The sequence below is a fragment of the Emys orbicularis genome, chromosome 1 (genome assembly GCF_028017835.1).
Source record: "Emys orbicularis isolate rEmyOrb1 chromosome 1, rEmyOrb1.hap1, whole genome shotgun sequence".
In the NCBI taxonomy this organism is placed as follows: domain Eukaryota; kingdom Metazoa; phylum Chordata; order Testudines; family Emydidae; genus Emys; species Emys orbicularis.
The window spans coordinates 94,872,558-94,944,199 of NC_088683.1; the positions used below are offsets into that span (position 1 = coordinate 94,872,558).

Sequence of the window (71,642 nt, forward strand, 5' to 3'; positions counted from 1 at the left end):
ATACAAGTGCTTGTGGTAAACAGTTGCAGCTCAGGGAGGACTTGAGTAACAAAACAATGATGTCCCTTAGGCCTGGTCTACACTACGAGTTTAGGTCGACTTTAGCTGCGTTGAGTCGACTTAAGCCTGGACACGTTTACACGACGAAGCCCTTTCTTTCGACTTAAAGGGCCCTTTAAACCGGTTTCTTTACACCACCTCGACGAGGGGATTAGCGATAAAATCGGCCTTATGGGGGTCGGAATTGGGTAGTGAGGACGGAATTCGACATTAGTGGCCTCCGGGAGCTATCCCACAGTGCTTCATTGTGACCGCTCTGGACAGCACTCTCATCTCAGATGCACTGGCCAGGTAGACAGGAAAAGCCCCGCGAACGTTTGAATTTCATTTCCTGTTTGCTCAGCGTGGAGAGCACAGGTGACCATGCAGAGCTCATCAGCACAGGTAACCGTGATGGAGTCCCAGTCCCAGTCTCAGGATCGCAAAAGAGCTCCAGCCCGGACCGAACGGGAGGTACGGGATCTGATCGCCATCTGGGGAGATGAAGCAGTGCTGGCCGAACTCCGAAACAGTAAAAGAAATGGCAAAACATTAGAAAAGATCTCCAAGGCCATGAAGGACAGAGGCCATAACAGGGACGCACAGCAGTGCCGCGTGAAAATTAAGGAGCTAAGGCAAGCCTACCACAAAGCCAGAGACGCAAACGGAAGGTCCGGGGCTGAGCCGCAAACATGCCGCTACTACGAGGAGCTGCATGCCATTCTAGGGGGTGCAGCCACCAGTAGCCCAAGCGTGTGCTATCAGTCCCTCTCTGGAGACAGGGAAGCGGGTTCGGCGGACGAGGAAGATGAGGATGGAGAGAACATCATAGATAGCTCACAGCAGCAAGGAAGCGGAGAAACCAGTTTCCCCAACAGCCAGGATATGTTTGTCACCCTGGACCTGGAACCAGTAACCCCCGAACTCACCCAAGACCCTGTGGGCACACAGGGGACCTCTGGTGAGTGTACCTTTGTAAATATTACACATGGTTTAAAAACAAGCGTGTTTAATGATTAATGATTAATTTGCCCTGGCAATCGCGGCCAGTACAGCTACTGGAAAAGTCTGTTAACGTGTATGGGGATGGAGCGGAAATCCTCCAGGGACATCTCCAGAAAGCTCTCCTTCATGTACTCCCAAAGCCTTTGCAAAAGGTTTCTGGGGAGGGCTGCCTTATCCCGTCCGCCATGGTAGGACACTTTACCACGCCAGGCCAGTAGCACGTAGTCTGGAATCATTGCATAACAAAGCATGGCAGCGTATGGTCCCGGTGTTTGCTGGCATGCAGACAACATCCATTCCTTATCGCTCTTTGTTATCCTCAGGAGAGTGATATCATTCACGGTCACCTGGTTGAAATGGGGCGATTTTATTAAGGGGACATTCAGAGGTGCCCCTTCCTGCTCTGCTGAACAGAAATATTCCCCGCTGTTAACCACACGGTGGGGGGGAGGGGTGAAGTGACCAACCCAGAGAATTGGGTGTGTGGGGGAGGGGAGTTAGTTGGGTTTGTGCTGCATGTTAAACCTTAAACCTCAGCCCCTCCTTTTACATTGCAAACCCATTTTAAATGGCCAACCCAACGGGTGCTTGGTATGGTTAATGAGAGCAGTACTGTTTTAAACCATCCCCACTTGTTAACAAGGTTAAAAAAGCCCAAAGACTGTGTCTTACCATGGCTGCCTGCAAGCTGAAATCTGTGGCCTGGCACTGCGTGAGTGATCTCTCACACCAAACCGGCAGTCCCTCAATATAAGAGGAAAAATGCGACCTTGTAACGAAAGCACATGTGCTGTGTGATGTGAACAGCAAAATCTAACGTGAAAGAGTGTACCCATTGTTCTCAAAAATGTATCTTTTTTAAACAACTCTCCCTTCTCCTCCACCAGCTGCAAATGTTTCACCTTCACAGAGGCTAGTGAATATTCGAAGAAGGAAGCGAAGGACACGTGACGAAATGTTCACTGAACTACAGACTGCCTCCCACGCTGACAGAGCACAGCAGAATGCGTGGAGGCAGTCAATGACTGATTTTAAAAAAGCCCAATATGAGCGAGAGGAGAGGTGGCGGGCTGAAACGCGGGCTGAAGAGGAGAAGTGGCGTGAGCTTGTACTCAGAAAGCAAGAGTCGATGCTCTGGCTGCTGGAGCATCCAAGTGATATGCTCCTGCGTATGGTTGAGCTGCAGGAAAGGCAGCAGGAGCAGAGACCGCCGCTACAGCCCCTCTGTAACCAACAGCAGGAGCAGAGACCGCCGCTACAGCCCCTCTGTAACCAACAGCAGGAGCAGAGACCGCTGCTACAGCCCCTCTGTAACCACCAGCCCTCCTCCCCAAGTCCCATTGCCTCCTCACCCAGACGCCCAAGAACACGGTGGGGGGGCCTCCGGCCACCCAATCACTCCACCCTAGATGATTTCCACAGCAATAAGTTTTAAAGTTTTAAAGTGCAGTGTGTCCTTTTCCTTCCCTCCTCCCCCACCCATCCCGGGCTACCTTTGCAATTATCCCCCTAGTTGTGTGCTGAATTAATAAAGAATGCATGAATGTGAAGTAACAATGACTTTATTGCCTCTGCAAGTGGTGCTTGAAGAGGGGAGGGTAGGGGAGGTTGGGGTGCTTGGTTTACAGGGTAGTAGAGTTAACCGGGTGCGTGGGGGGGGGGCTGCGATTTCATCAAGGAGAAACAAACAGAAGTTTCACACCAAATCCTGCCCAGTCACAAAACTAGTTTTCAAAGCCTCTCTGATGCGCACCGCGCCCTGCTGTGCTGCTCTAACCGACCTGGTGTCTGGCTGCGCGTAATCAGCGGCCAGGCGATTTGCCTCTACCTCCCACCCCGCCATAAATGTCTCCCCCTTACTCTCACAGATATTGTGGAGCGCACAGCAAGTAGCAATAACAATGGGGATATTCTTTTCGCTGAGGTCACAGCGAGTCAGTAAGCTGCGCCAGCGCGCTTTTAAACGCCCAAATGCACATTCCACCACCATTCGGCACTTGCTCAGCCTGTAGTTGAACAGGTCCTGACTCCTGTCCAGGCTGCCTGGGTATGGCTTCATGAGCCATGGCATTAAGGGGTAGGCTGGGTCCCCAAGGATCACGATAGGCATTTCAACATCCCCAATGGTTATTTTCTGGTCCGGGAAGAAAGTCCCTTCCTCCAGCTTTCGAAACAGAAGAGAGTGCCTGAAGACGCGAGCATCATGTACCCTTCCCGGCCAGCCCACGTTGATGTCGGTGAAACGTCCCTTGTGATCCACCAGGGCTTGCAGCAGCATTGAAAAGTACCCCTTGCGGTTTATGTACTCGGTGGCTTGGTGCGCCGGTGCCAAGATAGGGATATGGGTTCCGTCTATCGCCCCACCACAGTTTGGGAATCCCATTGCAGCAAAGCCATCCACTATGTCCTGCACGTTTCCCAGAGTCACTACCCTTGATATCACCAGGCCTCTCATTGCCCTGGCAACTTGGATCACAGCAGCCCCCACAGTAGATTTGCCCACTCCAAATTGATTCCCGACTGACCGGTAGCTGTCTGGCGTTGCAAGCTTCCACAGGGCTATTGCCACTCGCTTCTCAACTGTGAGGGCTGCTCTCATCTTGGTATTCTGGCGCTTCAGGGCAGGGGAAAGCAAGTCACAAAGTTCCATGAAAGTGCCCTTACGCATGCGAAAGTTTCGCAGCCACTGGGAATCGTCCCAGACCTGCAACACGATGCGGTCCCACCAGTCTGTGCTTGTTTCCCGGGCCCAGAATCGGCGTTCCATGGCATGAACCTGCCCCAGTAACACCATGATTTCCACATTGCTGGGGCCTGTGCCTTGTGAGAGGTCCATGTCAATTTCCTCATCACTATCGTCGCCGCGCTGCAATCGCCTCCTCCTCCTCAGCTGGTCCTCCTGGTTTTGCTTTGGCATGTCCAGGCTCTGCATATACTCCAGGACAATGCGCGTGGTGTTCATAGTGCTCATAATTGCCGCGGTGATCTGAGCGGGCTCCATGATCCCAGTGCTAGCTATGGCGTCTGGTCTGAAAAAAGACGCGAAACTAGTATCTAAAGACCAGGGGAAGAAGGGAGGGAGGGACGGAGGGAGGGGCGGGCGACTGACGACATGGCGTACAGGTACAGGGAATTAAAATCAAGAAAGGGGGCTGTGCATCAGGGAGAAATACAAACAACTGTCACACAGAATTGCCCCCCCCCCCCCAGAGATTGAACTCCTAAGCCTGGGTTTAGCGGGCCGTTGATTTGACGGAGGGAGGGGGGAAGGAAATGAATAAAACACAAATCTATTTTTTACATCTTAAGACGACAGTGCAGCATGACTGATAGCCCTCGGCATTTTCTGGGTGCTTGGCAGCCAATACTTGGCAGCAAATAGTATACTACGACTGGTAACCATCATTGTCCAACGAGGACGGTTAAAGGCAAGGGGTTGCTGCTGTGTAGCAATGTAGCCCCACGTGTGCCAGCCACATCTCTGCCAGCACCCAGATCGCCCTCGGCCTTTTCTGGGTGCTTAGCAGACAATACTTGGCAGAAAATAGTATACTACGACTGGTAACCATCATTGTCCAACGAGGACGGTTAAAGGCAAGGGGTTGCTGCTGTACAGTAGCCAGAAGGATCGGTAAAGGCGCTCAGGCTACAATAATCTATGAGCATTTCAGGCAACCTCTAAATTTACTTGCTTTCAGACCTGAGGAAAGCTCTTCTTGCAGATCTGCTGAGCACCCAGATCGCCCTCGGCCTCTTCTGGATGCTCAGAAGACAATACTGACAGGACGGTTACCAGTCGTAATAAACCATCTACTGCCAAAAGGCAAGGGGCTGGTGCAATGCAGCCCTACGGCTGCCAGCCCCACAGCTACCAGCATCCCGAGCGCCGATGAAGGCTACTACTCATGCTGCACCGTCTACCGCCAAAAGGCAGTAATCTGCTGCTGCTGTTTAGCAATGCAGTCCCACGTTTGCCGGCACCCGGAAGACATATGGTGACGGTGAGCTGAGCTGAGCGGGCTCCATGCTTGGCGTGGTATGTTGTCTGCACAGGTAACCCAGGTAAAAAGGCGCGAATCTATTGTCTGCCGTTGCTGTGACGGCGGGGGAGGGGCGTGACGCAATGTACCCAGAACCCCCCGCGGCACTGCTTTGCATCATTCGGGCATTGCGATCTCAACCCATAATTCCAATGGGCGCCGGAGACTCCGGGAACTGTGGGATAGGTACCCATAGGCACCCATAGTGCAATGCGCCGGAAGTCGACGCTAGCCTCGATACTGTGGACGCGGTCCGCCGACTTCATGCACTTAGAGCATTTTATGTGGGGACACACACAGTCGGCTGCATAAAACCGGTTTCTATAAAACCGGCTTCTATAAATCCGACCTAATTTTGTAGTGTAGACAAGCCCCTAGTCACACAGGTTAGTTCTTGCACAGCTTGATAACTGTGAATGGTTCCAAATCATCCAAAGTTGTTGGGTCTTTTTAATACATAAAGTCAAACATCCAAGGCCACTTATTAGGGAGAAGAAAATAAATCTGCTTTTCAGTGAGACTGATTACACCAAAATCACCCAGAACAAGAGTCACCAACCATTTCAGACCCAAGATAACATTTCCCAAGCTTTTAGTCAAATGATGCCTAACTGACCCATGTCCACGGAAAGCAATGCCTCTGGTGAGATCTCCGAGCGTGAAAGAGAAACGTGATGTGTGGGGCTGGGATCTGGAGCGTCGGTTTGCCTCTTTGGTTTTTTGGTAGCCTTGTCTCAGCTCCTTGATTTTCACGCGGCACTGCGTTGCATCCCGGCTGTATCCTCTCTCTGCCATGGCTTTAGAGATCTTCTCGTAGATCTTTGCATTCCTTCTTTTGGAGCGCAGCTCTGAAAGCACGGACTCATCGCCCCACACAGCGATGAGATCCAAGACTTCCCGATCAGTCCATGCTGGGGCCCTCTTTCTATTAGATTGCACGGCCATCTCTGCTGGAGAGCTCTGCATCGTTGCCAGTGCTGCTGAGCTCGCCACGCTGTCCAAACAGAAAATGAGATTCAAACTGGCCAGACAGGAAAAGGAATTCAAATTTTCCCGGGGCTTTTCCTGTGTGGCTGGTCAGAGCATCCGAGCTCGAAGTGCTGTCCAGAGCGTCAACAGAGTGGTGCACTGTGGGATAGCTCCCGGAGCTATTACCGTCGATTTCCATCCACACCTAGCCTAATTCGATATTGCCATTTCGAATTTAGCGCTACTCCTCTCGTTTTCGAGGAGTACAGAAGTCGAATTTAAAAGAGCTCTATTTCGAACTAAATAGCTTCGTGGTGTGGACGGGTGCAGGGTTAATTCGATGTAACGGCGCTAAATTCGATATAAACTCCTAGTGTAGACCAGGCCTAATTTTCCCATGACTAAAAGTTCTGACTTGGTTCAGCTTTTCCTTGTCTTTCAACTCCTGTATCCACACTTTAACTTGAATGGCATGTGGAGTTCTAACATCATGTGCTATAGTTTGCTTATCAAATTGGCAACAATTCTCAAATTTATTTGGTACTTTCATCATTGCAGTTCCCATTAATTTTGGCCCAGAAAGTTAGGTCCGGTAGTTTCATTCATAGTGTAACTGGCATTTCACTACAAACTATCTGCGGAATGCATATAGATGTTGTAATAAAAGCACCACACTCAATTTGTAGTGCCTGGGTTTGTAAGTAATTCTAATTTAAGTTCTGATTTTGATGCTGACCCAAAAGCTTGGCAGCATAGTCAATAACTGGTCTGATTAAGGCTCTGTTTACCATCAGCAGTGTTTTCTAATCCACCACCCAATTAGTACCAGCAAGACTTTTAAGCAGGTTAATCCTTCCTGCACATTTATCTTTACCATAATGTATATGATCTTTCCAAAGTAATTTACTATCAAATATTACCCCTAAGAATGTGAACCTTTTAACTATGTCTATTTGTTCTCCATACCGATACAGTTAACATTCCTTTGTAACTTTCCTTTTGTAAAGATCAGTCCTTTGGTTTTAGCAATGGAAAACTTGAAAGCCCAGGCATTTCCCCAGTCAGATCGCACATAAGGCTTTGTTGATTCTCTTTTCTGCCATCTCAGTATTCCTGTTCCTTACCCACAAAACACAATCACCTGCAAATAGTGACACCTACCCCAGTATTATTTGTTTTGGGAGATCATTTATCATACTATTAAGCAAGATTGGGCTGATAACACTTCCCTCTGATGTACCATTATTTATATTGTATATTCAACAGAACTTTCCCAACTCTGACCTGCATGTCCTTTTACTCAAAAATTCTCTATTCCACCCATATATTTTCCTCCTTATCCTCAGTGCACCTACTTTGTACAATACCCTTCTCTCCATAGCATGTCTTATGCCTTTTCAATATATAGAAAGACAGCTCTAATGAACCATTGTGCCTCATACTTTTTGGTATTTCAGTTTCTAAGGCTATGTCTAAACTATACACCTTTCAGTGACAGCCATGCCACTACAGCCTTGCCGCTAAAGGGTGCGCGGTGTAGCCACTCTTTGTCGGCAGGAGAGAGCTCTCCCGCCGAGAAAAAACGTCCTCCCTGTTACCTGTCAGCTCTGTGTTCTTGGGGACAAAGCCCCAGGCTTCCTGCGCCATCCAATGCAGGAGCAGGCATTTGTTCTCAGTTAAACCTACCTTTGTCTTATCATAAGTGCTCACAAGTGCTGTGTGGTTACAGGAGCAGTGGTAAAAGGTAAAACTAGTAAACAGGGATACACGGCACCTTTGGGAGCAGAGGATCTGGAATTTCTACCAGCAGCCAGTGTCAGGGGCTGGATATCACAGGGAATGGTTCAAAGGGACTCTGGGATTGGGGTGCACCTATTGCCAACCTGCGAGGCAAAGGAAGGGCTGGCATAGCCCAGAGGAAAGTGCTTGAGTGGCTGAAAGGTTGGTGGTGCCACGGAGCTGACAGTCAGCTACCACAAGAAGGACTCCCTCATGCAGGAGGCAGGGGGTAATAAGATAATTCACAGTTCTAGGTACCCAGAGAACTGCCCCCCCCCCCATGCGTGCCTGAACCACTGGGCTACTGGGTATTTTGGGGTGGGGTGACAGAACGCAGGGAGTGAACAGGTGAGCGTGCACTGTGATTACTAATGTTAATTAGTTCCCCAGAGAAAGATGATGGGGGTAATTACAGAGTCAGGCTGGCTGGCGTAAGCAGCCAATTACCCCATCAGCCCAAGGCTGATAAAGAGGCTGGAAGGAAGTACCACTGGAGACTGTGCGGTTTCTGTGGGGGCAAAGGTGGGCGTGAGGTCACGCCTCATGACACGTATTCTCAATCTAGTCTGTTGAAGCAGCTCCACTTTGTATAAATGGTGAAATATTCATTGGGCCAGAGCCAGAAAGAGAGACTGAGGCCTGGTCTACACTACGAGTTTAGGTCGACTTTAGCCGCGTTAAATCGACTTAAGCCTGGACATGTTTACACGACGAAGCCCTTTCTTTCGACTTAAAGGGCCCTTTAAACCGGTTTCTTTACACCACCTCGACGAGGGGATTAGCGATAAAATCGGCCTTAGGGGGTCGGAATTGGGTTAGTGTGGACGGAATTCGACATTATTGGCCTCCGGGAGCTATCCCACAGTGCTTCATTGTGACCGCTCTGGACAGCACTCTCATCTCAGATGCACTGGCCAGGTAGACAGGAAAAGCCCCGCGAACGTTTGAATTTCATTTCCTGTTTGCTCAGCGTGGAGAGCACAGGTGACCATGCAGAGCTCATCAGCACAGGTAACCGTGATGGAGTCCCAGTCCCAGTCCCAGGATCGCAAAAGAGCTCCAGCCTGGACCGAACGGGAGGTACGGGATCTGCTCGCCATCTGGGGAGATGAATCAGTGCTGGCCGAACTCCGAAACAGTAAAAGAAATGGCAAAATATTAGAAAAGGTCTCCAAGGCCATGAAGGACAGAGGCCATAACAGGGACGCACAGCAGTGCCGCGTGAAAATTAAGGAGCTAAGGCAAGCCTACCACAAAGCCAGAGACGCAAACGGAAGGTCCGGGGCTGAGCCGCAAACATGCCGCTACTACGCGGAGCTGCATGCCATTCTAGGGGGTGCAGCCACCACTAGCCCAAGCGTGTGCTATGAGTCCCTCGCTGGAGAAAGACACAGGGAAGCGGGTTCGGCGGACAAGGAAGATGAGGATGGAGAGAACATAGATAGATCACAGCAGCAAGGAAGCGGAGAAACCAGTTTCCCCAACAGCCAGGATATGTTTATCACCCTGGACCTGGAACCAGTAACCCCCGAACTCACCCAAGACCCTGTGGGCACACAGGGGACCTCTGGTGAGTGTACCTTTGTAAATATTACACATGGTTTAAAAACAAGCGTGTTTAATGATTAATGATTAATTTGCCCTGGCAATCGTGGCCAGTACAGCTACTGGAAAAGTCTGTTAACGTGTATGGGGATGGAGCGGAAATCCTCCAGGGACATCTCCAGAAAGCTCTCCTTCATGTACTCCCAAAGCCTTTGCAAAAGGTTTCTGGGGAGGGCTGCCTTATCCCGTCCGCCATGGTAGGACACTTTACCACGCCAGGCAAGTAGCACGTAGTCTGGAATCATTGCATAACAAAGCATGGCAGCGTATGGTCCCGGTGTTTGTTGGCATGCAGACAACATCCATTCCTTATCGCTCTTTGTTATCCTCAGGAGAGTGATATCATTCACGGTCACCTGGTTGAAATGGGGCAATTTTATTACGGGGACATTCAGAGGTGCCCCTTCCTGCTCTGCTGAACAGAAATATTCCCCGCTGTTAACCACGCGGTGGGGGGGAGGGGTGAAGTGACCATCCCAGAGAATTGGGTGTGTGGGGGAGGGGAGTTAGTTGGGTTTGTGCTGCATGTTAAACCTGAAACCGCAGCCCCTCCTTTTACATTGCAAACCCATTTTAAATGGCCAACCCAACGGGTGCTTGGTATGGTTAATGAGAGCAGTACTGTTTTAAACCATCCCCACTTGTTAACAAGGTTAAAAAAGCCAAAAGACTGTGTCTTACCATGGCAGCCTGCAAGCTGAAATCTGTGGCCTGGCACTGCGTGAGTGATCTCTCACACCAAACCGGCAGGCCCTCAATATAAGAGGAAAAATGCGACCTTGTAACGAAAGCACATGTGCTGTGTGATGTGAACAGCAAAATCTAACGTGAAAGAGTGTACCCATTGTTCTCTAAAATGTATCTTTTTTAAACAACTCTCCCTTCTCCTCCACCAGCTGCAAATGTTTCACCTTCACAGAGGCTAGTGAATATTCGAAAAAGGAAGCGAAGGACGCGTGACGAAATGTTCACTGAACTACAGACTGCCTCCCACGCTGACAGAGCACAGCAGAATGCGTGGAGGCAGTCAATGACTGATTTTAAAAAAGCCCAATATGAGCGAGAGGAGAGGTGGCGTGCTGAATCGCGGGCTGAAGAGGAGAAGTTGCGTGCTCAAGAGGAGAAGTTGCGTGCTGAAACGCGGGCTGAAGAGGAGAAGTGGCGTCAACTTGTACTCAGAAAGCAAGAGTCGATGCTCCGGCTGCTGGAGCATCAAAGTGATATGCTCCTGCGTATGGTTGAGCTGCAGGAAAGGCAGCAGGAGCAGAGACCGCCGCTACAGCCCCTCTGTAACCAACAGCCCTCCTCCCCAAGTCCCATTGCCTCCTCACCCAGACGCCCAAGAACACGGTGGGGGGGCCTCCGGCCTCCCAATCACTCCAGCCTAGATGATTTCCAGTGCAATAAGTTTTAAAGTTTTAAAGTGCAGTGTGTCCTTTTCCTTCCCTCCTCCCCCACCCATCCCGGGCTACCTTTGCAATTATCCCCCTAGTTGTGTGCTGAATTAATAAAGAATGCATGAATGTGAAGTAACAATGACTTTATTGCCTCTGCAAGTGGTGCTTGAAGAGGGGAGGGTAGGGGAGGTTGGGGTGCTTGGTTTACAGGGTAGTAGAGTTAACCGGGTGGGTGGGGGGGCTGCGATTTCATCAAGGAGAAACAAACAGAAGTTTCACACCGTAGCCTGGCCAGTCACAAAACTAGTTTTCAAAGCCTCTCTGATGCGCACCGCGCCCTGCTGTGCTGCTCTAACTGACCTGGTGTCTGGCTGCGCGTAATCAGCGGCCAGGCGATTTGCCTCTACCTCCCACCCCGCCATAAATGTCTCCCCCTTACTCTCACAGATATTGTGGAGCGCACAGCAAGCAGCAATAACAATGGGGATATTCTTTTCGCTAAGGTCTGAGCGAGTCAGTAAGCTGCGCCAGCGCGCTTTTAAATGCCCAAATGCACATTCCACCACCATTCGGCACTTGCTCAGCCTGTAGTTGAACAGGTCCTGACTCCTGTCCAGGCTGCCTGTGTACGGCGTCATGAGCCATGGCATTAAGGGGTAGGCTGGGTCCCCAAGGATAACGATAGGCATTTCAACATCCCCAATGGTTATTTTCTGGTCCGGGAAGAAAGTCCCTTCCTCCAGCTTTCGAAACAGAAGAGAGTGCCTGAAGACGCGAGCATCATGTACCCTTCCCGGCCAGCCCACGTTGATGTCGGTGAAACGTCCCTTGTGATCCACCAGGGCTTGCAGCAGCATTGAAAAGTACCCCTTGCGGTTTATGTACTCGGTGGCTTGGTGCGCCGGTGCCAAGATAGGGATATGGGTTCCGTCTATCGCCCCACCACAGTTTGGGAATCCCATTGCAGCAAAGCCATCCACTATATCCTGCACGTTTCCCAGAGTCACTACCCTTGATATCACCAGGTCTCTCATTGCCCTGGCAACTTGGATCACAGCAGCCCCCACAGTAGATTTGCCCACTCCAAATTGATTCCCGACTGACCGGTAGCTGTCTGGCGTTGCAAGCTTCCACAGGGCTATCGCCACTCGCTTCTCAACTGTGAGGGCTGCTCTCATCCTGGTATTCTGGCGCTTCAGGGCAGGGGAAACCAAGTCACAAAGTTCCACGAAAGTGCCCTTACGCATGCGAAAGTTTCGCAGCCACTGGGCATCGTCCCAGACCTGCAACACGATGCGGTCCCACCAGTCTGTGCTTGTTTCCCGGGCCCAGAATCGGCGTTCCACGGCATGAACCTGCCCCAGTAACACCATGATTTCCACATTGCTGGGGCCTGTGCCTTGTGAGAGGTCCATGTCAATTTCCTCATCACTATCGTCGCCGCGCTGCAATCGCCTCCTCCTCAGCTGGTCCTGGTTTTGCTTTGGCATGTCCAGGCTCTGCATATACTCCAGGACAATGCGCGTGGTGTTCCTAGTGCTCATAATTGCCGCGGTGATCTGAGCGGGATCCATGATCCCAGTGATAGCTATGGCGTCTGGTCTGAAAAAAGGCGCGAAACTAGTATCTAAAGACCAGGGGGGGGAGGGAGGGAGGGAGGGAGGGGCGAGTGACGACATGGCGTACAGGTACAGGGAATTAAAATCAAGAAAGGTGGCTGTGCATCAGGGAGAAATACAAACAACTGTCACCCAGAATGCCCCCCCCCCAGAGATTGAACTCCTAAGCCTGGGTTTAGCGGGCCGTTGATTTGACGGAGGGAGGGGGGAAGGAAATGAATACAGAACAAATCTATTTTTTACATCTTAAGACGACAGTGCAGCATGACTGATAGCCCTCGGCATTTTCTGGGTGCTTGGCAGCAAATACTGGGCGCTTGGCAGTATGACGATGATGGATACCAATCATAATATACTATTTATTGCCAAAAGGCAAGGGGTTGCTGCTGTGTAGCAATGTAGCCCCACGTGTGCCAGCCACATCTCTGCCAGCACCCAGATCGCCCTCGGCCTTTTCTGGGTGCTTAGCAGACAATACTTGGCAGAAAATAGTATACTACGACTGGTAGCCATCATTGTCCAACGAGGACGGTTAAAGGCAAGGGGTTGCTGCTGTACAGTAGCCAGAAGGATCGGTAAAGGCGCTCAGGCTACAATAATCTATGAGCATTTCAGGCAACCTGTAAATTTACTTGCTTTCAGACCTGAGGAAAGCTCTTCTTGCAGATCTGCTGAGCACCCAGATTGCCCTCGGTCTCTTCTGGGTGCTCAGCAGACAATACTTGGCAGAAAATAATATACTATGACTGATATCCATGATTGTCCGACGAGGACGGTTACCAGTCGTAATAAACCATCTACTGCCAAAAGGTAAGGGGCTGGTGCAATGCAGCCCTACGGCTGCCAGCCCCACAGCTACCAGCATCCCGATCGCCGATGAAGGCTACCACTCATGCTGCACCGTCTACCGCCAAAAGGCAGTTATCTGCTGCTGCTGTGTAGCAATGCAGTCCCACGTCTGCCGGCACCCGGAAGACATATGGTGACGGTGAGCTGAGCTGAGCGGGCTCCATGCTTGGCGTGGTATGTTGTCTGCACAGGTAACCCAGGTAAAAAGGCGCGAATCTATTGTCTGCCGTTGCTGTGACGGCGGGGGAGGGGCCTGACGCAATGTACCCAGAACCCCCCGCGGCACTGTTTTGCATCATTCGGGCATTGCGATCTCAACCCATAATTCCAATGGGCGCCGGAGACTGCCGGAGACAGCGGGAACTGTGGGATAGGTACCCATAGTGCAATGCGCTGGAAGTCGACGCTAGCCTCGGTACTGTGGACGCGGTCCGCCGACTTCATGCACTTAGAGCATTTTATGTGGGGACACACACAATCGGCTGCATAAAACCGGTTTCTATAAAACCGGCTTCTATAAATCCGACCTAATTTTGTAGTGTAGACATGGCCTGACTCTGTTGCCTGGTGTTTAGGGCACACCCTGGGATGTGGGAGGCCCAAGTTCAAGCCCCAGCTCTAATGAGTATCTTATACCAAGCCAACAGTTTCAACAGGAGGCATTAGGGTTGCCAGTTTTGGTTTGACGTATTCCTGGAGATTTCATCACACGAGTCTCTCCCCGCCACAGCCCCGGGGCAGCCTGTACCCCAAACTCCTCATATCTGGCCCCAGCTAGAGCCCTCATCCCCCACACTCCAACCCTCTGCCCCAGCCCTGAGCCCCCTCCTACAAGTGAACCCCTCATCCCAGGGCCCACCCAGCAGCCCTCACCCCCACACCCCAAGCCTCTGCACTAGCCCTCAGCCCCTCCCACACACCACACTCCTCATCCCCAGCCAGAGCCCTTACCCCCCCACACCCCAACCCTCTGCCCTAGCCCTGAGCCTCCTCCCACACCTCAAACCCCTCATCCCCACACCAGCCCAGAGCCCTCATCGCCAGCCAGAGCCCTCACACCCCACACTCCAACCCTCTGCCCCAGCCCTGAGGCACCTCCCACACTCCGAACCCCTCGGCCCCACCCCCGCCACACATCACCTCCATGTTGGTGCACATAACAAAATTCATTCCGCACATAGATGGAAAAAATTAGAGGGAACATTGTCCCACACCAGAGTGAAGTGAAGGCAGTGGCCTGCCACTTGAAAGTGATGTATTGGGGGGACTGGAAATGGGTCTCAGATGGAGCAGCCTACTTGTGGACCATGTCAATTTGAATGAAAAGAAAAGTTAAAATAGAACAATGTGTGTTGAACTAGATGGACCATTTGCCTGACCCAGAATGGCAATGCCTGTATCTCTATCAAAGGACATTTAGAAAGATTTTGACAAGGCTTTTAATGGACTTGGATGCATTAAGGATACTATACATCATATAGCTGTAGCTCTCATTATGCTACCAAAACTGCAAGTCACCAAGTAAAATCCCTCTAATGCTGAAAGGGCAAGTAAAAGCTGAACTTGTCTGAATGGTAAAATTAGAAGTTAATGAGCAAATTCAGACTCCATCTGATTAGGAGAAAAGTATGAAAATGTTAACTGCAAAAGCTCACAATCCAGAATCCAAGCAAAATGACCCCATGTTGTTGGATTGGGGTTTTTTTGGGGGGGGGGTCCAAATCTCATTATTTTCATCCGATCTCACGATTTTGGGGGCCTGACTTATGATTTTTAAATGCTTGATGTTGGCAATGCTGCATGTGTTCTAGGCACTTTAGACAGATATGAAAATAATGTACCTGCCCTGAGAAGTTATTGCCTTATTAATGATTTAACGGCTAGTGTCACAAAGCTATCTTCAGCACCAATACAAAATGTGTTCTGCCATTCTCTCAGTACTGGGGCTCAAACACTTGTCTCTTCTACACAAGCGGTAAATGATTTTCAGCACCGGTTCAGAGGGAGCTGTACATATCATCAGTGGGTCAATTTCTTGGTGGAGGCAGAGCTAATGAGTGAGAGGAGAGTTCTGCCTCCATGACTCATTCAGTCCTTGGCCTCTTTACAGTGAGATGACCAGCAAGTGCACCAAAAGATACTAAGTCTGATGGTTGCTTTGCAGTGTGGACACTTGTCTTCTGGTGTGCTGAGACCACTTTCTATCATCCTGATCAATACTGTCTCATTGTCCTCTTCTGCCTCTCCATACCCAGCTGTTGTCTTGTGCCTTAGAGTTAGACTGTGAGCTCTTTAGCACAGAGCCCCTCTTTTTGTTCTGTTTTTGTACAGCACCTCGCCCAATGGGGACCTAGTCTGTGACTAGGGCTCCTAAGTGCTACGCTAATTCAAATAACAGCAACAGCAGCATCTCATATAGGCCAACACCTGGACATCAGATAGTAACTGATGGTAACGGTTACTACTGACTAAATCGGAACTATTGCCATGGAAATGAGAGGCTCCATGTCCCATTCTGAATCCTGAGTCACCCAACGCTCATAGGTGCTGGGGGTGCTGCCGCACTCCCTGGCTTCAAGTGGTTTCCATTAGATCCAGGGTTTACAGATTGGTTCAATGGCTCTCAGCTCCCCCACTATACACATTGTTCCAGTGCCCCTGCCAACGTTCTGTGTAGAGCTGAGTGAAATTATTTTGACAAATAGTAAATTTTTCAGGGCACTGAAACTATTCACAAATTCAGCTCAAATTTGAGAAAGAGTTTGGGCAAACTCCTCCCACCCCCCCAAAAACCCCAAGTGTCAAAATGGTTCATTTTGGGGAAAAAATTGAGATGAACCATTTTGAAGACGTTGCTTCAAAGTAACATTGGAAACAAAATGTCAAAAAATGACATTTCATTTCAAAAGTGCTGTACCTTACGCATGAAGAAGCACTGAATGTCGGTGTGCTGGCAGATCCCATGAGGTACTCTAACAGGACTGGTATCACTATATTGTAAAATTTCATGGACCACAGCACTGGTGGAAGGGATGTTTGCCTGGTCCTGCATCACAGGTGACCTGTCCTTGCCAATCACCGTATCAATTTCCTCATGGACTCTTCCTGGAAATACAGGGACACTTTATCTGGAAAGGAATCTAACCGAGTAGATGTAGTAAAGAACTGGAGCCAATCTTCGGGTGGCGGGGCGGCGCTCGAGGGTTGTTGTTTTTTTGGTTCGGCAGGGCGGTGCTCGAGGGTTTTTTTTTGTTTCGGCGGGGCAAGGCGGCGCTCGGTGGGGAGGGTTGCTTCGGCGGAGCGGCACTGCTTTTTTTTTTGCTTGGGGTGGCAAAAAAGTTAGAGCCGGCCCTGCCCCTAGCCCTGCCTGTCTCAGGGCTAGGTGCAGGGAGACCCAGTCCCTCGTGTTCCACTGAGTCCTGGACCAGGGCCCTGAAGATGTGGGATGCCCTACATTTGGCCTACCTCCTGCTCACCTTTCCCTGAGTTCTTCCTAACACATACGATGGCTTAGTTTGGGGATTCGATGCTGTTTCATTATAGTCCTTTGCTTCAGACCCCACAGTTTTAGACTGATGCAACCAACTCTCTGGTGCCCCTGCACATTCTCCCTCCCCCTGAGGTGATGTCTAAAAAGGTCAGGGCAGGGGAGGGGGGGAAGGGAGTGGGGAAGAAAGATTTACAGCCAGACCTCCTCCATAAGGGTTTCTTCCACAGTGCTCCTCCAGGAAATGGCTTCTCTCCTCCAGGGGCGGCAGGTTTGTATAATTTTTGGTGATGCCCAGAATGGGTCCAAGTCTCACTGCCTCCCACACCTGCCTAAGGCTCTGGGAGGGTGTTTGGGTGTGGGAGGGGGTTTGAGGTGCAGGCTCTGGGAGGGAGTTTGCATGCAGAAGGGGTGTGGGCTCTGGGAGGGAGTTTAAGCGCTTGGTGCAGGCTCTGGGCTGGAGCAGGGGGTTGGGGTGTGGGAGAGGGTGAGGGGTGCGGTGCTTACCTCAGCAGCTTCCGAAAGCAACCCATACACCCCTCTGGCAGCAGCTCCTAGGTGGGGGGGTGAGGGGGTCTCTGCACACTGCTGCTTCCCAGCCAATGGGAGCTGCGGAGTCGGCGCTTGGGGCAGGGGCAGCGCGTGGAGACACCACCACCCTCAGGACCACAGGGACGTGCTGGACGCTTCCAGGAATGGTGCGGAGTGAGGGTGGCCAGGAAGCCTCCTTAGCCCTGCTGTACTGCTGGTAGTGACGGCGGCCCTTTTAAATCACCCAGGGGTGGCAGGTGGGGCTGGGAGACACTCCGGGAGTGACGCGTGGGGGTGGCAGGTGGGGCCGGGGGAGAGACTGGGCTCCGAACATTGGTGGAGCCGGGCCCTGAATATTCCTGGAACACGGGCACCACGGGCCCATATAATTCACCACCCCTGCTCTCTCCTCTTGCCTGGGGGCTGCCGTAACTCTCTTTATACTGCTATGTTCCCCAGGAGCATGCACAGAAGTTCCTGAGGGCAGAGCTTTCCTGGCTCAGTACTGCTCCACCCTCTTCCCTGCCTTGGCCTTACTGTGGGTTTTGTAAACCCCAGCATAGCCCCAATCCGGTAGATGTGCTCAGAGGTTGCCATTAGGTTGATGGCACCAGCTCTTTAGCTCCAGTATGTGTAACACAGATGGTGCTGTTGAGTAACTTAACAGTATATGTATAAGACTGGGGCCTGAATGAGGGGCATCTGTCTGAGACTCAGCACACAGAAGACTTAGGGTATGTCTACATTGTGAAGTTGTCGATAAAACTTTTGTCTTTCACGGGTACTTAAAAAAGCCCCCCCGTGAATGACAAAAGTTTTGCTGAAGCAAGTGGCAGTGTGAACACGGCTTTGTCGGCAAGAGCGCTCTCCTGCCGACAAAGCTAACACCGCTCGCAGGCCTGGAAGTATTTTGTCCGCAAAAGTGCTGACAAAGTACTGACAAAGAACGTTTACACACACTGACTTTTAGCAACAAGGCTGTGTCGACACAGCCTTGTTGCTAAAAAATGCATGGTGTAGACAAGCCTTAGATGAAGTTGGTAGGTTGGCAAAGCAACTGGAAGATACGCTAGACATTAATTCAGCCCACTTGAAGGTGGGTCCACACCTGACATTTGCTACTCAAGTTTCCAGCTTGGGGCAGTCTTGATCCTCAACTGCTTTCAAATCATCAGGTTGCAACCGTGACCTGACTGAATTTCCCCACCCCAATCTACATGTGGCTAACGGTTGGAACCTTTCTCAGGGGCGCCATTTCAGATTATGGTAAGGGGGGAGGGAACTTTAACTGTGATTCCAGGGGCTACTTAGGCACCTGAAAACTCTAGGTTTTTTTGTAGATAATAACTTAGAAATTAGCTGATAGGAGCACTGTATCTCATATATATATATTTATATATATATATAAGAGAATTAAATAATTATTAGGCCCACTCAGCTCTAATGCTAACATGTTCTCACATCTTGTGTCAAGTCACTTAAGGGACACTGGTTAGGTTTAAAATTTTAATGTATATTCTGACTCTGTTACTAAGTCTTGAAGACAACAATTGAAACAGCTGTAGAAAAATCAAGATTACTTTCTATCACTTTTTTGCAGTTCACCAAGCTTGGAATAGACCATTTAACGTTGGAAACCTCCTACTAGGGCAAGGTCCCATGAGTTTATACTGCACCTGCCTGGGGCTCTATGGGTGTTGCCTCACTCCAAATAATAAACTAGAAACTGACACTTTCAAGTCAACCCCAAATGTTCAAAAATCATGAATCAGGCTGACCAAAAATCACGAGATTACGTAAAAGTAATAGATTTGGTGTTCTTTTTATTTGCCTTCTGCTTTTTGAGTCTTTCCGGTGCACTGGGGTCACATTTTGAAGCTTTCTCCACAGCTACAAGGGCTAGAAACTTTATTTTTCTTTAAGAATGCAGGCTGAAATCATCACACATCCACCTGACTCCAGGGGCTGGGGCTTTAAGGAAAACAATAATTATCATGAGACTCATGACAAAATCATGAGAGTTGGTAACACTGCTGTCACTTCTGTTTAAAGGCTAGTTACTTTCCAGAAGGCTCTTAAACACAACACTACAGTGATCGAGTTGCAGTTCTCACCGGAGAATATTTAAAACCAAACACCAAGAAAATTCCAGATTTTAAAGTTGAGAAAAAAATGGAGACTTCTGAGGTATATGAGGGCCACTGCAGGCAGGAAAGGAAAATAAACAGACACAGGAGCTCTGGGCAGCTCTTCTTCTTGAAAGAAAGTTGGAGGGTCAAATCTTCTAGTCCTTAATCCAGTAAAACTTCTATTGTCATCAGTGCCTCCACTCATAGATATTAACATGTGCTCAATAACTATACACTTCCTACTTACATATCTGAACCATCTTATCCAGGGTTATACATTTTATACACATTGGCTCAGGGACTTTGTATTCTGGCATATGCTGAACCATAGGTGCTGTAGCCCTAAGGATTAATCGGCTTGTCTGTATAAATATATCTTTCTTATAAAATGAGTATTTGATGTATTAGATTTATAGATTTTATATTAAAAGTAAGTTTAGCTGTAATGCAAGAGACCTACCTACAGGTTAAACTCTGTATGTTAAAGCTAATGCGTAGTTAACACCTTTTTGAGACCCTTCCCAGGAAAAAGTAAAATTAGGCAAAACACCCACGCAGATGTCTAAAGACCTTTACCTAAACCAATAGTAAAATGGGGTGGAAAATGAGGGGTTTTGCCCACATTCTAACGTATTTACCACAAGTGCGTACATACCTGTCATCCATATGCACATGCATACTAGCCTATGGGTAAGTGTACCCTAACATTTCCGTGGGGGAAGAATGAAATATGGGTATAAGAGGGAGGATTTCCGATTAAATACCTTATAAAAAGGCAAGCAGCTTGCCATTAGACAGGCAATCTACCTACCTATCTGCTCCTGTCTACTCTTCATTGCCTCCACCTTTCAACTACGTATCGATACTATTCATCTTCCACACGACTATTAACTATTGATAGGTCGTTCTTCATTCTTTTCAAGACTGTAAATTAAAAAGGGATTTAATCTCATTTACATTTTATTTAGATAAGGCATATAGAGTTAATTTAGAAAGCAAGTCACTTTGCAGTAGCTTTCTTTACTAGAAGTGTGAAAAATGCCCATGGTGTTGCCAGCACCAGATTATTATCAAAAACAGGGTGTGAGTATTAATCCATTTTGCAGTGTATAGCCTTATATTCTCTTAAAGAACTGTGATACAAGTGTAACTCTGTAATTCTAACTGTTTTACCATTTACTTACTATCTTCATTGATTTTAATAAAAAGTCTTTATGACCACATCTGTTTCTGTGTAAACTTCCTGTCACAACCCCGAATTTCCTTTTATAAACTCTGTGAAGCCTGATTCAGGATGAACTCTATCTTCTGATTAAACAAATTGGCGAGCCAAATACCCATACTAATTAATATTCACAATCATTATTAAAACTATTAAAATTAATAAAATTAGTAATTAATTAATGAAAAATAAACTTAAGTGGATAAATTAAATCAACACTACTAACCTACCCCAAATCAGGCTACAGTGCTGACTTTTGTTTTTGCCAGTGGGTGCTTTTTGAAGAGGTGTGTGTGTTTGGGAGGGGCAGTCTGCCAGTATTGGGGGAGGCTATTTTCAGCATATTTATACACTTCCATATTCTAGTTTTTGCATGTGTCTATCATTTGTATCTTTACTATTTTAATAATGATTAAATTGTTATGAACTACATAATTACATGATCATGAATTACAGTATATTAAAATCATTGCAATCACCTACAAGCTGTATTCACTAAGGTCCCAGTTTAAAGACATTATGTCTCACTGAAGCTTTCTGGATGAAACTGTCAGAAATCTTATTTACATCTAGTTCCTGGTATGGTCTTGATGCACATTAAGGACAGCTACTTTATTCAGTTGCATCTGTCCCATTGATGACTGGAGATAATTTTTAAGTCTTCTGAAGCTGGAGAATGAGTTCGGGATGATACGGGCACAGTGAGAAGGATTCTTATAAATTTGCAGTACTCTGGAAACATAGTGCTTCCAGAGTACTGGAAATGACTCCAAGATCTCTTTCTTGATGGGTAACAGCTAATTTAGGCACCATCATTTGGTATGTATAGTTGGGATTATATTTTGCCATGTGCATTACTTTGCATTTAACATTGAATTTCATCTGTCATTTTCTTGCCAAGTCACCCAGTTTTGTGGGATCCCTTTGTAACTCTTTGCGGTCTTTTTGGACTTAACCATATTGAGTAATTTTGTATCATCTGCAAACTTTGCCACCTCACTGTTTACCCATTTTTGCAGCTCATTTATTAATATGTTGAGCAGCACTTGTCCCAGTACAGACCCCTGAGGGACAATACCATTTACTTCTCTCCATTCTGAAAATAGACCATTTATTCCTATCCTTTGTTTCCTATCATGTAACTGGGGTGCCTGGGAATACTTTCAGGATCATCTAACCATCCTTAATTCAATTTAATGACAAGCCTTTTTTATCTGAAGTACCCATCCTCTGTTGCAGCACAGAACTCATCCCATTCCACACTCAAGCTCTGGCACCTGAGTGCTCACCACCCACTATTTTTTTTCCGTGGGTGCTTGAGCCCCGGAGCACCCATGGAGTCGGCACCTATGTTCACAGTGCTGAGCACAGAGATGGTGCCCAGTGAATAATACAAATCATGACAATAATCGTCGACTTTATGGACTCTGTGGATGCAATTTCTTTTCTTTGTTCTGGAATTGGCCTGGATACATGAAACCCTAAGATGAAACACATCTGATACTCATACGACACTTTCTCCTTCCTTCCCTTTTCTCAAACTCAGAACAAAAAATGACAAAACAAAATAGTTTTCAGTTAAAATGTAAAATGGCACAGCAGCCATTGCTCTATAACCCAGCCTGGGGCAGAAGCTGCCCCCTCTTGGGAGTTAAGTGATCTCCTCTCATCTGACTCTCATTCTCTCTCTCTTTCGTCATCCTTCCTGACCTCTGTGCTGCTTTTCATGCTGTCAACCATGACATCCTTCCCAAGTGCCTGGGACCGTTTCCTGCAGTCTCAGAGAACTGGCTGCCTTGCTTTTGCCCCTATCTATCAGAGTTCTCTCTTTTTTTTTTTTTTTTTTTTTTGCAGCATGCAGCAGAGCGAAAGAGGCTGGTCTGCTGGATAGGGAGCTAGCCCTGAAAGACCTGGGCTCTGCTCCCCCCATGGACTTCCTGTATGACCTCAGGCCAGTGCGTTAAGGGCAGAGTTTCAAAACCTTTTAGGCACCCAAAGATGCAGCTAGGCATCTAGTGGGGCTTACAAAGCACCTCACCTTCCCACTAGGTGCCTAAATAGCTTTGAAAAATCTGGCCTTTAGTCTGTGTGCGTCAGTGCCCCATCTGTACAATGGGGATAACAGCACTGCTCTACCTCACCGAGGGGCTGTGAGGAGAACTAGGTTAGATATTGTGAGGGGCCACATAAGTACCACATGTAGAGTGGGAACCTCTCTATACACTGCTATCCCTTCCCTGGGTTTTGGCCCCTTCACCTATGCCCCCAAATCTCCCCCTTTTCTGAATGTAATCTTGGCTCAGAGGACTTGGCTGTATTTCTTGAGTCCCCTGTGTTCTCTCCAAAATAACTCTCCCTCCCTCCCTCCCTCCCCCCAAAGCTTGACTGCCAGATCCTTAATTTAATCACCAGCCCTTTTTTATCTTGATCACCCTGCCTCTGTTTGTAAACAAAATACTCACTCCCTGCCACAGGGGCACCTCTCCTCTGCGCTAATGCTGTGTTATAGTTAAGAGCTCCACCTGGGAGCACAACTCGGGGAGGGAGGGAGGGACTCCTCCTGCCCCCCCAAATGGCGCCCCTGCCCTTCCTTTCTGATATAGATCTCACCCTTAATACTTAAATAGTCATTGCGCTAGAGAGAGAGGTTGACTATATAGTGCAGTGATTCAGGCACTCACCTCAGATACGGGAGACCCAACTTCAAGGCCCTGGTCTGATGAGTATTTATACAAAATGGAAAACCTTCAATGGGAGAGATTAAGAAAAACCCACTCCATGGTACCCCCTGTCCCAGTGGTTATGGTACTCATCTAGGAGACCTTATTTCAAGTCCCAGGTCCTCTGAGGCAGTGTAGAGATTTGAACCTGCGTCTTCTACATCCTAAGTGAGTGCTGTAACCACTGGGTTATTGGGTACAAGAGCGCCTCCTCCTCCAGCTGTGTTTTATGTGGGGTCCGACCCAGTAAACATGCTCTAAGGCAGCCTCTGAGTACCTCCGGGATTGGGCCCCACAGGCAAGATAGCCGGGGAATGCCTAGTTTGTGAATCATGCTAGGGCTTAAGCATGAGTTGCTTTACACTTGCAATGCTGGAATGCCTGACTTCATGGGGTCTTTGGGTGGCTGTGAAGACCCCCTACAGGACAGACATATATACAGCAACACGCTCTAAAAATCTGATTGGACATTTATTTTTAACACAAATCACCATGGGCCAGAACCGGTGCGAGAAAAAGATGCTACTGTATTGAATGTGTAACATATGTAGTACACAAGTTCCCTAGACACAAGACTGCAGCCTGTCTGCTTGACACCAGTGGATTGCATGCTCATGGATCTAGCTGGAAGGAAAATCCTGTCTTGTGAGTGTCTGTCCTAATTACCACTTGCTTGCTGGATAAACCACTTCAGTATGGGTTAGTGTCTACACAAGGAATGTAGATCGCGTGGGGATAGCTTCCCAGGCAGCATGATTTCACATCTTATTCTACCACCCTAGGAAGCTATCCCCCACGCAAACTACATCTCTGCGCAGGCATTACTTACCATCACTGCTACATTTATGGTTTACTCTCTTGCTTGAAAATGTGGAGAAAAATATGCTCATTGGTCCTATTCTTTACATGTATTCTTGGTGTCACATATATAATGCCTCCAAATTGCTGTACACAGAGAGCAGGAAGGTGGCGGAGATAGAACCAAGCCAGAGACATGTATAGACATGAGATTTGGTAAGCAGACATGAGATTTTAATCCTAACCACATCAAACAACATCAGTTCAAAGGTAGGATACCAAAGAATCAGATGCCACAATGCACATTACACCAATCTTCACATGCCACCTGTTAGTGAATTATTATACATCATTATTATTATACATTATTTAGGGGGGATTCCTGTCAAACTCTGTGCACCTCTGCCAGTTGGCATCAGGAGGTGCCTTTCTCCCTCATGTTCCATCACGGGTTCTCAAACTGGGGGTCGGGACCCCTCAAGGGGTCACGAGGTTATTATAGGGGGGGTTGCGAGTTGTCAGTCTGCACCCCAAACCCCGCTTTGCATCCAGCATTTATAATGGTGTTAAATATATTTAAAAAGTGTTTTTAATTTATAAGGGGGGGTCGCACTCAGAGGCTTGCTATGTGAAAGGGGTCACCAGTACAAAAGTTTGAGAACCACTGTGTTACATACCACAGATGCTGGAAATGGAGTTATGCCCTTTCCCTTTTGCAAGGGCTGGGCCACCCTTCCTTACCACTCCCCTGCGAGTTTGTATTATCTAGGCAGAGGAGGGGCTACAGAGAAATTCTGGCCAGGCAGCTCCAAGCTGTGACATTATCAAGAGAGGGACGGATGTCTGAGAAATAAACAGAGAGAGAGAGAAGGGGAACAGGTGGAGGAAACTAGGGAGACAGAAATAGCAAAGAGTGAGAGAACAGGAGCAGGAAAAAGAGGCAGGGGTGAGAGTTAAAAACACGTGGAGGGGAGGCAAAGGGGAGAGAGATCATGGAGCTTCTCCTGTGGCTCTGGTCCCAGCTTCGATCCTGCGGGAACAACCTCCCAGCACTGGGCATAGCCCTCACAGTCTTCGCTCTGCTATTTGATTTCCTGAAGCGCAGGAAGAGCTGGAGTCGCTACCCACCAGGGCCGACCTCTCTGCCTTTCATTGGGACCATGCTGCAGATCGATTTCCACAACCCGAACCGCTCCTTTACCCAGGTCAGTGCCAGAGGGGCTGGAGAGCACAGCTAAGGTGACCAGATAGCAAGTGTGAAAAACTGGGACGGGGTGGGGGGTAATTGGTGTCTATATAAGACAAAACCCTGGATATCAGAATTGTCCCTATAAAATCGGGACATCCGGTCACCCTGAGCACAGTGTGCTGGGGAACAGAGCTGGTGCGGGCTGGTGGTTCCTTAATCCAGCAGGTGTGGGCTGGAGGGGTTATTTTACATGCTGGAGCATGTCAGTAGCAGTCAGTCCACTAGGGGAGGAGGGGCTCTAACGCTCTCTGGGTATGTCTACACTACGAGAGTAGTTCGATTTTAGTTAAATCGAATATGTGGAATCGATATTACAAAGTCGAACGTGTGTGTCCACACTAAGGACAGTAATTCGACTTTGTCAGTCCACACTAACGGGGCAAGCGTCGACATTGGAAGCGGTGCACTGTGGGCAGCTATCCCACAGTTCCCGCAGTCCCCGCTGCCCATTGGAATTCTGGGTCGAGCCGCCATTGCCTTCTGGGTAAAAAAATGTGTCGAGGGTGGTTTTGGGTAACTGTCGTCATCCAACCGTCACTCCCGCCCTCCCTCCCTGAAAGCGCCGGCGGGAAATCAGTTCGCGCACTTTTCTGGTCAGTGACAGCGCGGACGCCACAGCACTGCGAGCATGGATCCCGCTGCGACCATCGCTGCAGTTGTGGCCGTTGTCAACACATCGCAGCTCATCATCGACCTTTCACTGAGGCAGATAGAGAGAAATCAGGCGAGGAGGCTACGGCACCGGGGTGAGGACCTGAACTCCGAGAGTAGCACACGCCTGTCTGAAACCACGACACCCAGTGCCGAGGACATCACGGTGGCAATGGGTCTTGTGGATACTGTGGAACGGCGATTCTGGGCCCGTGAAACAAGCACGGACTGGTGGGACCGCATAGTGCTTCAGGTCTGGGATGAATCCCAGTGGCTGCGAAACTTTCGCATGCGGAAGGGGACTTTCCTCGAACTTTGTGAGTTGCTGTCCCCTGCCCTGAAGCGCAAGGACACCCGGATGCGAGCAGCCCTGACTGTCCAGAAGCGAGTGGCCATAGCCCTCTGGAAGCTTGCAACGCCGGACAGCTACCGGTCAGTCGCGAACCAGTTTGGCGTGGGCAAATCTACCGTTGGGGTTGTTGTCATGCAAGTAGCCAAGGCAATCGTGAAGGTACTGCTGTCAAAGGTAGTGACCCTGGGAAACGCGCAGGCCATCATAGATGGCTTCGCCGCGATGGGATTCCCAAACTGCGGTGGGGCTATAGATGGGACTCACATCCCTATCCTGGGACCGGAGCACCAGGCCAGCCAGTACATCAACCGAAAGGGCTACTTTTCAATGGTGCTGCAAGCACTGGTGGACCATAAGGGACGTTTTACTAACATCAACGTTGGATGGCCGGGCAAGGTTCATGACGCTCGCGTGTTCAGGAACTCTGGTCTGTTTAGACGGATGCAGGAAGGTATTTACTTCCCGGACCACAAAATAACTCTTGGGGATGTGGAGATGCCTACAGTGATCCTCGGGGACCCAGCATACCCGCTAATGCCCTGGCTCATGAAGCCCTATACTGGCGCCCTGGACACAGAAAAAGAACTGTTCAACTACCGGCTCAGCAAGTGCAGAATGGTGGTGGAGTGTGCTTTTGGCCATCTCAAGGAGAGCTGGAGAAGCTTACTGACTCGCTGTGATCTCAGCGAAACCAATATCCCCATTGTTATTGCAGCTTGCTGTGTGCTCCACAATCTCTGTGAGAGCAAGGGGGAGACCTTTATGGTGGGGTGGGAGGTTGAGGCAAATCGCCTGGCTGCTGATTACTCCCAGCCAGACAGCCGGGAGATTAGAAGAGCCCAGCGGGACGCACTGTGCATCCGGGAGGCTTTGAAAGACAGTTTCCAGACTGAGCAGGGTCACCAGTGAATTTTAAGTTTGTGGACTCAGAACCTGAATTTGCCACCGTTTCTTTACCCAGTTACCGTTGACTATCCTCTCCAGTTACATACCCCCTTCACCCCCTTCCCAAAAAATAAAATCTGTTCTGTTTTGATAATGAACACCGTTGTCTTTATTACTGTTTTCGCGGGAATGTTTTAAACCTGGGACGCAGACTGTGGCGGGGTGCGGGTTTAGTGTTGTGATGCAAATGATGCTTCTAAACTCCAGGAATGACGGGTTCCGCAGTGGTGGACTGGTTGTTTCAACAGAGCCTGCCAGCCCTCCTGGGCGGGACAGCGTGTATGTGTCGGCTATGTGACTGTCTGGCAGGGGAAGGAGGGTTACAGCTCCCCTGCTGCGGGGCTCTGTGATGCATTAGATCTGTAACTGCCCTCCCCCTCCACAAAGTCACAGAGCAACACCCCCCCCCCCCAGAACATGAAAACCACCTCCCAGATTGAACAGGGTCACTAGTCACTGCACTGGGTATGTGTCCTGATCCTGGACCTGACCCCGCCTCTGTACCCTGGTAAAGGTGACTGTCCTGTCCAATTACCATGCCCCTTCCCCTCGTTCAGACAGACTCTCCTCCAAAATAAAATCATGGAAACAGTAATTAACAGAAATGAATATTTTATTATGAACCAGACATGAAACGTGGGGGTTGAAACTTGCATGGGGGCTTCTGTGAGGTGTGTAGGAAAGGACTTTTAAAATTTTGGGGAATGAGAGCCTTCTAGTGCTAGAGCAGTCTGCAGGGGTTGACTGAAAGTTTTAACGGCCCTTGCCGCCCCTCCTTCTTTGTACTTTGGGTGAGGGGGGTGTGGGACTTGGTGGCGGGGGAGGGCGGTTAGAGATAGACTGCAGCGGGGCTCTGTCCTCCTGCCTCTGGTCTTGCAGAACATCCACAAGGCGCCGGAGCGTGTCCGTTTGCTCCCTCAGAAGTCCAAGCAGCTTTTCAGTAGCCTGCTGGTCCTCCTGACGCCACCTCTCCTCCCGTTCCATGACTGCTCGGTGCATTTGGGACAAGTTCTCCCTCCACTGTGTCTGCTGGGCTGCCTGGGCTCGGGAGCAGCTCATTAGTTCTGAGAACATGTCCTCCCGCGTCTTCTTCTTCCTCCTCCTAATCTGCGCTAGCCTCTGGGAGTGTGCTGACAGGCTGGGTTGGGAGACAGTCGCAGATGTGTCTGTGTGAATGGGAAAAATGGAATGAATTCCTGAGACAGATAAATGAAGTTGTGTACAAAGAACCTAGTCTTTCTCTGTGAACAAGACCATGCACTGCACCTCTCACATGCGCACTCAGGACAAGGTCGAATTTTCGGCCCTCGCCTTCAGTGCCTGGGGTCCTGCAGTGGTCTTGCAGTTATCTGAGAAGAGTGGCAGGACACCTGAACTTCTGTAGCGTGCAATCATGGTAAGCCGTAGACTTCTGGCTGCTTAAAACTGTACTAGTAGCACTGGCCTCCTTTCACATTGAAAGCAATGCCAGTCTCTGCTGCCAGCAATCGGGACAGCATGAACTATGCCCCTGTCCCACCCCCTCGCGGCTGTTCCAGGGAAAGATCCCTGTATGCTGCCCCTCTCCCTCCACCGCGTGGCTGTAAAGCAGTCCCAATACTAACATTCCCCTCCCTAATTCAAAGCAGGGCGTAATGAGCGACATCACCCTGCTGAGGATCTCGGACTCCCAGAGGGAAAGGATGTTTCGAGAAAGCCTTCAGAAACCAGGGCCGTTTGCCGCTATGCTCTGCAGGGCAATGATACCAGAGTATCTGATGGTGTCGTGGCGCGGTAACGTGTCCTACCACGGAGGGCCCAATAAGATCGCCCTACCCAGGAACCTGATGAACAGGCTGGAAATGTACCTTCATGAGACCTACGAGGAGTTCTCCTATGAGGATTTCGCCTCCATCCCCGGCCATATTGACCGGATTTTCGCGTAGGTGCACTGGGACTAAAGAGTGGAGCGTCTTGGGCAGCATAATCATGAGTTACCGGACATTGTAAAAAATTTTTTAAATACTTGGGACTAAATTGTGAAGAGCCTAAGGCAGACAAATCATGAAAAACCCTTTGTTACTATTGTAAATATTCCAGTTTTTTTGCAGATAATTGTTTACATATTTAAGCACTTTAAGAAACAGCCATTGTTAATATTATAAATATTTCAGTTCTTGTAAAAATAAATGTTTAGATATTTAAAGCACTTACTGCTTGATCCTTCCCCTGATTCTGTCTCCGGGGTAAGGGATGGGGACGGTTGGTAGGGGATCTCGGTAAGGGTGATGAAGAGATCCTGGCTGTCGGGGAAATCAGCGGTGCCAGCGCTGTCGACTGCCTCTTCCTCCTCATCTCCTTCTTCATCTTCCCCGTCCGCTAACATGTCCGACGAGGAACCTGCCGCGGACAATATCCCATCCTCAGAGTCCACGGTCAGTGGTGGGGTAGTGGTGGCGGCCGCACCTAGGATGGAATGCAGTGCCTCGTAGAAACGGGATGTGTGGGGATGGGATCCGGAGCGTCCGTTTGCCTCTTTGGTTTTTTGGTAGCCTTGTCTCAGCTCCTTGATTTTCACGCGGCACTGCGTTGCATCCCGGCTGTATCCTCTCTCTGCCATGGCTTTAGAGATCTTCTCGTAGATCTTTGCATTCCGTCTTTTGGAGCGCAGCTCTGAAAGCACGGACTCATCGCCCCACACAGCGATCAGATCCAAGACTTCCCAATCAGTCCATGCTGGGGCCCTCTTTCTATTCTGAGATTGCATGGCCATCTCTGCTGGAGAGCTCTGCATCGTTGCCAGTGCTGCTGAGCTCGCCACGCTGTCCAAACAGGGAATGAGATTCAAACTGCCCAGACAGGAAAAGGAATTCAAATTTTCCCGGGCCTTTTCCTGTGTGGCTGGTCAGAGCATCCGAGCTCGGACTGCTGTCCAGAGCGTCAACAGAGTGGTGCACTGTGGGATAGCTCCCGGAGCTATTGCCGTCGATTTCCATCCACACCTAGCCTAATTCGATATGGCCATTTCGAATTTAGCGCTACTCCTCTCGTTTTGGAGGAGTACAGAAGTCGAATTTAAGAGAGCTCTATGTCGAACTAAATAGCTTCGTGGTGTGGACGGGTGCAGGGTTAATTCGATGTAACGGCGCTAAATTCGACATAAAAGCCTAGTGTAGACCAGGCCTCTGATTACAGCAGAACCTCAAAGATAGGAACATCAGAGTGGTGGACTTACCGGTCAACCGGACACCCTCTGGAACCGGAAGTCCTCAATAAATCAGACAGGCAGCAGCGCAGAACAACAACAACAAAAAATACCCCCGCAAATACCGTTCTGCCTGGGGCTCAGGGCTTCAGCCAAGGGGGTTGAGGCCGCAGCCGCAGGGTGAGGGAATCAGGGCTGGGGGGACTCGGGGCTTCTGACCCTCGGGAGCAGCGGGGCTCAGAGCTTTAGGGGCGGGAGGGATGGGGCTCCTAGCTTCAGCCCCGGGTAGGGCGCCGGGGCTCAGGGCTTTAGCTAGCAGGGGAGCACCCCAGCGCTCCCACTGTAGCTAAAGTCCCAAGTCCTGGCGCCGCTCGCTGAAGCTGGGAACGGAGCCGAGGGGAGCCCCGGCACCCCCCGCGGGCCAGGGCAGGCGCAGAGACGCGGGGCTGAAGCCCCTCCCCCTCGGTCTAAAGCCCTGAGCCCTGGCGCTCCTGCTGGGCAGAAGCCCTGAGCGCTCCGCCCCGGGTCAGAAGCTTCCGACTCTCCCGCCCCCGCTCTGACTCCCCCCCCCCCCCCTGGGGCTGCAGCCCCAACCCTCCCCCCACCCCGCTGATGTCCCTAACCTCCTCTTCAGAGTTACAGACGGACACCTGAGGTGTCCCTAACTGCGAGGTTCTCCTGTATCTGCTGTGGCTTTGCTCTGGCTCTAGAATCCAGAGGGCAACATTCCACTCCCAAGTCCAGTAGAATTCTCTGCACATGTTGTGATAGCGCTGGAGGAGAGTGACACTCTCTCTCGCTCTCTCTCTCTCTTTACCTTCGCCCTGTAATTTCAGTTGGAGACATTGTAGTGTGCTGGGATGTTGCACAATATTAGCACCGTTAAACTGCTGCTGCATTCCACCTCAGAGATGGCTGCACTTCAGTGGTGGGTGAACTGGTCCTTTTATGTACCATTTATAGCCTCTGGGATGAAAAGGGCTAGTGAAAGATTTATTGTATATGAAAATTCATTTGTCTCTGCTCAGATCCATTAATTCAAAAGTTTCTCTGGTTTGGGGATGTGGATGCATAGACGACAGCTTCCTTGTAGAAATGATTAAGAGTCTCAGCAAAAGTGAACAAAACCATCATCTCCAGGATATGCTTTTATGTAATCTCCAGGAAACTTTAGGATGTGCTTGCTGGCTGTGTCTGCCCTAACAAGAGCACATACAACCCCTGCAGGGTTAGTTGTTTCAAGTGAATTCTTTTTCCTGTCTGGGAAACTATAGATGTAGCTGTGACGGGTTAGATCACAGAACCCCCCTTGGGAGCTGCCACCTGATGTGCCAAGACTACCTCTGCTCCTGCTTTCCTGCCCTGTCAGCTTAGGACTCCAGTGCCCTGACTGGTTTGAGCCAGACTTGCTAGCCTGCTGCAAACCCAGACCCAGGTCTGAATCACGTCCCCTAACAGCTGTAGGCTTACCTGAAAGCAGCTAACAGACGTGTTCTTATCTTTAACACTCAGATGCCCAACTCCCAATTGGGTCTAAACCCAAATAAATCCGTTTTACCCTGTATAAATCATAAACTCCTTCTGAGACCCTTTTCCAGTCCCCTTAATACATTACTTTCAAGTGGCAGGCCCCTGCCTTCACTTCACTCTGGTGTGGGACAATGTTCCCTCTAATTTTTCCCATCCATGTGCGGAATGAATTTTGTTATGTGCACCAACATGGAGGCGATGTGTGGCAGGGGTGGGGCCGAAGGGTTCGGAGTGTGGGAGGGGGCTTAGGGCTGGGGTGCAGGGGGTGAGGGCTCTGACTGGGGGAGTGGGCTCTGGGATGGAGGCGGGGATGAGGGGTTCAGGGTGTGGGAGGGGGCTCGGGGCTGGGGCAGTGGGTTGGGGTGCAGGGTGGTGAGGGCTCCAACTGGGGCTGGGGATGAGGTGTTTGGGGTGCAGGTTGCCCCAGAGCTGAAGTGGGGAGAAAGGACTCCCCCCAGTCTTCTCCCTGCCACAGCAGATCCAGGACTGGGGCCAGGGGAGTGGTGCCTCTCTCCGCCACAGCAGCTCTGGGGCTGGAGCCATGGGAGAAATGCCTCTCTCCGCCCCAGCCCCTGGGCTGGCGGAGTCCTCTCTCCCTGCCGCAGCCCCGGAGCTGGGAGGGTGTGATGGGTTGGATCACAGAAACCCCCTTGGGAGCTGCCACCCAATGTGCCAAGACTACTTCTATCCCTGTTTTCCCTGCCAGCTCAGGACCCCAGCACCCTGTCTTGCTGAGCCAGACACTTCTGTCTGCTCCAACACAGACCCAGGGTCTGAACCACGTGCCCCAAAGCTGCAGGTTTACTTGAAAACAGCTCACAGAAGTGTGCTTGTCTTTAGCACTCAGATGCCCAACTCCCAAATAAATCCGTTTTACCCTGCATAAAGCTTATGCAGGGTAAACTCATAAATTGTTTGCTCTCTATAACACTGATAGAGAGATATGCACAGTTGTTTGCTCCCCCAGGTATTAATACATACTCTGAGTTAATTAATAAGTAAAAAGTGATTTTATTAAATACAGAAAGTAGGATTTAAGTGGTTCCAAGTAGTACCAGACAGAACAAAGTAAGTCACCAAGCAAAATAAAATAAAACATGCAAATCTATGTCTAATCAAACTGAATACAGATAATCTCACCCTCAGAGATGCTTCAGTAAGTTTTTTCCCCAGACTGGACACCTTCCAGGCCTGGGCACAATTCTTTCCCCTGGTACAGCTCCTGTTCCAGCTCAGGTGGTAGCTAGGGGATTCCTCATGATGGCTCTCCTCTTTGTTCTGTTCCACCCATTTATTTATCTTTTGCATAAGGCGGGAATCCTTTGTCCCTCTGGACTCCCTCTCCCCCCCAATGGAAAAGCACTAGGTTAAAAATGGATACCAGTTTAGGTGACATGATCACATGTCACTGTAAGACCCCAAGCCTTCATTCCTCCCAGCCTGACTCACAGGAAGGCTTGCCTGCAAACAGAGCCGTCCACAGTCAATTGTCCTGGTTGATGGAAGTCATCAAGATTCCAAACCACCATTAATGGCCCACACTTTGCATAATTACAATAGGCCCTCAGAGTTATATTTCATATTTCTAGTTTCAGATATAAGAGTGATACATTTATACAAATAGGATGACCACACTCAGTAGATTATAAGCTTTGTAATGATACCTTACAAGAGACCTTTTGCATGAAGCATATAAAATCATATAGAGTGCAACATCACAGTAGCTTGTGGCAACTAAATCATATTATATTTTGTGATTTGCCAAACTCCAAAGACCCCTTTTCTAGGCTGGTACCTTTCAACACTCCAGTCACAGGGAAACTGGGTCTGGTTCTTGTTTTCACCATGCAGTAGAAAGACCTTTTGAGTTTCCAGATCAAATTGGATGATGACAATGCTAGCAACAACACTTTTGACCTGTAGCTGCTTTTAACTCCACATTTTTAGTAACAACATATTATTCCCTTTTCTGTCCCTATTTCCATTTCACACAATTTCATTTTGCTTTTTTGCATTTCTGACAGAACGGAAACGAAAACTGCTCCTTTTACTTACAGAATCATGGAAATCAAAGATAGAAATGGTCTATTCTTATCCACCCCTCTACCTTCTAGTGGTATGCCCCTGAGGGCTTTATCCAGTTTTAATGACCAGCAATGAGGCTTTCATCACTTCTCCAAAGAAACTTCCCCAGACTGATACAACTCTCGCTGAGGATTTGTTTCTTGATGTCCAGAGTAAATTTTCCTTTATTTAGACTCATTCCATTACTCCTTCATCCAACCCTAAACAATTTCCCTCCATCCTTTGCATTTGAACCTTTCAAAGACTTGCAGGCAGCAATCAGTCTCCCACCTTAGATATTTGACCAGTCTATATATTTAGATCATTTTATCTTTCCTCATGAATCAGCCCATCCAGCTGCCTAATCTCTTTTGTGGCTTTTCTCTGAATTCTCCCCATTTTAATCAGTATCTTTCTGGTAATGAGGTGAATGCCTGGAATGCTAGGCACTGTTACAGATGCAGGTTTGCATGGGCAGCAGGTATAATAGGCCAGGAAAGGCAAAAACCTCCCCTGGTGCAGCCACCGCCGACCCTGCCACCGGACACCTGGGCTGTGGTGGCCTCACCTCTTCCCCTCCCTGCTGGGAATGGGCTTCTGCGGGAAGTTTTTGCTACTTTATTATGCGCCATACAGGTTCCTGGGTAGCTGAGGAGGCGGTATCTGCTACTCAGCATCCCGAGTTCCTTGGACTCCCCAGAGACATTACTGATGAACCCGGGAAGCGGAGTAGCAGATACCGCCCTCCTCAGCCGCCCGGGAACCTGCATGGCGCATATAAAAGCTCGGCATTCTCCGCCTGGCTGCTCCTCTCCAGCACTCTCCACCCCCTCTCTGGAGGTCCCCACTGCCACTCACCTGTTCCTCCTCTCATCGCTGCTTGCCCCCCCCGCCACCACTCGCTGGTCCCTCCCCCCCCTGCTTGACCCGCACACGGTGAGGGGCAGCAGGGGGGCCGACCAGGAAGGGGAGGAGAGATGCATGCAGCGAGCAGTGAGGGGGAAAAGCAGGGGAGGGTGGGGGAGGAGGGACCAGTGAGCAGCGGTAGGGCGGGGGTTGAGCGGGAAGGGGGAAGGAGAGGAGGGTTGCACTTGGTGAGCAGGGATGGGGCTGAGTGGTGGGGGAGGAGGGATGACAGCAGGGAGGGCCGAGCAGGAAAAGGGGGAGGACAGAGCAGCGGCGTGGGAGCCGAGCAAGGGAGGTGGTGGAGCCTGGGGTGGAGCGGGGTTGGAGTGTGGATGGGGCCGTGGGCGGAAAAGGTGGGATGGGGAGCTAGCCTCCGGCCGATCTAACATTTTTGTCTGGCCCGCCAGGCTCTTTGGCTGCCCCCTCAAGAGCTCCGGGCCACTAAAACTCCCACAGCGCAGCGGGGTGCTCAGGCAGGCAGCCTGCCTGCCGTGGCCCCACACCGCTCCCAGAAACAGACGGCTGCTGCTGGCATGTCTCTGTGCGCCACTGGCGGGGGTGGGAGGCGGCTCTGCGCGCTGCCCCCACCGCCAGCACCATCCTCACAGCTCCCATTGGTTGGTTTCCAGCCAATGGGAGCTGCGGGGGCGGTGCTTGCAGGCACAGACAGCACACGGAGACCCACTGACCCTTCCCCCCAAGGGGCGCACAGAGACGTGCCAGCAGCAGCCGGCTGCAGTCGCTTCCGGGAGCGGTGTGGGGCCACGGCATGCAGGCGGCCTGCCTGAGCCCTTCTGGGCGCCACCTGCTGGGAGTCGCCTGTTGTAAGCACCTCTCGGCCAGACCCTGCCCCTCGCACCCCCCTCCCACACCCCAACCCACCTGCAGCGGCGGGAGCTCTGAGCCCTTTAAATCCCAGCCCCAGCCCGGCCACTGGGGCTGCGGGCGGGATTTAAAGGGCTCTGGGCTCCCCACAGCAGCAGGAGCTCCGAGCCCGCCCCCAGCCCGGGCGCCGAGCTGCAGGCGGGATTTAAAGGTCTTTGGGCTTCCCGCAGCGGCGGGGAGCCCAGAGCCCTTTAAATCCCCACCGCGGAAGCTGGTGTGGTCTGTTACGGCGTACTGGCTCTTGCTGGTACGCCGTATCATACTATACTGGCTTACTTTCACCTCTGAATGCAGCCCTCTGCCCCCAAAATTATGCCCATGTTAAAAAGTGGGCAGGCCTGGCCCTCCCAATTTTAAAACTGGGGGGCCATGGCTCCCTGCCCCCTCCCCCTACCCCCGTCGTTCTGGCACCCCTGCTCTTGGATCACTATAACAGACTTACCATGGAGTCACAGACAGTCCCCTTAGACTCTCCAGTCTATCTTGCCACCCAGACAAACTGGACTTAGTGATAAATGGTCACCAAAAATCACACCACATTCAGGTTGCTCCCAGTCCCAAGAGACCAGTCACTTACCCCAGATCAGTTGGTACCCTAGATCTTACACCAAAGACAACGCCTGTAGCCAATCCTGTAATAAATGACCAAAGGTTTGTTAACTAGGAAAAAGAAATAACAGAGTTATTTGCAGGTTCAAGCAAGCAAACGTATACACACAAATGAGTTATCATCTAAATCCTAAGAGTGACCGAGTTGCAGTGATCTGTCTATTCAAAGTGTCTTTCAGGGTGGATCCAGCAGGCAGCCCTGGGGAACTCTCGCCCTGTCAGAGTTCAGACAGCCAAACAGATGGAAAATTTTCCTGTGACTTTGTTTTATTTCCTTCATTCAGCTTCCAAGTCCACAGGACAAGCTTCCTTGCACATGGCATTTCCAAGGTGGGATAGGCCCATTAGCCAATCCTTTGTTTGCAATATTCCTTGATGACCCAGCTGATTTTGATAGTCCTTCTGGATGGGGTGGTAGAGAATTCCTGTGCCTGTGTTCACAAGTTCAGAGCAGGGGTGAACAGGGGTGGCTCCAGGCACCAGCGCACCAAGCGCATGCCTGGGGCAGCAAGCCGCGGGGGGCGGCCTGCCGGTCGCTGTGGGGGCGGCAGTCAGGGAACCTTCGGCGGCGTGCCTGCGGGAGGTCCGCCGGTCCTGAGATTTCGGCGGCGGGTACGCCGAAGCCGTGGGACTGGGGACCTCCCGCAGGCGCACCGCCGAAAGCCGCCTGACTGCCGTGCCTGGAGCCACCCCTGTTTAGAGCAGACATTTGCAAAGTTATAAAGCAAAACTTACATATTTTCTTATGGCGCGGAACACAGACATTGCAAGTGAGATTAATGCCTGCAGCAACTTACAAGCATTTCATAGTCTAAACACTAAATACATTCTTGTAAGACTAATACCTATTTTGAGCAAACTAACATATAGGTGAACTGGTCGGTCTCCAGCAATGAGTTTGTTAGTTCTTAGATAGTGCCTGCAGCCTGGGCAAGAGCTGGCACCTCGTTTGCCAGCATCACAGGAAATGCCCCCCCCCCAATCCCTTATGTCAGTAATTTTTATTTTGTATGTATCTGTAGCTAGCACTGCTATACCCTCTGTGATAATATCAGATTTCATAAACTAAGCAAGGTTGGGCCTGGTCAGTATTAGAATGGGATATCTCCTAGGCAAAGCCATGTGCTGCAGGAAGTGTTGTAGAAGGCTCTCTGTGTCGGTGGTTAAACCAGTGCCACACCATGGTTTTAAGGAACAATGTACGCTTGGGTCTGTTATATTTGAAGACACCAAAAGAGGTCCTGACCGCCGGTAGTCGTTAAAGACCCCGTGACACTTTCACAAGATCCCTGGCCAAATTTCAACTTGGTTAGTTATGTTCTGCTGACATAAACTCTTTCCGCAGCTTCAGCTGACAATGGTGGTATTCTTCACTCCTTGTGTAACTGGCTGTGTAGTGCTGCTGTGAGTTGTTCCACTCCAGAGGTGGCTGCACATCAGTGATTAGCTAACAAGCCCAATAGAGTGCTCTGAGATCCTTCGACGTTAGAGAGCGTACAGAAATGCAAGATGATATTTTTCAGGCTTGCTTTCCAGCAAATTTAAATGTCATCTGGCTTCCAACAATATATTTTTCCTTTTTCTTTTTTTGGCAGCTGAGTAAAAAATATGGAAATGTCTTTAGTCTCCAGAACTGCTGGAGTAATATGATAGTAGTGAATGGATTCAAAGCAGTAAAGGAAGCATTGGTCCAGAAATCAGAGGACTTTGCTGACCGACCATACTTTCCTATACATGAGCAGTTGGGTTATGGAGAGAACTCCGAAGGCAAGTACCTTGGAAACTAACATTGTTCTCTGGTAGTGTTGCAGGGGGACTGGCTTTATCATTTGAGCTTGTGGAGAGGTTGAAGGGGACTTAAGGAGTCAGGGTCGGCTCCAGGCACCAACGTAGCAAGCTGGTGCTTGGGGTGGCACATGGAAGGGGGCGGCACGTCCGGCTCTTTGGCGGCAATTCGGCGGTGGGTCCCTCGGTCCCTCTTGCGGGAAGGACCTGCCGCCGAATTGCCGCTGAAGAATGAAGCGGTGGAGGTCGAGTTGCGGCGAAAGTGCCGCAGATCGCGATCGCGGCTTTTTTTTTTTTTTCTTTTTTTAATTCGGCTGCTTGGGGCGGCAAAAACCCTGGAGCCGGCCCTGTAAGGAGTGAACTGCCTCCCTTTCTTGTCCCTCTGCTGATGTCACTTTTGCTGGAGTCTGCCCCTGACACTACCTCTCATGAGGAGGAAGTCAGGTTAGATGAAAATGGGGACTCTCCTTCCCAACTGCAGCGCTGCAACAACTACTAAGACGTGGCCAGTCTGAAATGTTCAGTAGAATGTACATGCTAATCAATACCGATTGGCTGCCATTGTCAGAACGGGCAGTTTCCTATCCCTCACCATATGTATGTACCTTCCTCGGCTTGTAAAAGAAATAACCTCCTTCTGAGGAACCTCCAGGACCCAAGAGTGAAAGTGGGGGAGGGTAGAAAGAAATGCAACCTAAAAGGAAGGCTTGTTGGGCTGGAATAATCTCGGGTTATCCCAAAGCACTTTCATAACAAAGATTAGAGCTGGAAAAATATCTGTAGAGTCACATATTCTCAACCTCGCCCTGGCCCATACTCTGGCCAATGCAGGGATGCTCCCTATAGTATGTTCTCCAGTGCTTTGTCCAATCCAATTTTAAATGACTTGTGATGGGGCATCCATTAATTCCTTTGAGAGACTATTGAGTAGTTTAGTAGATCTAATAATTGGGAAATGTTTTCTCACATCCAACCTGAAGCTCACTCCCTCAGAGTATAGCATGGCTTAGCTCCATTGACTACATCAAGTTATACCAGCTGCGGATCTGACCCTGAATTTCATCCCATTACTCCTAGCTATATCTTGGACCTCCCTGAATAATCCCTCTCCTTCTGCACTATGAAGGATGCAAAAATAGCTCCCATTAGTTGCCATTTGGTGAAGCTATACTTAGTTCCTTTTATCCTTCCTCACAAACCAGTCCCCCCAGGTCAGCCCTATTTTGTTGCTGTCCAGCGAATTTTGCATGGTGTGCTCCCAGAGGTTATTATGTCTCTTGTTTATTAATACTTTCCAGGGGTGGTGCTTGCAAGATATGGTCATGCCTGGAAGGTGCAAAGGAGATTTGCACTCTCCACCTTGAAGAACTTTGGGATGGGAAAGAAATCCCTGGAGCAGCGTATGACTGAGGAAGCTGGATTTCTATGCTCTGCATTCTGTTCTGAACAAGGTTTGTAGCATCAAGGGAGATGGGGCAGGGGATCAGTGTAACTCCCATAGATAAGGAAATGAAAGGATAAAATGACTGATTATGAAGGAAGGAATAACAACACAGTATCTCACATTTGTACGTAATGCCTTATAGCCAGAAGGATACTAAAGTGCTTTGGAGACCAGACACATAGTGATCATTCATCCAGCACTATCATAAAGCCACCTCTGGGGTCGAACCTGACAGCTATTTTAACATGACAGTTTGTGATGGGAAGTAAAAACAAACAAACAAAACCCAACATCTCCAATTGAATGTGCAAGGGGAATTTTAGGTTGGTAGAATGTAATTACCTCAGCTGGAATTTGGTGAAGGCATCAACACATAACACATTTCCAAAACATGCCATGAAGTCTTTAAGGACATCACTTTTATGCCTCAACTTAAAAACATCTGTAGCAGCATAGTAACATCTGTCTTTACACAGGAAGCATGGGTTCAGTACTGAGGCAAAGAGATGAGTACCACTGACTGAATCCGGAGCACAAACCTGAAATTCTTAAGTTTTCCATGGTGCTCTTTCTTCCAAGTATTGACCAGGCCCAACCCTGTTAGTATGTGAGACATCTTTAACTTCCCCAGGTTACATGAGCATGGACTTTAAACTGGTTTGTTCCATAAGCAGTCTTGAAATGTTAGAGGTTCTTGCTCAGTGTGTTCCATGCAGTGAGGGGCAGGCTACAATGATGTTGTGACTCCTAATGTCTTTGGTTGGTCCTGTATGTTTTTCAGGTCGTCCTTTTGATCCACATTTTCTTATAAACAACGCAGTTAGCAATGTGATCTGCTCCCTCATCTATGGTGAGCGCTTTGACTATGACAATAAGAAATTTCAGAGGATGCTGCATTTGATTGAACAGGCCTTGAACGAAGAAGCTGGATTCCTGCCCCAGGTAACACAGCACGTATGATTTGGTCGGTAAGAAGCTGCCATTTGATTGATCAGTAAGAATGTAGTTTAGTGATTCTTTTCTGGGAGCCATAGGGTGTGGTTTTCTCTCTCTCACTGTATTATCTTAGCTCCTTCTCGTAGTACCTTGGCTGCTGCGCATCCCTGGAGTGCCACAGAGCGTCTTCCGATCCCAAAAGGAGGTCGTGAACTTCACAGATGAGCTTGTGAAGGAGCACAGGACAACCTGGAATCCTACCCAAAAGAGAGACTTCACAGATGCTTTTCTACAAGAGCTAGAGAAGGTAGGAGAGGAAAGGCAGGTGTAGATCTCTTTGGCTCTATGAATATATTAGTGATGGGAACACTCCCTATTAGCTTCCCTTGTCCCTTGTTGTAAAGTTTACAAGTAAAATCTTATTGCTAATAGAACTGCTATGAACAGCTCCCTGTTCTATTTCTTCTGGTTTTCCCTTATCTAGTGAGTCTAATGAGTTCATGCTCAGAAATCAGCTGAAGAATAGCTGATACTTGGTATTTTAATATGTACTGATAAGGCACTTACAGCCTGAGGCAGTGTCCAGTGAAGTCAAAGGTGAGACTTCCATGCAGTGCCTTAACAAGGGCGAGGCGAGTGAGGCACTTGCCTCGGGCACACAAAGCGGGTGGGGGGGGGACGACGACACAGAAAGCGGTGGAGAGAAGAAAAAAAAAGCTGCTGGCACGGAGATATTTATAACCGGGGTGATCTCCCGCCCCGGCCCCACCTGCAGCCCACCCGCGCCTCCCCCGACCCCGACTTGCTTCCCTCCCCTCTTCCCAGCCCCAGAGCAGAGCAGCTCCATGCTACCTCCCTGCAGCAACTGCTGCCACAGGGTCCTAGTGCCCCCCATCTCCACTGCCAGGGCAGACTGACTGTGAGCCTGCCCTTCCCCCCTCAGACCCTTTCATTTTCCAATGGGACCCTCCACCAGCACAGCCCCTTCCCTCCTCCCCCCCACAGCCACCGCTCCTGCCCCATGCTGGGCAAGGAGGCAGCCCCATCCCTCACCCCCAGTGAAGCTACAGTCAGGAGCAACAGCAGGGGAGGAGGTGCACGCAGCACCCCCCGACACCCACCACGGGGGAGGTAAGGGAGATTTCTGTACCTGAGAGAGGCCCTAGGAGCACATGCAGTGACAGTGGTGGGGGTGAGTGTGCTGCTGGGGGTGGGGGTGGGAAAGGTGGGCTCCTCCCCCAGAGTTTGCTGCTGCCGGCAGGGAAAGGGCTGGGGGAGTCCTCCTCTCTGGCCCCTATCCCGGAGCAGCCTGCCTGCACCCCAAACACATCCCCTGCTCTGCCCCACCCCAGAGCCCACAAACCCAGCCAGAGCCCTCACCCCCCCGCACCCCTACCCTCTGCCTGAGCCCCCCAGCACCCCAAACACCTTATCCCCAGTCCCAGCCAGAGCCCTCATCCCCCCACACCCTGACCCTCTGCCCGAGCCCCTCCAGCACCCCAAACACCTTATCCCCAGTCCCAGCCAAAGCCCTCACCCCCACACCCCAACCCTCTGCCCCAGCCCTGAGCCCCTCCCACACCCCAAACCTCCCATTCCCAGCCCCAGACAGAGCCCTCACCCCTACTCTCGCCCTGAGCCCCTCCCACACTGCAAACCCCTCATCTGCAGCCACAACCCACTGCCCTCACCCCTGCACCCGATCCCTCTGCACCCCTCCCATCCCCAAACTCCCTCCCAGCAGGGCCGGCTCTAGGTTTTTTGCTGCCCCAAGCAAAAAAAATTTTGGCTGCCCCCCGGCCCAGCCTTGGGCTCCTCGCTGCACTCCCCTGCCGCCCCAGCCCTGGGCTCTCCCCCCCGACCCACACCCCCCTGCCGCCCCAGCCCTGGGCTCTCACCCCCCCACCCGTACCCCCCTGCCACCCCAGCCCTGGGCTCCCCCCTACCCCCCCACCATTGCCCCACACACACACCTCCTGCCGCCCCAGCCCTGGGCTCTCCCCCCCACCTGCACCCTCCATCCGCCGCAGCCCTGGGTCACTGGTAACTTGCTCCCAGGGCAGGTCATTCAGCAGGAATTTTAGATGTGCACAGAACACAGACAGGATTGGTTCCCATAAGGTTACAGAACTGCAGTAAAGTGGAACAATTTTCAGCTTGTGTGACTGGAGGATATCTGGATGCATATTATAAGACTCTCCTACATAAATGAGGAAAAGTTGAGGTGCCTTTATTATTCTTTTGTTCCACTCTTTCTTTCTATGGGGAATTTGCCAATGCAATATCACTGTCTTCCTTTTAAACAAACAAACAAACAAACAAACAAAAAGCAATGGCTGTTGAAAATAGCAATTCCAGTCCTAATAACCACTGGGAAGCATTTCTTGCTCAATTTTATCCTACTTTTTCTACAGCAAGTTACAGTGGATCAGTATATTTGATTTGGGAGAAATGAAGTAACAACTGCCCAAACTGAGCTTGAGCACTCCTGAATTTTGAGGTGTTCAAATCTGGAAGGCAGGTGCTGGAGGAGGCTGTGGCTCCGCAGGGGAGCACGGCAGCATGTATGCAGCAGCGTGTCTGGCGCTGCGCGAAGCCAGACACGCTGGTCTGAGTGGCACGGTAAGGGGGCTGGGGGGTTGGAGAAGGGGTAGGGGGTTCCATGGGGGCAGTCAAGGGACAGGGAGCGGGGGGTTGGATGGGGCGGAGGTTCGGGGGGAGCAGTCAGGCGCAGGGAGAAGGGGGCGTTAGATGGGTTGGGGGTTAGATGGGTCAGGGGTTCGGGGGACAGGCAGCAGTTGGACAGGCATGGGAGTCCCAGGGGTTTGTCAGGGGACAGGTAGGGGGTGGGGTCCTAGGGGGGAAGTTAGGGGGGTCTCAGGAGGGGGCAGTTGGGGACAAGGAGAAGGGAGGCTTAGATAGGGGGTGGGGTTCCGGGAGGGGGCAATCAGGGGACAAGGACCAGTGGGGCTTAGATAGGGGGTGGGGTCCTGGGGGGCAGTTGGGGCAGGGGTCCCAGGAGAGGGTGATCAGGGGACAAGGAGCAGCGGCGCTTAGATAGGGGGTGGGGTCCTGGAAGGGGGCAATCGGGGGACAAGGATCAGTGGGGCTTAGGGGGTGGGGTCCCAGGAGGGGGCAATCAGGGGACAAGGACCAGTGGGGCTTAGATAGGGGGTGGGATCCTGGGGGCAGTTGGGGCAGGGGGTGGTCAGGGGACGGTCAGGGGACAGGGAACAGGGGGGTTGGATGGGTTGGGGTTTCTGTGGGGGGCAGTCGGAGGGAGTGGATGGTGGCAGGGTGGGGCTACCCTCCCTCCCCATGAAGTGTCCTATTTTTTGAATGTTAAAATATGGTATCCCTACTCACAGTGCAGCTCTCCATTCATAGCAGGCTGCAGCATGAGGTCTCAGCTTCCTCACTCCCTCCCCCTCTTTCCTGTTGGTAGTGGCCAAGGGAATGATGGGAAATGTAGTTCTTTCCCTGCTCCAGGGCTGGCTCTATGGGCAGGGAGCTAACCAAGGAACTACAGCTCCCAGGGCCCCCTTGTTGGTTCTCAGCTCCCATGCTGGATCCCTGCCGCCCCTGCAAATGGGCTGCCCCAAGCACATACTTGCTTTGCTGGTGCCTAGAGCTGCCCCTGCCTCCCAGAGCCTGCACCCCAATCTCCTGACCCAGCCTAGGGCCTGCACCCCAGACCTCCTCCCTCACCCAAACTCCCTCCCAGAGCCTTGGGCGGGTGGTGGTGGGGGATTCTGGGCACCACTAAAATTTCTACAAACCTGCCATCCCTGATCCTGCCCTGCAAACCTGAACTCCCAGCATTCTCAGGACACATGCTGATCCCTAGTGGCCACTGCTGATATCCAGCACCTCCCTCCTCTCTTAACCTGTGAGTCCCTCTCTGGATTGGAATCAGGGCCGTCCTCAGCCATAGGCAGAATAGGCAGTCGCGTAGGGCACCGCTCTTCCTGGGGCACCACACACTCTGCCGGACAGATGGGAAGCAGTGGAGCATGTAAGAGCTGCGCTGGGTCCTAGAGAGAGCCGTATGCCTGCAACACAGTCTGAGGGAGGGGATTGGCTGCTGGGGTCTCTGGGAAGGGGTGGGGGAAGGAACTCACCTGTGATTGTGACTCTCTCCCCCGGCGTGAGGTGAGGCAGACTGGGTGGCTCTGGCAGTATCCTTTGTTGCCCCCCCCCATAATGTCCATTCTTCTCCCCCCCCCCACGGAGCACCCCTCTCTCCCTCCAGCAGGGCTGGGTTGGGTGAGGTGCTAGGGGAAGGGGGGGGGGCGTTGCGTGCTGAGGAATGAAAGTGAAACTAACTCACTTCCTTGGCAGCTAGCCAGGGTTGGAATGTCACAAACAGCTGGCTGAATTGGGGAAAGGGTGACCAGATGTGTGAAAAATCAGGACAGGGGGTTGGGGCAGGGTGACCAGATGTCCCACTTTTATAGGGACAGTCCCAATTTGGGTTTTTTCCCCCTTATACAGGCTCTTAACCCTCCACCCCCTGTCCTGATTTTTCACACTTGCTGTCTGGTCACCCTAGGTGGGGGGTAATTGGTGCATCTATAAGACAAAGCCCCAAATACCATGACTGGCCCTATAAAATCAGGACATCTGGTCACCCTAGCTGGGGAGCGCATCTCTCCCCCGGGCTGGCAGCGATCCATCTCATCCGGGGGGAGCTGCGCAGGGCGGGGGGAGCTGCGGTGGCTCCGTGGGTGCCCCGTCCCTGAGATCAGATGCTGGGCTAACTTCACCATGGTCCGTGGGGCTGGCGGTGGTGCCCAGTGGCGTGTGATCGGACCTGAGGGCTTGCTGCTGCTGTTACCACTCTGCACCCCAAGAGGTGGATTTTGGGGTCCTGCAGTTTTCCACCGATCTCCTCCTCTACTGCAGCTGTGGGACCAGCAGGCCGGGGGTGAGCCAAGCAGAAAAGCAGGACTGTGTTGCCATTTAGATTGTCATTTAACAACTTTGTTTGCCAAAAATGCTTGCTAACAATCCTGAATCCAATTTCAATATTTAAAAAAAAAAATCAATCTCTTTGCCAAAAACAGAAAAGTAAGTTGTTGACAATTATTTGTGACAGGTTTGGTTTGGGGCAGGGAGTGGGCCAGTTTTCATCAGAGAAACAAAAAATGTTGACTGGCTTTCCTATAGCCCTGTTACTGCTGACTAGAGCCCTCCAACAACTGGAATACGCTCATCTCCTTACTAGTGTCTAGAGTGACCATATGTTGTACTAAGATTCTTTTGCTTTTTTTCCCAGTGAGTCAGTATAGCTTTTGCCAGCCCAGAGGTTGGGCAGCCAATGACTTACGTTTTCACAATGTTTTGTCCAATTTTCATAAATAAATACATGGTTAATATGAGTTAAAAAGGCCAGGGACACTTCCTTGTGAAGAATCTGTGCAGCAGATCATGCTAGAGCTGTGAAAATGTCAGTTTTTGATGGAACTTTAGAGGCAGTGATTTATCATGTATTTCTGGCAGTGCTGCCAAATGTGCTGCTATTGCTCACGTCTTTCCAAAGAAAAATAAGGCACAATAGGACTTCTGTAACATTTCTGTGCTACCTTAATCTAGATGAGATGATTCTGTACTGACTTCATTCTGGTCACTTTGTGCTTTACCTAGGAGTAAAACTAGGGTTATATTTTCCCACTGCTTGGAAACCCAGCTTATTAAACTGGATAATGCCATTAATCTATTTACAGTATAAGGTTGATATAGAGTTGTAACTAACATTAAGACTGATGCCCACTATACATTTAAAACTAAAAATTGGCTTTGTAAAAATGACGTGGGTTTCCAACTCTACCGTGTCTCAGTCAGGGCGGAGCGCCTTGTGAGGTGTCTTCACACTAGCTCAAGGTCACAGACTCACGGCTATATTATATTATATTATATTATTTGCATCATTCTGTCAATAAATCAGAATTTTTTCTATAGCGCTACTTCTTTAGTGCTAGTCTACCAGCATTACAGTGTGCTTAATTAAGTTAAACTGTTTTTAATAAAGTGCATGTGGCAAGTTTTCCAATACTGTAAGCTTATGTTTGTGTTGCTAAGAGCAAGTCAGGCATAGGGGCACCAGTTTAATAATCCCACCTAGGGCACCATAAATCCTAAGGACAGCCCTGATTGGAACTGGACTGGAACCAAAGACCATCTTGGAAGCAACATTACCAGCCCAAGCAGTCAAAAGTCATGAGTTAGACCTCCCAAAATCACAGGCTCTACTGCCACCACTTCATTCATTCTTCGGTGGCAATTCGGCGGCAGGCCTTTCCCTCCAAGAGGGACTGAGGGACCCGCCGCGGAATTGCTGCCAAAGAGCCGGCCCTGGGGTAGGGCGCAATTTTATATTCTTGCCTCGGGCGCAAAAATACCTAGTTACGGCTCTGCTTCCATGGACTCTAGTGGGTGCTGTATCTGGGTCCTTCGCTCTCTTGGCCGTGGAACAGCCCTGACATAAGCCGACCATGTACAGTTTAGAGACACTTTTTAATCGTTTTGGCAAAGGTCACAGTGAAGACTTCCTTCATCCTCCCAAGTCACAGCTTCGTTCAAAGGCAGGCTGCTGGGAATTCCATGGCTGGAAACATGTTACAGAACAAAAACCTGATCTGTTTTTATATCTTTCTAGAACAGCTGGTTGCAAAACTGAAACAATGAAACATGGAAACGTGTCACTTTTGACAAAATTTCATTTAGAAAAAATAAAAATGAAACATTTTGATAGGCTTGAAACATTCTTTTTTGAGGTTGTCAGAACAGCAATTTCAATTTTTCATTTAGAAATTACTTCGTTTAATTTTATTATGGTTTGTTTTATTTTTATATTAATTTTATTTATAGTATTTTTAAAATTTTGATTAACCTGAAACCCTTTTTGAAAAACTTTCATTTTGTGGGAAATTTCTAAATTTCAACTTCTTGTTCTGATTCGTAAACAAAGAAAATTACATTTTCATTGGCTCTTAAATAGCATATTAGTTATTGCCCATGTTAAGTCTACATCCAAATTTACAGAATTGCTCTGAGAAAATCTAGATAAGAAACCCTTACAAAACAGACGTATAAAATCCACCGCATTACAAAAGATAGCCAGACTACTTCCTGCTGTGATTCTGTCATATCTCGTATGCTAAACAAGGTGGCCCTGAAGAGTACTTGGTGGGGAGACCTGTCTTGTAGAAAATGGGATTGTCGGTTCAGTAGGTAGCACTGAGGTCCTGATCTCATAGAAGATACCAGGGCAGGAATAGGGACTGTCAAATTATTATTCACCGGTACATATATGAACTTTTGGAATCCTGATGTTAATTTGTTCGCTGGCATGTTGGCTGCACCCTGCTCGCTACTACATGGAATTCCTGACCTGATCAAGTGTGAGTGATCACACTAACCTCTTGTGCTTGCAGAGGCACAAATCTCTAAAACTGACTGGAGACCCTCCTTTAACTATGGTGGTAAGAGACTGTGGGCAGAGTTTCCCGCATGTATGCTGAGTGTACTGAGCAGCATCAGCCAGTGTGAGTCTGCCGTGCCTGGGTACTTCTCCTCCACCACCATAAGCTTTTTCAGGTGCCTTTGGCAGTGGTGCTGGAATTAGGGGGTGCTACCGCACCCCCGACTTGAAGCAGTAATAACAAACACCAGATACAGGTTTTCCATCATCAGCGCCCCCACTATAAAAATTGTTCCCGCACCCCTGGACTTTGGTGGGTCAGAAAATGCAGCTGAAGTGTCCACCAGCGCCTCACGGAAACTTTGCCTGACACAGGGGGGACAGTGCAAGCAAGAAACGTTCTTGAAAAGGGGCCTCTTCCATGTTGCTCAGCACGCAGTGTTGGTAGGCTGGTCAAACTTCCTGTAACGTGCAGGGTGGGCTGTAAAGCTTTCCCACAGTCAAACGCTAGAGCGGCCACATTCTGGGAGGGTGCTAGGGAGTCTGGGATATGGTTGGTTTGACTCGGGTCTGTCTGCTACGGTGTGGATGCCAGAACCCCAGGTTAATGCCTGGGCTAGAAAATTCTTAATGTAGAGTTGACACTCCACATAGACTTCTGCAGGGGTAGTCAATTCTTTGTCAAGGCTCAAATTTCTTGGTCAAGGTATAGGCAAGGTCCAGACTGCAGAGAAAATTAAAAACAACAACAATAATAATTAATAAGTAAATAAAAAGATTTCAGGGTCTGTTCAAAAGCATCTACCAGTCCAGATTTGGCTTGCGGTCTACCTATTGACTACCCCAGTGTAGATGCTCAAGCCCATGGTTCTCTAACCCAGGGTCAGCTGAGTCAAGTGCCACTAACCCTGGGCTTATATTGCAGTGTAGACATACCCTGTGTTTTTTGAGCAGAAGGTCCTGAGCTTTATTCCGGATGAAGTCCATGATGTGTGGGATAAATTATTACCTTGAAATGTATGCGATCAAGGAGCCATTACAGCGTGTGGTGTCATATGCACGTGTTTTGCTGCACTCTGCAAACAATTCAACCTTTCAGTCTGAGAATATGAATTACCACTATCTACCCGTCTGCACCTCTCTCCCCAACAAAAATCTTAGGTCAAATCACGCTCTCTTTTGTTCCCTTCAGGCTAAAGAGCATGCAGGGAGCAGTTTCAATGACAACAACCTTCGTATGGTAACAATAGACTTGTTTACCGCTGGCACTGAGACCACCTCCACCACTCTGCGCTGGGCATTGCTGTACATGCTTCTCCATCCTGACATCCAGTGTAAGCAAGAGGACTGGTGGAGATGTGACCGGTTCTCCCAACCCTGCATCTTCCACTGAGAACTTCTTAGCATCTGCTGTCACCTTTGTGTTCTGGGCGTATCACGCTGCCGTAGCAGCAGTCACAGCTCTGATTGGGGAAATAATTCCACTGGAAAACTCTCTGAGGGGGAGAGCAAAGATCTGTGGCAAGGGAGAAGGGAGAGAGCAAGCCCCTGTTAAAGATTTCAGTGTCAGAGGGAGCGCTCACCACTTTTCTTCATGACAAGTGCACTTTGAGACCCTCGTAGCTACTTGGTAACTCTTCCTTCTCTTAGGGTCTCCGTAGGGATAAATGCTGAGCACCACCAGCCCCTCCCTCCCTATTTTCCCGGACATGTCTGGCTTTTTGGGATTTCCTCCCGGACGGGGAATTGAGGCCCAAAAAGCCGGACATGTCCGGGAAAATCCGGACGTATGGTAACCCTACAATAGTTGATAGGAAGCTGGTTAACAAACTCACAGATTATAAACCCACATTATTAATTATTATTATTATACTTCTATATTATAATAGCTCCCACAGGCTCCAATCAAGATTGGTTCCTTGTTGTTCTCAGCGTTGTACAAATAAAGATAAACAGACAATCCCTGCCATAGAGAGTTTACAGCCTAAGGGTAAATCCGTAGGCTCCCCACTTGTACGGTGTTGATGTACATCATTAAATATGTTACATCCTCCTCAATGTAAAGGGTCTTTTTCCAGGTAAAGTCCATGAGGAAATTGATAAGGTGATTGGCAGGGACAGGTCACCCAAGATGGAGGACCTAGCGAACATGCCTTATACCAATGCTGTGATCCGTGAAACTCAACGTTATGGGGATATTACTCCTGTTGGCATGCTTCACATGACATACCGGGACACCGAGCTCCAAGGCTTCTTCATTCCAAAGGTATCTATGGCCAGGCAGGGGATGCAGACATCTTCTCCCCTTGCAGACTTATCTCCTGAAGCTGCAGACATTCCATATGTGAATCTCCCCAAGGTTCCTTGCGGGGGGGTGGGGGGTGGAGCACCAGGCTCTGAATCACACAACCATTGGTAAGTTATCAAATGTGCAGTTTTGAAAGGGCTTGGGCCTCAGGGAGCCTTGTTTATGTGGTTAGCTCCATCTTCAACAGGACTTTGGATATCTGAAAAAACAACAAATCGAGCTAAAGGATTGTAATCATTACAAGGGAGACTGTAAGTTTGTCTTGGGCACCTTATAACATTAGTACATCTGCTTGAAGGTGGAGACAGGTAATGCTGATTAACTGTGTGGAGGGAATTTGGAATGGGATATAGAAACTACCTGCTAGGTCACCAGTTCAAATCCAGAACAGTAGCAACTAAAACTCTATTATCTGAAGGCTGTTCAGAGGCCACTGTGCATCTCAGTCCAGTTCCAAATGGACAAGAGACAATGACGGGCAATTATTGCTTTCCCTGGTGACAGTCTCACTGGAGAGACCAAAGACATACAATAGTCAATTCCACTTTCGCCCTTAGAGGAAGCTCCTCTAACTCAGGCCTAAGGCATGTGAGAGGGGAAAGATCTCGCTTTTTCTGTGAAGACAATGAGAATTGTAGTTCGGAGTCTCTCAATCAGCACACTCTTACCAGAGCTAAAATTAACTTGAGAAAAATTTGAAGGAACTGGGGAGTAGAAGCAATTTTCATCACATGAACCTCATTAGACATGAAAACACCACTTGCATACTCTTATGCTATGTCTACACTATGCACCTTTTAGTGACACTTGTGCTGCTAAAAGGTGTGTCATGTAGCCGCTCTTTGTCGGCAGGAGAGAGCTCTCCCACCAACAAAAAAATTCCACCCTCAACGAGAGGTAGTAGCTTTGTTGGTAGGAGAGCTCTCCTGCTGACAAAGCAATGTTCATTGAAAGTGTCCCACTCCACTGTGCTATAAGATTATACAATTAGGTACCTGAGATGGGTTCTGTGCCTTCCTCTGAAGCATCCTACAATGGCCACTTCTTGAGATGGGAAATTGAATGCAGAGGGACTGGCCTGTTCTGATGTGACAATTCTTATGTACCCCGTTTCTTCTCTGGGGTGGATCAGGGGACGACAGTCATCACTAACTTGTCCTCGGTGCTGAAGGATGAAACAGTTTGGGAGAAGCCGCACCAGTTCTACCCGGAGCACTTCCTGGATGCAGATGGGCAGTTTGTGAAGCGAGAGGCCTTCCTGCCTTTCTCTGCAGGTAAATCCAAGGGGAGGGGCAACTGGGAGAGGCCGTCCCTGTGGAAATGAGGCACAGTGCATGAGATGTGACCCACTACTGTTATGGGAAAGTGAGTCTCCTCTAAAGCAAGATGTCCCTCTCATCATGAGAGCAGCTTCCTCATGTGGAAGATCAGTGCAGCGTGTGCTGAGCTGGGTCTGTTCTACAGTGCCCTGGTGGTACCAGTATATGCAACCGCTGCAAAATAACTCCCTCTCTCTATTTCTCCAGCGCAGAAACTCTGGCCTTGAAATGCTGTACTTAGGGTCAGGCCTTGAGAGCCTGAGCAGCTTGCCCCAGGGCCTATGTAAACCACTCGGCCAAAGGGAAGCAGTCCTGTATTCTGTACTCTGCAATAAACTGGGCAACCCTCACCTTAATTAATTCATTGCTCATCTTCTACTGCTGTAGTTATTTAAATAGAAAATAAACCTGTTACAAATCAATTCCGGTTGCTTATGTAAGAAACCCACCTACCTAATCCCTGAGGAGCGCAGAACTGCCAGGTTAAGGAGGACCTTCGTCCCTTAAGCCTATACACCCATCTGTCACGTTAGGCTCTGTTCTTCATGAGCATGCTGCATCTCCCCAGAGAAATTACTTCATACTCCAGTACATCTGCTTGAAGGTGGAGGCCCAGGAATTGGTTTAGAAGCAATGTGCACACACACAGGTGAGGTGTGTGTTATTGGGAAAAGGAGGAAGTTATAGTTAAGGATTTCTGTTAAAGCATGATCAAAATTGTTGTGTGCCACATACTTCTTTATCTGTTGCAAGGCACCCTGATCAAAGGAAGGCATTTGTTACTGGAGGCTCAGAGACCACTGCAATGGGGTACATGGATCAGTAGTGGATAAAAGGGAGACGGATGTTCCCAGTTTCCCATATGCTCCAAACTCACTAGAGAGATGGGAAGAGGGAAATACTGATTCTCTGATAGACACCAAAGGAGGCCAGCTGTGGCTGGTGGAGGGGCTGTAGGGTCTGTCCTAACCCCTCTGGTCACCACATCCACAGCAGAGGGATTTCTGAACTGGTGGGGCATGGCCTCTGCCAGGCGTGTACCAGTGCAGCCCAGGAGTTCCAGAAGTGGGAGCTGTGAAGGCTTAGCCAGGAGGATCTATGCACTGAGCAGTGTTATAGCTTTGCCACAGGACCTTTCCCAGTGACCGGATCACCTCCAAAAATAGACGAACACTTAGCAGGGTGGTTGGTGCTTTCTAGGTTTGTTTCAATGCAGCCAACCGTTTCAGTTACAGAGAGGGGTTGAGGTCCCATCAAAGGAAAAAAAGGTGTCACAAACTTAATTAGGCAGCTTCTAATGCATTTCCAGAATACTCTGCAGTACTGGGGGGTTTTTCTCTTGGTACTAAACTGAGATAGATATTGGCTCAGCGGGTACATCTATACTTCAGACTGGGGGTGTATGTTCCAGGTTGGGTACACATACCCACGCTAACTCAGCGATAGCATGTAGGAGTGTAGCCACTGCAGCGTGCGCAATGGGAGGGGCTGGTCGCCCTGAGGATGATCCCGTCCAAGATACTAGGTATCTACTCAGGTGGCTAGCCCCTCCCGCTGCTTGTGCCCCCCTGGCTACACTTCTGTTTTTAGCACACTAGCTAGCTCAGAGTTAGTGGAGGCACGTCTCCTCGAGCTGGAGATTACACCTTCCAGCTCAAAGTGTGGACGTAACCTTGGTTAAAAGCCAAATTAGTTTTTGTTCTATGATTTTATTTTAGTCCATAAACAGGTAATTGAGCAGCCACCCTCCATTTGTGCCAAACTGCAGTGCAATGAGTGTCTCCCCTGCACTCTGTCAGTGCCTGCCTTTCACTCTCTGTGGAGCAGCGGTTCCCAAATTGTGGCTCACAACCCCAAATGGGGCGGTGCCATCAGCACATGGGATCGTGGGAATCCTTTGTGTGCAGAGGACGTCATTTTGCTCTGTACAGCATGATCTCGCATGCACCATATGTATGAGGTCACACCAGGTGGAGGACACCGTTTTGTAGGACTCTGCCATATGGCGTGAGCTCACACTTTCAGTGCGTCTGAGATCATGCTATGCCGAGGAGCCCATTTTGCTCCTCCATGGTGTCTGGGGTTCTGGCAGGAAATACTTAATTAAAATGGGGTCACACTGGCAAAAAATTTGGGACCCGCTGGTCTAGAGCCTCACATAATTCAAGAATGGACTTTTTGTTAGCAGCACAAAGCACAACACCTCTACCTTTCCTATTTGCTCAACAGCCACGCTAGATAATAGTGTTGCTGCTTTTCATCTTGAACAGCTAGTCAAATTTCACGGCCCTGGGGACATTCCAGTTGGAAGGAGAGATTGATGGAGTCAGGTATTTTCTTTGATGCAATCTTATTTATAAGGAACGTACAAGTCCTGCTCCTCTGAACACAGGAGGAACCAATAACAAAAGGAGCTGTTTCTTAGCTTATGGCCCCAAGCCTCTTTTGCCAACAGACCCAAAAGCTTTTTCCCAGAGTCACACTGCACTCACAGGCTACTACTGCTTGTCCTTCTTGCTTTTGTCTCTGCCTCTATCTGTTTTTGTCTGTTCTCAGTTTTTGTGTGTTCTCTCACACACTCGCAACTCCCTCCTCTCCCCCCCCCCCCCCCCATCTTCCCAACCTGGTCACAATACCAAGTGGAACTCCCTACCCACCTGATGCTAGTTTCTGGAAAGATTCTATTAGGCCTTGTTTTAGGTGTGGGTTACAACTATCTTAAGTGAAGGGTGTGTTCACACAGCAGTTTGAATGAGGTTTTGAGTCAACCCATAGCAAGGTTTCACACAGCTCATAACATGGTCTGACCCATAACTCATTCACTTCAGGTATCAACTCATAGACTTCAAAGTTTCATTTTACTATCTTCAAAGAGAACAGTCCAAAGAGGAAGAATGGGGTGTTGTCAGAAAGGTTCCTAACGACCAAGAGAAGGATTTTGCAGTCGCTATGGGAGTAGATATGGCACCAGTGATGTCTTTCAGGCTGGCAGTGAGGTGATCCTGTTTGTACGAGTACTGCAAAGGCTTGCTGCAGTGGTTTAGCCTGACATGGGTCATTGGTGAAGATGCACCACTTGTATTTGCCTCAAGTCCAGGAAACCAATGTCCCCAGATTGCACTTGAACCAGAATCTCCTGCCTGGTAGCATGGGCATGTTGTTCTACCTCAGATTTCTCTATCTAAAGGCATTTATTTGCCCATTTCGATTCTAGAAGGAAAGAATTCCACAAAGAGCGTATGGGACAGATTTTCAACTGGTGTAAATTATCATAGATCCTTTTACGTCAATGGAGTTATGCCAATTTAACCAGCTGAGGATTTAGCCCTGTGTATTAGAGTGTCTCTGACCCTTTTGAGTCAGGCTAATGAGGCAGTAATTCCCCTCTCCAAATCAACTGACAGAATCCTTGGTTTTATCATTTCCACTGAAGCTTCTGGTGCTGGCCACCATCAGAGACAGGGAATTGGATTAAATAGAACATTGATCGGTCTGGAGAAGTGTTTCCTAGTTCTTCCTGTTCACACAGGGTCCGAGAATAGGGAGACTCACCATCTGCTGCATATGGAGGCAGATTCTCTGTTCACTCCAACCTGTGGGTGTGCAGTAAGGGTCTTACTCCTTCAGTGACTAGTCATTTACATGTGGTGTTGTATCCTCCTCCTCTCTGCCTCCTCCCTCTTTTCTCACTCCCACGCTTGCAGGTCGTCGTGCTTGCCTGGGGGAACAACTAGCCAGGATGGAGCTCTTCCTCTTCTTCACCAGCCTCCTGCAGCATTTCACCATCAGTCTCCCTGAGGGCCAGGCCAGGCCTCGAGAGGATGGACACTTTGCCGCGACACTCACCCCACACCCCTACCAGATCCAAGCTGTCCCAAGATAACAGGAGTGCTATTTCAGATGGAGGAGGAGGGCAACTTTAACCATGATTCCAGGCACCTGAAAACTCTAGGGTTTTCTGCAGATAATAACTTGGAAATTAGCTGATAGGAGCACTGTATCTAATTCCTATATTAAAATAAAGAGAATTAAATAAATATTAGGCTCACTCAACTGTAACACTAACATGTTGTCACATCTTCTGTCAAGTCACTTAATGGACACTGGTTAGATTTAAAATTTTCATGTATATTCTGACTTTGTTACTAACTCTTGAAGACAACAGTTGAAACAATTGTAGAAAATTCGAATTACTTTCCAGCACTTTTTGCAGTTCACCAAGCTTGGAATAGACCATTTAATGTTGGAAACATCCTACTAGGGCAAGGCCCCATGAGTTTATACTGCACCTGCTTGGGGGTGTATGGGTGTTACCTCACTCCAAATAATAAACTAGAAACTGACACTTTCAAGTCACTTTCACAGTATTGCCAACCCCAAATGTTCAAAAATCATGAATCAGGCTGACCAAAAATCATGAGATTACGTAAAAGTAATAGATTTGGTGTTCTTTTTATTTGCCTTCTGCTTTTTGAGCCTTTAGGTGCACTATGATCACATTTTGAAGCTTTCTCCACAGCCACAAGGGCTAGAAACTTTATTTTTCTTTAAGAATGCAGGCTGAAATCATCACATATCCACCTGACTCCAGGGGCTGGGGCTTTAAGGAAAATAATAATTATCATGAGACTCATGACAAAATCATGAGAGTTGGCAACACTTTTCTCACTTCTATTTAAAGGCTAGTTACTTTCCAGAAGGCTCTTAAACACAACACTACAGTGATCGAGTTGCAGTTCTCACCGGAGAACATTTAAAACCAAACACCAAGAAAATTCCAGATTTTAAAGTTGAGGGAAAAATGGAGACTTCTGAGGTATATGAGGGCCACTGCAGGCAGGAAAGGAAAATAAACAGGCACAGGAGCTCTGGGCAGCTCTTCCTCTTGAAAGAAAGTTGGAGGGTCAAATCTTCTAGTCCTTAATCCAGTAAAACTTCTATTGCCATCAGCGCCTCCACTCATAGATATTAACATGTGCTCAATAACTATACACTTCCTACTTACATATCTGAACCATCTTATCCAGGGTTATACATTTTATACACATTGGCTCAGGGACTATGTATTCTGGCATATTCTGAACAGTGCTGAGCACAGAGATGGTCCCCAGTGAATAATACAAATCCTGACAATAATCGTCGACTTTATGGACTCTGTGGATGCAATTTCTGTTCTTTGTTCTGGAATTGGCCTGGATACATGAAACCCTAAGAATCTGAGGCATAAACACACCTGATACTCATACGACATGTTCTCCTTCCTTCTTCTCAAACTCAGAACAAAAAATGACAAAATAAAATAGTTTTCAGTTAAAATGTAAAACTGCACAGCAACCATTGCTCTATAACCCAGCCTGGGGCAGAAGCTGCCCCCTCTTGGGAGTTAAGTGATCTCCTCTCATCTGACTCTCATTCTCTCTCTCTTTCTTCATCCTTCCTGACCTCTGTGCTGCTTTTCATGCTGTCAACCATGACATCCTTCCCAAGTGCCTGGGACCATTTCCTGGAGTCTCAGAGAACTGGCTGCCTTGGTTTTGCCCCTATCTATCAGAGTTCTCTTTTTTTGCAGCATGCAGCAGAGAAAGAGGCTGGTCTGCTGGATAGGCAGGGCCGGTCCAGGCACCAGCATTCCAAGCAGGTTCTTGGGGTGGCAATCTGCAAGGGGCAGCAGTCTGTGTGTTTTTGCTGCCCCAAGCAGCGCGCCGAATTTCCGCTGCGGACGGCGGGGGCAGTCTGTGTGCAGTTAGGGCGGCACGCGCGTTTCCGTGGCGGCGGCAATTCGGTGGCAGCTTCTATGTTCAGCTGCCCGTGGCGGCAATTCGGCGGCTTCTGTCTTGAAGACTGAAGCTGCCGCTGAATTGCCGCCGCCGCGGAAACACGCGTGCCGCCCTAACGGCACACGGACTGCCCCTGCCATCCGCAGTGGCAATTCGGCACGCTGCTTGGGGCGGCAAAAACAGTAGAGCTGGCCCTGTGGATAGGGAGCTAGCCCTGAAAGACCTGGGCTCTGCTCCCCCCATGGACTTCCTGTATGACCTCAGGCCAGTACGTTAGAGACAGAGTTTCAAAACCTTTCAGATACCCAAAGATGCAGCTAGGCATCCAGTGGGGCTTACAAAGCACCTAACATAGACACATTTCAAAATCCCACTAGGTGCCTAAATAGCTTTGAAAATCTGTCCTTATGTCTGTGTGTGCCTCGGTGCCCCATCTGTACAATGGGGATAACAGCACTGCTCTACCTCGCTGAGGGGCTGTGAGGAGAACTAGGTTAGAGATTGAGAGAGGCCACATAAGTAGCACAGGTAGAGTGGGAACCTCTCTATACACTGCTATCCCTTCCCTGGGGTTTGCCCCCTTCTTTTCACCTATGCCCCAAAATCTCCCTTTTCTGAATGTAAGCTTGTCCCAGAGGGCTTGGCTGTATTTCTTCTGAATCATCTGGGGTCTCTCCAAAACAACTCTCCCTCCCCCACTCCACAGTACCCCCTCTCCCAGTGGTTATGGTACTCACCTAGGAGACCTAGATTCAAGTCCGTGGTCCTCTGAGGCAGTGTACAAATTCAAACTTGGGTCTTCTACATCCTAAGTGAGTGCTGTAACCACGGGGTTATTGGGTACAAGAGCGCCTCCTCCTCCAGCTGTGTTTTATGTGGGGCCCGACCCAGTAAACATGCTCTAAGGCAGCCTCTGAGTACACCTCTGGGATTGGGCCCCACAGGCAAGATAGCCGGGGAATGCCTAGTTTGTGAATCATGCTAGGGCTTAAGCATGAGTTGCTTTACACTTGCAATGCTGGAATGCCTGACTTCATGGGGTCTTTGGGTGGCTGTGAAGACCCCCTACAGGACAGACATATATACAGCAACACGCTCTAAAAATCTGATTGGACATTTATTTTTAACACAAATCACCATGGGCCAGAACCGGTGCGGGAAAAAGATGTTACTGAATTGAATGTTTAACATATGTAGTACACAAGTTCCCTAGACACAAGACTGCAGCCTGTCTGCTTGACACCAGTGGATTGCATGCTCATGGATCTAGCTGGAAGGAAAATCCTGTCTTGTGAGTGTCTGCCCTAATTACCACTTGCTTGCTGGATAAACCACTTCATTATGGGTTAGTGTCTACACAAGGAATGTAGATCGCGTGGGGATAGCTTCCCAGGCAGCATGATTTCACATCTTATTCTACCACACTAGGAAGCTATCCCCCATGCGAACTACATTTCTGCATAGGCATTACTTACCATCACTGCTACATTTATGGTTTACTCTCTTGCTTGAAAATGTGGAGAAAAATATGCTCATTGGTCCTATTCTTTACATGTATTCTCGGTGTCACATATATAATGCCTCCAACAGGGCGTCCTTAGGATTTATGGGGCCCTACGCAGTATTATTAAACGGGTGCCTCTATGCCCGACGGCAGCCCAGGCTCGCAGCTGGAAGGGGAAGAAGGGGAAGGGACGAGGCAGCAAAGGAAACTGAGCCACCCGGCCCACCTCGCGGCGGCTGAGAGTCACAGTTCCCTGCCTAAGGACACTGCAGTGCGCACTGGGTGTGTGGGAGCTGACCCGCTCTTACCTGCTGTCATGGGTGGTGAGTGAAGCTGCTGCTTGGGGAGGCTAGCTCCCCAGCCCACCTCTTCTGCCTGTGGCCCCACCCATACTCCACCCTGCTCCACCCGAGGCCCCGCCCCCCACTCCGACCAGGCCCCCCACCTCCACTGTCTCCCTCCTCTCTTCCCTCCCCCTCCCTGCTCACCCCCTTCCAGCCAAATCCCTGAACCCAAATGAAGCAAATGACATTAGAAAGAAATTGCAGAAGAGTGTTTTTTTCAAAAGAAAATGGAGCACGTTTTCCACTGCATGCCTAGGGTTACCATTCGTCTGGATTCTCCCGGATATGTCCGGCTTTTCTGAGTTAAAAATAGCGTCCGGAGGGAATTTGTAAATATCCGGATTTCCCCGCCATGCAGAGCACGCGCGGCTGACAGGGCAGCCGGCCGGATCGTGCCACTCGCACGGGGCTCCGGCAGCCAGAGCCCCTCCTCCGCTTCTCCCTCCTCTCCCCTGCAGCTTGAGATCACTCCCCTCCTCTCTCTCTCTCCCCCCTCCTCCTCCCTGCATTCACAGATCACCGGACGTTCGCATCGGGCCTCCGGCAGTCTGGAGCTCCTCCCTCTGCTCTCCCTCCCCCCCCCCCCCCCCGCTGCCCAGCGCGCTGCTCCGCAGCACTCTGCGGGGGCGGGAACCGGGCTATGCGCTCCATGGGGGAGTGCGGCAGTGTTTCCGGCTCTGCGCAGAGCCTGACACGCTGTTCTGAGCGGCACGGTAAGGGGGCCAGGGGGTCGGAGAAGGGGCAGGGGGGTTCTGTAGGGGGCAGTCAAGAGACAGGGAGCAGGGTTGGATGGGTCAGGAGTTCTGGGGAGGGGGTCTGTCGGGGGCGGGGAGTGGTTGTATGGGATGTGGGAGTCCCGGGGGTCTGTCAGGGGGTGGGGAGGTGGATAAGGTTTTGGGCAGTCAGGGTACAGGTAGGGGGTAGGGCTCAGGAGGGGGCAGTTAGGGTGGGGGTCTCAGGAGGGGGCAGTCAGGGGACAAGGAGCAGGGTGGCTTAGGTAGGGGGTGGGGTTCTGGGGGGCAGTTAGGAGCAGGGGTCCCAGGAGAGGTAGTCAGGGGACAAGGAGCGGGGGGGGGGAGTTCTGGGGGCGGCTGTCAGGGGTGGGGAGAGGGATCGGAGCAGTCAGGGGACATGGAGCAGAGGGGTTTAGATGGGTCAGGAGTTCTGGGGGGGGCGGTCAGGGGGTGGGGAGTGGTTGGATGGGGCGTGGGAGGCCTGGGGGTCTGTCTGCGGGGTGGGGGTGTGGATAAGGGTTGGGGCAGTCAGGGGGCAGGTAGGGGGTAGGGTCCTAGGGGGCCAGTTAGGATGGGGGGAGGGTCTCAGGAGGGGGCAATCAGGGGACAAGGAGCAGGGAGGCTTAGGTAGGGGGTGGAGTCCTGGGGGGCAGTTAGGGGCAGGGGTCCCAGGAGGGGGCAGTCAGGGGACAAGGAACGGGGGGAGGGTTGGGAGTTCTGAGGGGGGCGGGAAGTGGGAGGGAGTGGAAGGGGCAGGGGCGGGGCTAGGGCAGGATGGGGGCGGGGCTAGTGCGGGGCTCCTCCCGTCCTCTTTTTTGATTGTTGAAATATGGTAACCTTATGCATGCCAGAAGGTGAAGACAGGATATGCAGAAGGTACCTAATTAAAAGCACTAAATTTAGGAATAAAAAATGTCAGTCACAGGGATTTTGATATACCCTGAAGTTTGTCAGAGACTTATTTGCAAAAACTTTGTAGTAAGGGCAAGTCAGCTGTCCTGCTGAATATAACATTAAATATTATGGAATACATTTTTTACATTTTCTTAATCAGTATTTCTAGGCTGATTTTATATTTTAAATGTACTCTTAAGCCTTCATAAAGTAGTCATTCCAGATTACTTCATATTTAACTCACTGAACCAAAGACGTTATTTTAAATTAATCAGTCACAGAGGTTTAGTGTGTTCATAACAACGTTCGTTGCTTTTAGAAAAAGGGAACACTAATTTACTTTGTGTGATCTTCATAACAACAGACATGTTTATGAAATTTCACCAACTTTAAAAAATATGTTTCCAAAGATTTTAGGCATAACAAAGGATTTTATATCTTACTAAGGTACTGATTTTGCTGGAGGGTTCTCTTAAAACTAGTTCAACAAACTCGTTTGTCCAACTATCTGGAAGGAAAGGGGTGTTGTCCCTTTAAGGGCTAGCCTCTCTTCCACAGGGGTGTGAAGGGAGAAAGGGATGGACAGGAAGACTTTGGAAGCAAGTTTTTTGTACTATAGTAATTAAAATTAAAATGTGTATTTTAGATAAGGGTGGTCTTTTGAAGGTCTTTTTATTTAAAAAACCATATGTCTGAAGATCCAAGCATTTAAGGCTAAAGATGAATATTCAGATTGTGGATCTAAAAATCTATGCAAGGATTTTTTAGAGATGTGATTTTATAATCTTCAGCAATCTTCTAATGAAATATTTTTAAAGCAAATTTTAAACTAAGGTCCTGTAGACTAACATGTTCTGAGTAAATATTACAGTAATGCACAACTGGTTTTGTCAGTACATTCAGAAACTGACAGTATATACCCGGGGGTTGGCAAATGCCAGTTAAATAGCTTCATTACCATTTGAATGGCTCTTTAACAGTTTCAGTGTCAAGGTCTGGCAGGCTGGAAGCTTTTTCACTTTTAAGTTACTAGTTCCCCTCTGGAGGAAGACTCACCAGGCTTCAGCAGCCAGCTGTGGGAGCCTGCAGGAAGGGTCAGAACAGGGATAGGAAGAGGCGGGATGGTGGACACTAAGACCCAGGGGTGCCCCAAATTTTTGGGTGCCCTAGGCAGCTGTGTATGCTGCCTATGCCTAAGGACAACCCTGGCCTCCAAATTGCTGTGCGCAGAGATCAGGAAATGGCAGAGATAGAACCAAGCCAAGGGGCAGCAAGAGACATGTATAGAATCCTTGGTAAGCAGACATAATTTTTTAATCAAAACCGTGCAGCAAACTACGTCAGTTTCAAGGTAGGATACCAAAGAGTCAGATGCCACAATGCACATTACACCAAACCGGTGTATTCAATCTCCAAACAATCCATGCTGAGAAGCCATTTGGGGCCCGCTTACCGACTTCTAGAGGCAGACATCACAATACCCAAACCAAAAAACTGCAGGCTGACAGCTCTCAATCTGGCACATAGCTTCTTATCAAAGAGCCGTCCTTGACTAGACAATTGCCACCCTTTTACACACTTCCTTTAAGAAACTGAAGCATGTGTTTCAATGTGTGCACCAGAAAGTTACTGCCACACAAGTAGCGCACAAAATTATCATTGTGAAGAAAATGCTGAGAAGAGTGCTTATGAGCCTCATTTCCCAATACCATAGCATCACAGACAAAGCTTTTGCTAAACTGACTGGTACTCGTGGCTTGCACACTGGAAACTACTGTGTAATTTTATGAGGAACCTGGATTCTCACAAAACACTCTGAGGCTTACTTCTTATAAACTGCTTCAAACATCCACAGAGACATAAGAACAAAAGAACGGCCATACTGGGTCAGACCAAAGGTCCATCTATCCCAGTATCCTGTCTTCCGACAGTGGCCAATGTCAGGTGCCTCAGAGGGAACGAACAGAACAGGTAATCATCAGGTGATCCATCCCGTGTCAACCATTCTCAGCTTCTGGCAAACTGAGGCTAGGGACATCATCCCTACCGATCCTGGCTCATAGCCATTGATGGACCCTATCCTCCATGAATTTATCTAGTTCTTTTTTGAACCCTGTTATAGTCTTGGCCTTCACAACATCCTCTGGCAAGTAGTTCCACAGCTTGACTGTGTGTTGTGTGAAAAAGTACTTCCTTTTGTTTGTTTTAAACTTGCTGCCTATTAATTTCATTTGGTGGCCCCTAGTTCTTGTGTTATGAGAAGGAGTAAATAACATTTCCTTATTTACTTTCTCCATACCAGTCATGATTTTATAGACCTCTATCATATCACCCCTTAGTCATCTCTTTTCCAAGCTGAAAAGTCCCAGTCTTATTAATCTCTCCTCATACGGCAGCCATACCATACCCCTAATAATTTTTGTTGCCCTTTTCTGAACCTTTTCCAAGTCCAATATAACTTTTTTGAGATGGGGCAACCTGATATTTTCTGTCTTATTATCTATCCCTTTCTTAATGATTCCCAACATTCTGTTCACTTTTTTGACTGCTGCTGCACATTGAGTGGATGTTTTCAGAGAACTATCCACAATGACTCCCAAGATCTCTTTCTTGAGTGGTAACAGCTAATTTAGACCCTATCATTTAATATGTATAGTTGGGATTATGTTTTCCAATGTGTATTACTTTGCATTTATCAACATTGAATTTTATCTGCCATTTTGTTGCCTAGTCACCCAGTTTTGAGAGATCCTTTTGTAGCGCTTCGCAGTCTGCCTGGGACTTAACTATCTTGAGTAGTTTTGTATCATCTGCAAATTTTGCCACCTCACTGTTTACCCCTTTTTCCAGATCATTTATGAATATGTTGAATAGGACTGGTCCCAGTACAGACCCGTGGGGGACACCACTATTTATCTCTCTCCATTCTGAAAACTGACCGTGTATTCCTATCCTTTGTTTCCTATCTTAGGGTTACCATATTTCAGCAAGCAAAAAAGAGGACGGGAGGAGCCCCGCCCCAGTCCTGCCCTAGCCCCGCCCCTGCCCCGCCCCTGCCCCTTCCACTCCCTCCCACTTCCTGCCCCCCTCAGGACCCCCAACCCTCCCCCTGCTCCTTGTCCCCTGACTGCCCCCTCCTGGGACCCCTGCCCCTAACTGCCCCCCAGGACTCCACCCCCTACCTAAGCCTCCCTGCTCCTTGTTCCCTGACTGCCCCCTCCTGAGACCCAGGGCCGGCTCCAGGCACCAGGCAACCAAGCTGGTGCTTGGGGCGGCACCTGGAGGGGGGCGGCGCGGCGCTCGGGCCGCCGGGGAGAGCGGGGCCACAGCCGGGCTCGCCGCCCTCCCCCCGGCGCTCTGGCCGCCCTCCCCCGGCTGCCGGGGCTCGCCGCCCTGCGCTCTGGCCGCCGGGGGGAGAGCCGAGCCCCAGCCGGGGCTCGCCGCCCTCTCGCCGCCCTGCCCCCGGCGCTCCGGCCGTCCTCCCCTCCGGCGCCCTCCCCCGGCCGCCGGGGGGAGAGCCGAGCCCCCACCGGGGCTCGCCGCCCTGCCCCCGGCGCTCTGGCCGCGGGGGGGGGGAGCCGAGCCCCCGCCGGGGCTCGCTGCCCTCCTCCCGGGGCTCGCTGCCCTCCTCCCAGGGCTCCCCCCCCGCCCTGCCCCCGGCCGCCGGGGGAGAGCGGAGCCCCCGCCGGGGCTCGCCGAGGCTTTTTTGCCTGGGGCGGCAAAAAAGCCAGAGCCGGCCCTGCTGAGACCCTCCCCCCATCCTAACTGGCCCCCTAGAACCCTACCCCCTACCTGCCCCCTGACTGCCCCAACCCTTATCCACTCCCCCACCCCCAGACAGACCCCCGGGACTCCCACGCCCCATCCAACCACTCCCCACCCCCTGACAGCCCCCCCCAGTACTCCCGACCCATCTAAACCCCTCTGCTCCCTGTCCCCTGACTGCTCCGATCCCTCTCCCCACCCCTGCCCCCTGACAGCCCCCCCGCTCCTTGTCCCCTGACTACCCCTCCTGGGACCCCTGCTCCTAACTGCCCTCCAGAACCCCACCCCCTACCTAAGCCTCCCTGTTCCTTGTCCCCTAACTGCCCCCTCCTGAGACCCCCCCACCCTAACTGCCCCCCCCAGGATCCGACCCCCTACCTGTACCCTGACTGCCCAAAACCTTATCCACACCCCCACCCCCAGAAAGCCCCCCCCCAAACGCCCGACCCCCCCCGTCTCTTGACTGCTCCCTCCAGAACCTCCCTGCCCCTTCTCCGACCCCCTGGCCCCCTTACTCTGCCGCTCAGACCAGCATGCTGGGGAGGAGGAGCAGGGGGAGGAGCTCCAGACTGCCGGTGCGAACGGCCGGCTGGTGATCTGCGAGGGAAGGAGGGAGGGAGTACTCTCAGCTGCAGGGGAGAGGAGGGGGAAGTGGAGGAGGGGCTCTCTCTGGCTGTCGGAGCCCCATGTAAGTGGCACCATCCGGCCGGCTGCCCTGTCAGCAGCGCGTGCTCTGCAGGGGAGGGGGAAGTCCGGACATTTACAGATTCCCCCCGGACGCTATTTTTAACTCTAAAAACCGGACATGTCCGGGGGAATCCGGACGAATGGTAACCCTACCTATCTTTTAACCAGTTACCAATCCATGAGAGAACCTTCCCTCTTATCCTATGACTGTTTACTTTGCTTAAGAGTCTTTAGTGAGGGAAATTGTCAAAGGCTTTCCGAAAATCTAAATACAGTGTATCCACTGGATCCCCCTTGTCCACATGCTTTTTGACCCCCTCAAAGAATTCTAGTATATTGGTGAGGCATGATTTCCCTTTACAAAAACCATGTTGACTCTTCCCCAACAAATTATGTTCATCTATGTGTCTGACAATTCTGTTCTTTACTATAGTTTCAACCAGTTTGCCTAGTACTGAAGTCAGGCTTACTGGCCTGTAATTGCCAGGGTCACCTCTGGAGCTCTTTTAAAAAATTGGCCTCACATTATCTATCCTCCAGTCATTTGGTACAGAAGCTGATTTAAATGATAGGTTACAGATGACAGTTAGTAGTCCTGCAATTTCACATTTGAGTTCCTTCGGAACTCTTGGGTGAATACAATCTGGTCCTGGGGACTTATTACTGTTTAGTTAATCAATTTGTTCCAAAACCTCTTCTAATGACACCTCAATCTGGGACAGTTCCTCAGATTTGTCACCTAAAAAGAATGGCTCAGGTTTCGGAATCTCCCTCACATCCTCAACCATGAAGACCGGTGCAAAGAATTCATTTAGTTTCTCTGCAATGGCCTTATCGTCCTTAACAGACAAATCTGTTATTCCAATAACAGCTAATGGAGTGGTCTTACTACAGAGCCATATACTTGCCTACTTACCCTTGCAGCCTAAGGCCTGGTCTACACTACGAGTTTAGGTCGACTTTAGCCGCATTAAATCGAATTAAGCCTGGACACGTTCACACGACGAAGCCCTTTCTTTCGACTTAAAGGGCCCTTTAAACCGGTTTCTTTACTCCACCTCCGACGAGGGGATTAGCGATAAAATCGGCCTTAGGGGGTCGGAATTGGGGTAGTGTGGACGGAATTCGACGTTATTGGCCTCCGGGAGCTATCCCACAGTGCTTCATTGTGACCGCTCTGGACAGCACTCTCAACTCAGATGCACTGGCCAGGTAGACAGGAAAAGCCCCGCGAACGTTTGAATTTCATTTCCTGTTTGCTCAGCGTGGAGAGCACAGATGACCACGCAGAGCTCATCAGCACAGGTAACCGTGATTGAGTCCCAGGATCGCAAAAGAGCTCCAGCATGGACAGAACGGGAGGTACGGGATCTGCTCGCCATATGGGGAGATGAATCTGTGCTGGCTGAACTCCGAAGCAGTAAACGAAATGGCAAAATATTAGAAAAGGTCTCCAAGGCCATGAAGGACAGAGGCCATAACAGGGACGCACAGCAGTGCCGCGTGAAAATTAAGGAGCTAAGGCAAGCCTACCACAAAGCCAGAGAAGCAAACGGAAGGTCCGGGGCAGAGCCGCAAACATGCCGCTTCTACGCGGAGCTGCATGCCATTCTAGGGGGTGCAGCCACCACTACCCCAACCGTGTGCTATGACTCCCTCACTGGAGAAACACAGGGAAGCGGGTTCGGGGTACAAGGAAGATGAGGATGGAGAAAATGTAGATAGCTCACAGCCGCAAGGAAGCGGAGAAACCGGTTTCCCCAACAGCCAGGATATGTTTATCACCCTGGACCTGGAACCAGTAACCCCCGAACTCACCCAAGGCGTGCTCCCAGACCCTGAGGGCACACAGGGGACCTCTGGTGAGTGTACCTTTGTAAATATTACACATGGTTTAAAAGCAAGCATGTTTAATGATTAATGATTAATTTGCCCTGGCAATCGCGGCCAGTACAGCTACTGGAAAAGTCTGTTAACGTGTATGGGGATGGAGCGGAAATCCTCCAGGGACATCTCCAGAAAACTCTCCTGGATGTACTCCCAAAGCCTTTGCAAAAGGTTTCTGGGGAGGGCTGCCTTATCCCATCCGCCATGGTAGGACACTTTACCACGCCAGGCCAGTAGCACGTAGTCTGGAATCATTGCATAACAAAGCATGGCAGCGTATGGTCCCGGTGTTTGCTGGCATGCAGACAACACCCATTCCTTATCGCTCTTTGTTATCCTCGGGAGAGTGATATCATTCACGGTCACCTGGATGAAATGGGGCAATTTTATTAAGGGGACATTCAGAGGTGCCCGTTCCTGCTCTGCTGAACAGAAATATTCCCCGCTGTTAGCCACGCGGTGGGGGGGAGGGGTGAAGTGATCATCCCAGAGAATTGGGTGTGGGGGGGATGGGAGTTAGTTGGGTTTGTGCTGCATGTTAACCCTGAAACCGCAGCCTTTTACATTGCAAACCCATTTTAAATGGCCAACCCAACGGGTGCTTGGTATGGGAAATGAGAGCACTACTGTTTGAAACCATTCCCACATGTTAAGAAGGTTAAAAAAGCCAAAAGACTGTGTCTTACCATGGCTGCCTGCAAGCTGAAATCTGTGGCCTGGCACTGCGTGAGTGATCTCTCACACCAAACCGGCAGGCCCTCAATATAAGAGGAAAAATGCGACCTTGTAACGAAAGCACATGTGCTGTGTAATGTGAACAGCAAAATTTAACGTGAAAGAGTGTACCCATTGTTCTCTAAAATGTGTCTTTTTTAACCACCTCTCCCTTCTCCTCCACCAGCTGCAAATGTTTCTCCTTCACAGAGGCTAGTGAAGATTAGAAAGAGAAAACATAGGACGCGTGATGACATGTTCACAGAGCTACAGATGTCCTCCCACGCTGACAGAGCACAGCAGAATGCGTGGAGGCAGTCAATGACTGATTACAGAAAAGCACAATATGAACGAGAGGAGAGGTGGCGTGCTGAATCGCGGGATGAACAGAGCAAGTTGCGGGCTGAAGATGATAGGTGGCGTCAGCTTGCAGACAGAAGGCAAGAGTCGATGCTCCGGCTGCTGGAGCATCAAACTGATATGCTCCAGCGTATGGTTGAGCTGCAGGAAAGGCAGCAGGAGCAGAGACCGCCGCTACAGCCCCTGTGTAACCAACAGCCCTCCTCCCCAAGTTCCATAGCCTCCTCACCCAGACGCCCAAGAACACGGTGGGGGGGCCTCCGGCCACCCAGTCACTCCACCCCAGATGATTGCCCTAGCATCAGAAGGCTGGCCTTCAATAAGAGTTAAAGTTTTAAACTGCAGTGTGTCCTTTTCCTTCCCTCCTCCCCCACCCATCCCGGGCTACCTTTGCAATTATCCCCCTAGTTGTGTGATGAATTAATAAAGAATGCATGAATGTGAAGTAACAATGACTTTATTGCCTCTGCAAGCGGTGCTCGAAGGGGGAAGGGGAGGGTGGGGTGGTTGGCTTACAGGGAAGTAGAGTGAGCTGGGTGGGGGGCGGGCGGAGGGTTCATCAAGGAGAAACAAACAGAAGTTTCACACCGTAGCCTGGCCAGTCACAAAACTCGTTTTCAAAGCTTCTCTGATGCGCACCGCGCCATGCTGTGCTCCTCTAACCGCCCTGGTGTCTGGCTGCGCGTAATCAGCGGCCAGGCGATTTGCCTCAACCTCCCACCCCGCCATAAATGTCTCCCCCTTACTCTCACAGATATTGTGGAGCGCACAGCAAGCAGCAATAACAATGGGGATATTCTTTTCGCTAAGGTCTGAGCGAGTCAGTAAGCTGCGCCAGCGCGCTTTTAAACGTCCAAATGCACATTCCACCACCATTCGGCACTTGCTCAGCCTGTAGTTGAACAGGTCCTGACTCCTGTCCAGGCTGCCTGTGTACGGCTTCATGAGCCATGGCATTAAGGGGTAGGCTGGGTCCCCAAGGATCACGATAGGCATTTCAACATCCCCAATGGTTATTTTCTGGTCCGGGAAGAAAGTCCCTTCCTCCAGCTTTCGAAATAGAGCAGAGTGCCTGAAGACGCGAGCATCATGTACCTTTCCCGGCCATCCCACGTTCATGTTGGTGAAACGTCCCTTGTGATCCACCAGGGCTTGCAGCAGCATTGAAAAGTACCCCTTGCGGTTTATGTATTCGGTGGCTTGGTGCTCCGGTGCCAAGATAGGGATATGGGTTCCGTCTATGGCCCCACCACAGTTTGGGAATCCCATTGCAGCAAAGCCATCCACTATGGCCTGCACGTTTCCCAGAGTCACTACCCTTGATATCACCAGGTCTTTCATTGCCCTGGCAACTTGGATCACAGCAGCCCCCACAGTAGATTTGCCCACTCCAAATTGATTCCCGACTGACCGGTAGCTGTCTGGCGTTGCAAGCTTCCACAGGGCTATCGCCACTCGCTTCTCAACTGTGAGGGCTGCTCTCATCCTGGTATTCTGGCGCTTCAGGGCAGGGGAAAGCAAGTCACAAAGTTCCATGAAAGTGCCCTTACGCATGTGAAAGTTTCGCAGCCACTGGGAATCGTCCCACACCTGCAGCACGATGCGGTCCCACCAGTCTCTGCTTGTTTCCTGGGCCCAGAATCGGCGTTCCACGGCATGAACCTGCCCCAGTAACACCATGATTTCCACATTGCTGGGGCCTGTGCCTTGTGAGAGGTCTATGTCCATGTCAATTTCCTCATCACTCTCATCGCCGCGCTGCAATCGCCTCCTCGGCTGGTCCTGGTTTAGCTTTGGCATGTTCTGGCTCTGCATATACTCCAGGACAATGCGCGTGGTGTTCATAGTGCTCATAATTGCCGCGGTGATCTGAGCGGGCTCCATGATCCCAGTGCTAGCTATGGCGTCTGGTCTGAAAAAAGGCGCGAAACTAGTATCTGACGGACCAGGGGAAGGAGGGAGGGAGGGGCGAGTGACGACATGGCGTACTGGTACAGGGAATTAAAATCAACAAAGGTGGCTGTGCATCAGGGAGAAACACAAACAACTGTCACACAGAATGGCCCCCCCCAGAGATTGAACTCAAAAGCCTGGGTTTAGCAGGCCGTTGATTTGACGGAGGGAGGGGGAAGCAAATGAATACAGAACAAATCTATTTTTTACATCTTAAGACGACGGTGCAGCATGACTGATAGCCCTCGGCATCTTCTGGGTGCTTGGCAGCAAATACTGGGCGCTTGGCAGTTAGTGTACTAAGACTGATAGCCACATTTTTCCTGTATGATGACGATGGCCTTCAGGCCTATTGCACGATCTGCTGCTCAGGGAAGACTCTGCTAATGTGCGATGATCCAACTTGTAATAGGTAACTACGACTGATAGCCATCATCGTCATTGTGAAGGCAGCAGAATATGACTGGGGGGATGGGGGACTGGGGGACATACGGAGTTCCAGCCACTGCTGTACGATGACGACGGTTACCAGTCGTAATACACCATCTACTGCCTAAAGGCAAGGGGCTGGTGCAATGCAGCCCCACGGCTGCCAGCACCCAGATCACCGATGAAGGCTACCAGTCATGCTGCACCGTCTACCGCCAAAAGGCAGTTAGCTGCTGCTGCTGTGTAGCAATGCAGTCCCACGTCTGCCGGCACCCAGATGACATATGGTGACGGTGAGCTGAGCTGAGCGGGCTCCATGCTTGCCGTGGTATGTTGTCTGCACAGGTAACCCAGGTAAAAAGGCGCGAATCTATTGTCTGCCGTTGCTCTGACGGAGGGGGAGGGGCCTGACGACATGTACCCAGAACCCCCCGCGACACTGTTTTGCATCATTCGGGCATTGGGATCTCAACCCAGAATTCCAATGGGCGGCGGAGACTGCGGGAACTGTGGGATAGCTACCCATAGTGCAATGCTCCGGAAGTCGACGCTAGCCTCGGTACTGTGGACGCGGTCCGCCGACTAGAGCACTTAGAGCATTTTATGTGGGGACACACACAATCGGCTGTATACAACCGATTTCTATAAAACCGGCTTCTATTAATTCGACCTAATTTCGTAGTGTAGACATACCCTTATATACTCACTGAACTCTCTACACCAGTGAAATGTTCCAAGCAGAAGCAACCTCCTCCCCCCAGCATATGTGAGCAAACTGACCGTGTCTCTCAACATATACATAGCCAGTGGAATTT

At 50.0% G+C, this 71,642-nt stretch overlaps 1 protein-coding gene across 1 annotated transcript; it reads left to right on the top strand.

Annotated features, from left to right (window-relative positions):
• The first annotated feature begins 25,181 nt into the window (after positions 1–25,181).
• LOC135875528 (cytochrome P450 2D17-like) lies at positions 25,182–55,662 on the top strand. The gene is made up of 9 exons (XM_065400402.1): positions 25,182–25,394; positions 38,160–38,331; positions 39,648–39,800; positions 40,575–40,735; positions 40,863–41,036; positions 49,345–49,486; positions 50,231–50,418; positions 51,593–51,734; positions 55,484–55,662. The coding sequence occupies exons 1-9, from the start codon at positions 25,182–25,184 to the stop codon at positions 55,660–55,662; spliced, it is 1,524 nt and encodes a 507-aa protein (XP_065256474.1).
• The last annotated feature ends 15,980 nt before the right edge of the window (positions 55,663–71,642 follow it).

Coding starts and splice junctions, on each gene's coding strand:
- LOC135875528 (XM_065400402.1), top strand. CDS start 25,182: ATGGAGCTTCTCCTGTGGCTCTGGTCCCAGCTTCGATCCTGCGGGAAC. Junction 39,801..40,574: donor TGCATTCTGTTCTGAACAAG/GTTTGTAGCATC, acceptor TATGTTTTTCAG/GTCGTCCTTTTGATCCACAT. Junction 41,037..49,344: donor TTCTACAAGAGCTAGAGAAG/GTAGGAGAGGAA, acceptor TGTTCCCTTCAG/GCTAAAGAGCATGCAGGGAG.